Below are 72089 nucleotides of genomic sequence, written 5' to 3'. Positions count from 1 at the left end.
ACTCCGGCTCCGGATTTTCTGTCGGGGTTTACTCCCTTAGCCTTTCCCCTGAAGAGGTATGCCGCAAGGCAGCAGAGGTTTTTTGGAATCAGAGTTTTCCTTCTCTGATGTGCCCTGACTGGAAGATCGAACCAGCGACACTTAGCTCGCAGGCCGACGCTCAATTCACTGAGCCAAACCAGCCAGGGGTTTGTAACAATATAATCAATAAAATATAGTTATAAAAAAAAGTGAATGACATAATTTTATGTTGCATTTTCATGCCTTTTAATTGAGTATTGAAAGTTGCCAGGTAAAGACATAAGCTGAGAGATGATTCCCAGAGCTTAGCTTCATGGTCTGTGGACTAGATTATTTAAGAGAGAATACCCAGTCACTATATATCCACCCTCCAAGATTGCTCTCTTTCAATACTGTTTTTCACCATCACTTTAAATAATTGCTTCTTTGCTTTGCTTGAAAAGCTGGCAAACCACAGGATCCAGATCTGGGCAAAATGTCAGTCAGTTACTGAGTGAATGATTTAGCAGGCTTACTTTGAAAGCTTTCTATTCCTTCCATAATCCTGTACATAAATTGGGTTCATTTCATTCTGTGCAATTACCCTGAACAAGCATGCCAGATTTTTCTTACATCAAGTGCAAAATAAGTTCTAGTCTAAATAATGAATGTAGTTCTGTGCCTGTGCCTTATTAAATAAAAAGCTTCAAAAGCCTATTTTGAATTCAAAGCAAAGTGCGTCCAAGGAGAATTCCTTTGGGGTATTGATACATACACCACTAAAGGACAAACTTGAGTCCCAAATCTGAAAGCAGGGGCCCAGTTTTAAATCTCTCCTGAGAACAGACGTCTCTCTTTTCTCTGGGTCTCACACTGGGCTGCACATCAAGCTCCTGGTTCAATGGGTGGGTGAGTAGCCTGAGGCAGTGATGGGACTGAGCTGTGTTCCTTCCCCCAACTAAGGAACCATGGACCTCAGCTGCAGTGCTCACCGAGGATGAAAGAAGCCCCAGCCTTCGGCAGCCTAAAGAAAAGCGCTAAACAGAGGGTAGATAACTGAATCTAGAAATGAGAGAGTTTCTGTCTTTGTAGAAGTCAGCTGCCCCAGGTGCTCCTGTACCTGGAAAGTCACCTTTTACACAGACCAGCCATGCCCACTTAAGTTGAAATCAAAAGTAGGCAGAGTCCAATCACAGTCATCCCTGAAGTCCAAAACATAATATGTCTTAGGGAAGTAATTTAGCAAAAATGTGAAATAAACATATTTCTCTTCTTCCCTAAAAATATATATGTACACACATATGTACATATATATGTATGTATGCAGAACAGATGGGGTGGATCATAATGCATGACTTCAATCTGTATTTAATTTTATAAGAGCACTTTTTCTTCAGGGTCAAGCTAATCTTTGCAGTGTAAAAATTGCCCTTTGATCCTCCTCTCAAGCGTGCCCTACATTTTTATATTCAGATCCTGATCCAACTTGGTTTCTTAAATTCTTATGTTTGTAAAGGCACATCAGAAGAAATCATACTGAAGATTCATCCTAGAACTGCAGTTTTGCCTGGTTTTGTAGTTGATTAGAATTCAAAAAGCCAAAGGAGTAGATTCAGACAGAAGAAAGAAAAGGAAACCTGTGTTAACCATTTGTTTCATTTCTCTAGCTATCTCATTACTTATTCAGGTTTATGTTCATTTTCTGTATGTTCATCTATAATAGGTGCTGCATTCAATATCTGCTATTAAACAAAAATGAAGAAGACATCATTCTGTTCTTTTTATTTTATTTTATTTTTTGCTCAGGTCCTAAAAATAATCTGAGTTATTCCACCCTTTGAGCACTTTGACTTCAGCGATGATTAAATTATTACAGCCCAACAGTGAGAAATGTATTGATTGTATTTCTGGTATCTCTGACATCTAGGATCATCATAGGGCTGGGAAGAGAGGTTGATTATGCAAGGTCGGGATTATGTGTTGGGATTTCAACTACATTTACCTTTGTCTGGATCCAAGAGTGTTTTTTTCTGCATGACCTGTCAGCCAGAAAGAAACAGGATTAGGTCTACCAGTGGTCAATGCTGACTCACTTGACAGGCCTGTTTCTTCTGTTCGTCTCAAAGGAGTGCTACACTGCAAAAGAAGAATATGTACATTTCTTATATGCCTTCACTGAGTACGCCAGTGTAGGGTGATTTGGAGATGCTGTATGGCCCTGACCTGAGTTGCAGCACCAGGCTTTTGGAACTGCCATTTGGAGGCAAAAACCAGCGTAGGAGCCAAGGCCAGATGGATGAAACCTTGGCACAAAGCAAAGCCAAGCCTCTGCCTTTGAGTTCCTGCCATCTTTATCCTTTTTCTCTCTCGGGATTTTTTTTTTTTCTGACAGTCATTAAGTGTCTCTCTTCTAGGTTCTGCTTGTAAAGTCCTGCCTCTCTTTTCCATATCCTTTCTTCCTTTTCTCTTTCTCTATAATTTATATTACCCTTTCTCTATATTTATCTCACCAGAAAACAATCCATCCAAAAGACTTAAATAATAATAATTAATATGTACTTACCATGTGCTGGGCTCTGTGCTGAATGTCTTATATGCTTTATTCCATTTCATTTCCGTAACTACCCGATATGGTAGATGTTATTACAATAAGATCATTGAGACCCAGAGAAATTATATAACTCACCTAATGTTACACAACTAGTAAAACAGAGTCCAGATTCAAACCCAAGTCAGCGTGACCTGACTAACTAGCATTTTAAACTACTATACAGAGCCTCCTAATGAAAGAGAAATGGATCGTGTTATTTTTAGAGACATCTGAATACTTATATGTTTAGTTCTCTCTATGCCGTGGAGTGGATTTATAGCTGAGAGATTTGGCTGTTGGCTTTGGTTGTTTCCATGAAACTAAGAACAAGCTGGGACTAAAGAGACACAGAATGAAGCCATGCGAAGTTATTGGGCCTGTGGGCTGTCCTCACCGCAGGCCTCTCCACTGCTTCACGGACACCGACATCAAGCAGCTTCCTGATTACCGTCCACACAGCATCCCGTCTCACAGGTGCCTTCGCGAGTCAAAAATGGCTTCATTTCCTCCTCCCACTCTCCTGCTCAGTGCCAAGGAAGCCCATTTGTACATCACCACCCTTCCTGAAAATCCTTAACCCTCTACTACCTGCCTGGAGCATGTTTTGTTTTGTTTTTTTAATTGATTTTTAGAAAGAGAGAGGAGAGGAGAGAGAAAGAAACAGAGAGAGGGGGAAGGGAGCAGAGAAATCGATTTGTTGTGGAGCAAGGTGAAACAAATCTCTGTACTAACAGAGCCCAAGATGTACCATTGGTTGTAAGTAGGAAGCTACAGTATGGTACTCGCAGTATATTTATCTAAAATAATACAAGCGCAGACACAAATACACTACATGCATGCACAGACACCCCCAATTGAAGACGATCTAGAAAAATACACACAAAACTATTAACAATGCTTGTGAGCAGGGGTAGAAAGGCTTGCAATAGGGTGGGAGAGAATGTCAGAAGTTGACATAGTAATTAAAGGGTACTACAGTGTTATCTGCAATATTTAGATATTTTTATAATGAAAAATGTATTAATAAATGACTCGTAATGAAACTTATAAAAATCAAAGCAAGAAGTTAAAGAAAATTGCTTCTGATCAGGGGAATAAGAGGATAGGACCTTGCCAGAGACTTACAGTGAAAATACACAGATTACTTTTCTATAGAAGAGCCAGAAGTTTGAATGAGAGCATCAAAATGATTTGGATTTCTTTGTCATCAATGTGCCTGTAAAGCCTCTAAAACAATTTCAATGACTACAGGTCTCTCCTTGCTTTCCTCAGAAAAGCCTAAACCAAGTATTTCAAATGCATAGTTTGTAAAGACTGATGCAATGATGTAAACAGGAATATTTCTCACTTCTGTCGCATTGGAAGAAGACTCCAACTTCCTTGCCCACACAGTGTCTCTCATCTTCTCACTAAACCTGAGCAGCTCTGGGATACACAATGACTACAGAGGCAATTTCAGAAACTTCTGGAGGGAAACACCACACAAATGAATAAGAATGTGGTTCAGAGTTATTAGCTTGGTGCATATCATATTAGCAAGAGGCAGTTTACAATCTGCTCATCTTGACAAATGTAGCACAAGGGGATTTTAAAACCTGTATTTGCAATTTCTGTCTGCCGCTCCAAATTTATGGCAAAAATGTAGACACGAAAAATGTGTCAAGGTTGAATGAACTGAGGTCCCTGCTCTACTCCTACAGTTTCATTTCACTCAAAGGAGAGTAATAAATGGAAAGCAAAAAAAAAAAAGTCTCAGCAGATAATGAATCTGAGTCCTAATGACCTTTCTGAACTACTGTATGGGTTGGTGATTTACTTGGCATTGCCTAAATCATTTGGTGCCTGTAGTGAGGTGTGAAAACATTTTGGCCATTTAGGGCCACAACTGAGCATTTTAAGAATTTCTTCAGTGATTTGTGAAGGGTCAGAAATACCTTTCCCTGGAAAGGTAAAAGTCATCCATCAATGGTAATGGAAAATTTGTTTCCAATGTGCCCTGTATATGGCCTTGATGGTGGTGTGATTGATTATTAAAGAGGCTTGGTATAGTCTACAGCCGCTGGGAACAAAATATCACCATCTATGTAAGGTATGGGTGTTACATGCCAATACCTGGTATTCTACATCTCTTTCTTTTAAAATCTTTTGATCTCTGTCAAGGAATATGGAGTAAAGACAGATTTATTCAAGAGAAGTCATGTTTAGAATAACATGTTTGCTTACTGAATAGTACCCAGCCTGTCACTCAGCTGATCATCTCCATTGGGATTTGCTGCAAAGGCAGAAGTTGGTAAGTCACTGCTAGGGCATCATGGCCTAATGGGAATAATATGCAATATATCAAATGGTCTGAAATTAGTTGCTTTAAAAAAATGAAAGGCTCATTGATTTTTACAGGCATCCAAATGTTCTCTTTTGGCTTCTTGGAGGTAGTCATATGTTTTTTCTTTCCAGAGCTAAAACTGAAATGAATCATGAGATAAAGTAATAGAGAGTATCTATAGATTTTTATGAACTCTTCATTCATTCAATCATCTATCCATCCACCCATATATCCATCGAGTCAGTTCACAAACATGTATTATAACTGCTGTGCACTCTACCAAACAAACCAGTGCTTGATTTTAAGGTCACTTTGCATGTATCTCATTCAAAATTGTATAAATTGGTTTGAGCAAAGAAATCTACTAGATATATTCATTGTTTCTATAGCCACCCACTTATGTGCTGACAACACACACTTATATACTGACATCACTCCTGAATTTCAGCCATAGAGTCAACTTTCTACCAGACACCTATACATCAGTACTTGGGTGTCCCACTAAACTTAATCTGAACATGTCCAAACTGAATTCATCCTCTTTCTCTCTCATCCTACATTCTCTGTGTTAGTGGATTCCCAGTGCTACTTCTGACAGAAGCCTCATTATCACCCTAGGCTGTTGCTTTTCTTCACCATCAACACCCAATCAGTTTCCTAGTGCTATCAATTACCTCTTTGTTGTATATCTATCCCCACCCTATTGCCTCATTCTTGTTTTCTTTTCTTCACTTCCTTTCTATGAATTAGTGTAATAGGTACTGAAATGTAACAGAATATGCTACCCCAATACTACATGACTGTAGGAGTTTAGGACATGCCTCCCCTTAAATATTCAACTTTGATATGTTGATTATTTTGAGCTGTAGGCACTTGAAAAACAGCAAATACAGAGAGAGGCTTTCTCTGAACTTACCATCTGTCTAAAGACAGGTCCCCTAGATGGAAACTCAGTTATAATTGATCTCCTCCCTGGGATTTTTACCAACCAAGGAATATTGACTCTTATCACAGGAAAGGAAACTGAAAGTGGACCCCACACCCAGAGAGACTTTCTCACAGCCTATTATACTTCCCAGCTCTTCTTCTAAGGGTCCATTATTTTCCTAAAAATCCTCTGCTCTCCCGTAAGGCATCTATATCCCCACTCCTTTTTCTCCATGAAGATGGTATTTATGCCTGAATTCTAAGCCACCTCTTTGAGTTACTCATTTTTCCCTGGTTATCTCCCATGAGGTTACATGTTAATAAACTTCTATTCGTTTTTCTCTTGTTAACCTTTTATTACAGTTAAGAACTCAGAAGGGGAGATTATTTTTCCTCTCCTACAGTAAAATCCTAGTATCAGCACAGTATCAGACCCCTTTTAGTTACCCATAGTGGTAGTGTCAGCACAGACTCTTCAGAGTTAACTCTGGTTATTCTTCTAATGAAAGCTTTCATTGGCTAGCCCTAGCATTTAGGAAAATACACAAACAAGATCCTTTACAGTCTGGTATCAGCTACCTTTTCAGGCATTTTTATCAATTTCTCCCATCAATTTGGGTACCTTCATCAATTTCTCATCAACTCAGGGGTAAAACCCACAGAGATCCTTATGAATTGCCCCTTGCACTGTGTTCCCGCTCACCTCTACGTAGTGGGAATTTAACTTATGCAGCTGTCATTGTGCATTTATTGAAGCCCATGAAGGACCAGCATGAATCCAAGGATTCAACAGCATTGATGATGTCAGACCAATGCATTCCTAAAATCAGTACAGTAGGTCCTCAAATAACGTTGCTTCATTCAATGCCATTTTGTTATAATGTTGATGAAATGCCATAGAACTTAACTCTTCATATTATTAACTATACCTCGTTTTGCTTAAAGTCACAGAACCTATTGACAATGTTAAGTGAGGACTTACTATATAGTATCATTAGCACAAAAAGAAATTGTGCCTTAGTGAAATTCATCTGTTTTTTTTTAATTGGCTATAGTATAACCCCCCAAAAGGAATAAAATTTCATAAATTCTCCAGTTTCTCAATTTTCTCTTAATGCAATGATCCAAAAACTGGTATTTCAGGGATACTTGGGGAGGAAAAAATAAAGGATTTTCCTGGTAAGTGTGTTTAACAGCAAGTATTTAAAAAAAAAATCCTATAGGAATTTTCCAAACTTTTTAGTTTGTAACTGTTCATTGGAACTCTCCAAAAGGGGGATTTAAGGTGCTACCATTCTCCAGGTTGAACAGGGCAGCCTGATTCTGGATCACCAATTACAGCCACCTTCAGTGCTTGCTCCTCTGAATGCAGTCCGGCTTTCTCCTCCATTCCAATAGACTTCTGTGAAATAAGTCATTCTTTCAGTTGTGCAGTAGCCTTTAAGGCCGGTCTGCTTAATCTTTAATTGGTTAATCAGTTACAGGCTCAAATTATAAACTGTGAAAACTGTCACAATATATATAGATCACAGTATTGTTGCTTTTCCCCTGTAGAACTCTGGCATTTTCAAACTTAACAAAGTTCATCTCTTACCCATTAATTACTGCAATGTCCTTGAAATAGAGAATAGCATAGTTACTACTACTGGCAAAGAGAGACTACTTCTGCCTCCCGCATGTCAGGAGCTCAGTCCTGTGTGTGTGTATATGTGTATGTGTGTTTTGGAGGACACATAGATCTTGAATCAAGGTCCCCTTTCTGTACGTGTTGCTTCCATCCTGACCAGGAAGCCTTTCCAGCCCTTCTCCAGGAAGTCTTTCCTCGTTTCTGTCTTCCTCCTTGATTCAGGTGCCCATCGTCTGGGCTCCGACAGCAACATTCATTAAGTCCACAAACACTGAGTAATTTCTATATACAGCACCTGTCTGGGAATTCCAAGATGGATAAAACCAGCTTCTCAGGAGCGAAGATCCAGTGCAGACCTTTCCAGACTGCATGCTAAGTGTCTGTGTAACCCGTCTCTGCCATAGGAGTGTGCCTGCATAAGGTGGGTGCTACATTAACAAATGACTGGGTAAATAAAAGACCTCTTTTCCACAATATGTTAATAACCAAAATGGAGCCCATCCAAGGCTTTCATAGGTAATGAACCTCAATGAGATTTCACTGAGAAAAAAAACAAAACTGTTAATAAACCAAGTCTGGGTGCAGAGATTGTAGGGAGGTCCCGCACTGATCAGCTACCAGGGCGGTGGATTAAATAGGAGGGAAAGACGGAGTCTCCGCCACTGCTGTCTGCAGCACAGGTGACCAGCCTGGGTCCCTGGGGAGGGGAGGGCTCCATTCCCAGGGCCCGTACAACTGGTGATCAAGAGAGAACGGAATGACCTGCTCTCTCTTCCTCCTCTCACCTCCCTACTGCTCCCCCGCCACCATCCGTCCCACCAAACCAGCAGATTCCCTAGAATACAGCCCATGTTATCTCTGTCTCTGATGAAATTTCTGCCACTGAAACATGCCATTGAAAGAATTCCTTTTTGCTCACTTTGATCTAATTATTCTATTTTTAAAAAAGCAATGATTACTGAATAATGGAGAACTTTGTCTCTAGTATTAGTCTATTATTTAGGTAGCTGAAATAAGGTAGACAATTTTTAAATATCTTTTTATTTTCTACTAAATTTTCACTCTGAATCAAGAATGATATACTAAAAAAATCTTGCTACGATGTAATCATTAAGCACAGTGAGTTTGTTTTGACATAGTGGAACTTGGTTATGATAAATTGCTTAAAAATAAAGCCTATATTGTCCATTTGCCAAATAGGACGGGAATAGAAATGATTTCCTGTCTCTCTGTAGCCAATTTCAAGTATAAAAATGTATTTTGAACCTAGTAAGCAGAAGGGGACTTTTGAGGTACTCAGTTCACAGTCTTTTCTTATCAATATTTGGATGTAGTTAAATTGTAATTAATATCTTTCACTGCATGGAATCTTGACACAAGTTAAAAGAATTAAACTCTTTTAAATGATCTATGGAACAATTACTTATTGATCCTATTTTGTGAGCACCCAGGGCAAAAAGCTTTATTCTGTGCAGTTCTTACAACTCTCAAATAATTGAGTTCTTTATAGATACTTCGTTACATGGCTAGAGACAAGAGAAGCAGTTGTGTAGGAGACTTATAGTAGATTGTTGTTTGCAACTATTCCCTCCAAACATTGCTGGGGCACGAGAGAGTCATAATACAGAGCCCCTGTTAGAAGTGTTTATGAAAAGCCATTTGTCTGCTTGAGGACAATAGTTTTTTCCTAAAGTAATAATAATAACTAATAAACGTGTACCTCCATACAGAGTGATTCTGTGATTAAGAAGCAACAGAGCAGAGGGTTAAGAGTATGGACTTTCTTTTTTTAAATAATTTATTTGTTTGTTTTTTGTTTGTTTATTTATTTATTTATTTATTTTTAGAGAGAGGGGAACGGAGAAAGAGAGGGAGAGAAACATCACTGTGTGGTTGCCTCTCACTTGCACCCCCAACTGGGGGCCTGACGTGCAACCTAGTCATGTGCCCTGACTGGGAATCGAACCAGCGACACTTGGCTCACAGGCCAATGCTCAATCCATGGAGCCACAGCAGCCAGGGAAGAGTATGGGCTTTGAAACCAGACCACATGGGTTGAAATCTCAACTCTGTCACTTAAAGCTGCGTGTCTTTGGGCAAGTCACTTAACTTTTCTCTGCCTTAATTTTCTCACCTATAAATCAGGGTGACAATAATGGTACTTCCCAGTATTGTAAGATAAGAATAAACTATCCTGCTAAGTGCTTAAAATAGTGTCTGGCACATAGTTAGTACTACAGTGGTAGCTCAATACTCATCATTAATTAATTCCAGAACACATGAAAAGTACCAAAACCGAGCAAGCAACAAGTGATGAAGCATTTTCTCTTGTGGGGCAGCATTATGACTAATAAGTCCCAACAGTTGTGATGAGTCCCAAGCAAGGGTTGAGGGCTGAAACATGCACTGATTACAGAGTTTGACGAAGTTCTGAAGCCACCAAGTACCAAGGTATGACTATATCATCATTAACCCCCTCTACTCTGACATTGGGGTGTTTTGGCAGTGGTTGTATGAGCTCCGACTGCCTACAGCAATGGAAAAAATAGAGTATATATATATATATATATATATATATATATCTTTTAGTGTGAGTCATGGAAGATTCTCTGCACGTGCATACAGCTAGAAAGCTAGATGTAGAAATGGTAAATAATCACCATCAGAACCCTAGCCCACATGTTTCCCTAGAGCACACCACTTCCTTTCCAAACACTTAACGATAGCTGGAAAGAATCAAGGCTCCGTATAAGGACATGAACTGAGGCCTGTCTTTACCAGATGCCAAATCTCTGAAAGGACAATCTGTGAAACAAGTTTTTAAACTACACATAGCAAATTGTCAGTTTGGAACAAAAATGAAGATTTTTAAGTCACTATTTTTTATTGAGCATTGCAGAGAGAGAGAGAGAGAGATGTAGAGACTACGGTTTATACTAAAAAGGGATTGAAATGAAAAGCAGACTGCACTACCATGGGCAAAGGAGTTGTTGTCTTCTTCTCAGTTCTGTCGCTGACAAGATCTGTGATTTGATCTTGCCTGAAACTCAACTCCTGAGGCTTCAGTTTCCTCTGCTATAAAATGGGGTTGAGCCAGATGATTTATAAAGTTTCTTACAGCTGAAACAGCCTATGACTTTATGAATTATAATAAATTTTGAATCCAGCAGTCAACAGAAACCAACTCAGGAAACTGAAGCAGGGAAAAGGTCTTTTTACAAAGATATTAATGGTAGCTCAGAGAATCAAATGAAAGGCTGGCAAAGCAGGCTCAAAACCAAGGCAATTTGGTGGCCATAGGGGATATATTGGGATAGCTAAAAGCAGAAACCACTCAACTCTGCTGCTGGGATGGATGAACTCCAATCATTTTTTTCTACCCTCATGTCAGTGGACCTGTAAATCAAAAATAGAGGGTCAAATGGAGCTAGCTCAGGTCACATGCCACTCCCTGGCTGGTGGGCAAGAAACCTTGATATACAGTCCCACCAAGAAGGCATCATTCAATGGGTGAGAGGTAATTCCCTAAGAGGGGATTGGTGCTGGGTATGAGAGAAAGGTAATGACTACTACTGTGGAGCTTTTAATGACAAAAATTGTGTCTGCCTTTGTGAAATCTCACACTGATACCACTTTGCTATGTGAAAATAGATGGTGTGTTTACATCTGAAAAGAGATGTATCATTGAGGGAGATAATGGCCCCAGGACATCACAGACACCCATCACAACATGCTGGGCAACTACACGCTTGAGGAACAGCTTCAGCACACCTCAGGGGGTGGTGATGGGGAGAAGACAAGCCCCCATTTTGTCTTTAGCAAGCTTCTCTCTGCACATCTTCTTGGAACTGTGGAGGAACATTCACAGAGGCACCCAGCACTCACTTCCATGTTCACTGAGCTCTGCTTTTATTCTGATAAAATTCCCCTCCTTAAGAACCGGGCAAATCTTGACCCTTCACGTCCCGAGGGTCCCATCTCCTACCATTGGTTGCTTTAAGGGTGTCTGTGATCTGATTCGCATGCTCTGACATGGGGAAAAAATCTGCTGGGTAAGGGGTGGGGGGAGTTCCTGTAAAGGTTTCTTTACCCTTAACAAGTATATTGTAGTATAAGGATGTGGTGATTCTTGATGCCTTGATACTAACTTTTAATACAATCATTTCTTGAACTCACTAGGGGGAAGCCTGAAGACAAAAGCTGAAGATGGCAAAGAAGAGAGGAAAGAACCTGGATGATTGATGATGTGAGTTCTTGAATTAACTAACCCTGAAAACACTACTCAGAACTTCTGTTAGGTAAGATAATCAATCTTATTATTATTTAAGATATTTTGACTAGGGCCTGCTGTTATTTGAAGATGAAAGTATCCTGACTAATAACCCCTCAGATGATATTCTTCTAGTAAGCAGCACGTTTTCTTCTGGTAACAGCCTCATTCTCAGGAGGTGGAAAATAACTCTTCCAGAACATTTTATGAAGTATTATATTTTGCCAAAATGTTCTGTTTTCCAACTGTTCATGCATGTATGCTTCGTCTTGTCCTTCACATCACAGAAGATTCTTCATGACCCTGTCTTTACTAAAGTATAGGATTCCTGGTTCACAGATTTTTTTTTTTAAGCATATCTTTTGGTTGTCATGCCTCTCAGGTAATCTGATAACATACCTTATTTAGATTTTTAAAATGTAAGGACTTATTCCACTTCTCCTAAAATCACCACTCATCAGGATAGTACCAATAGTGGGAGATTACTAAGAAACATGTAGACAGAAAAGAGAATAGACTTTAACAGATACTGTTGGCCTGTGAACTCTCAGCAGGAAGCATGGAGCCTGCAAATGACACTTATCTTACTTTATTGTACCTGCTATTATCACTGGTAGTATGCATAGTCTCTCTCCTCTACCATACTATAATCTCTGTGGGCAGAGAGCAGGCCAACTATATCTTTGAATGTTTCATAATATCTGTTAGTCTATTATTTTAATAAATAAGTGAAATTAGCTTCCAGAAAGCTGACACAATTTAGCAGAACTTGAAACTTAATTTATGCCTTTTGTAAGCCAAGTTCCCATTGATTTCCAAGTCACTTGTCTGAACATAATAGGGGATGTGCAAGGAAACAATAGCTTGGCTTCTTGGAAATTGTATAATATCCATACCTCATGGAACGTGACACCCCTAACCTCCTGCTGAATATTCCACACCTGACTCACCTATTAATCAGGGATACACAGACAAGAAAAGTGAGACTAGCAGAATTCTCAGTCTAGAAATCTACTCAGCTAAGCAATTTTAACCAAATAATGAGGCCAGGAGATTAAATTCTACCTTAACCTTGGGAAGGGATTTTTATACTTTTCAATAAGAACTGCCCTCTTATATATACATGATTGTCTTGTAAGTAATAACTATAATTATTCCTGACATCGATGATAGCTATAAAAATACAAAAGCCAAAAGAATCAGAGGATACATTTTGCTATTAAATTTAAATATTGAAGTTTTACTTAATATTTTACTTAAATTTATTTTATTTTGATTTTTTTTTTTTACATTCTCAGTGCCAAGAGGAGGCCAGATTTATAAATCTAAACAAATGTATAAACAAACAACCCAGGCCCTCTGAAGTAGCTTGCCAAAAAGAAATAATCCATCTGCCCAGGAAAACCCATCAAGTCAGAATCTGCAAGGTGAGCCAACAAGAGAAAAGATTTTCATCCTTGACCCTATTTTTGATTCCTCAAAATCAAAATCTTGGGACCCTTGTAAGCTGCATAAATATGGCTAAGCAAGGAGAATATGCCTTCCTCTGCTATTTCCGTGGGTTTCATCAGCTTGTTTCCATGACTCATAATGGTTTCCTAAAGAAAACACTCTCCCGTCTTTGATCTCATGGGTCCAGTGAGTGCTCCTGAGCTAGTTTTCACTAATCAGTCAGCATTCCTGCTATTTCCTATTGTGCATCCCCAGCTGGACTCATATGTTTACCAGGTAACTCATTCCCAAAATAAAATTCTGAGTATTCTTCAAAAGGGCTTGGTCCAAATTGTCCAGAGGACTTCAGAAGGATGCTCTGAAGATTAAGAAAAAAAGACAAATATTAATCACACAAAAGTTTTGTTAAGTATTACATGAAGAGAATTAGTGGAAAACAATTTTAAAATCATTTATCAAAACTGTGTCTTATAAGGACACCAAAAGTCCTCCTAAAGTCACTGATTGAGGGCACTTTCCAAACCATTACATCCAGGGAAGGAGACAGTGTCGTTAGTGGTAATAAACTTCTCAGTCCAGAATTCAGGAAACCTAGAGTTTTCTCTAGCCTCTGCCACTACAGTATGTTTGGGTTATTCTCCACGTCTATGAAATGAAAGTATAAGTGTTCATGCAAGTTTCTTTTGGTTATAACATTCCATGATTCTAGCAGAGAGACATAGAAGCTGGGCCTTAATCACTCACACATACACACACACACCCAGTAAGACAACATATTGGGCATCTATTGAATGCTAGGCAACATATCCTCTGAATGAGGGCTCTTTCCATTATGCTCCCTGAGTTCCCTCTGAACACCTCTATCACATTGCTTGATACTCTGTTGGAATTAGGGGTTCCCTAATATGATTCCTCCACTGACTGCATGTTCTTTTTACCAATGAGTAGCAGAATTCTTGGCACAAGCATTTGGTGAATGAATAAAAGGGAGCTGTTCTTCTTCAAGATTGAGCATTCCAGAATGAGAAGTATCAAGCTTAATAATATCCAGTAATATTCCATTAAAACAGTTGTATGATGGCATTATAGTCTACTTAGCAATTTCTGACCCAGCAGCAGCCCCTGACTGCACCCTGACTGCACTAAGCCCAGCTACTAAGACCAGCCTCTCTCTAGTCCTGAACAAAAACACATCCTTGGCACTTAGTTTCCAGTTCAATGCATTAAGCCACCTAATGCTGGGTGCCTTCCACTGCCTTTCGAGATATGCTCTCTATATTCAATAGATGTCCAATATGTTTTCTTTTTTTTTTTAATGAATGATTAAGGTCCAACTTCTATGTCTCTCTACTAGAATCATGGGATACAACCAAAAGAAACTTGCACGAACATTTATACTTTCATTTTATAGAAGTGGAGAATAACCCAAACATACTGTAGTGGCAGAAGCTAGAGAAAACTCTAGGTTTCCTGAGTTCTAGGCTGAGAAGTTTATTACCACTAACCACAATGTCCACTTTTTCCCACCCTGCTTGGTACTCTGGGTGGCCAATCTGTATGAACTGCCTCAATCTGGTTTCAGTGTCCTCTGGTGGCTCTGGATGGGTTGGGCCACTGGGAAGTACTAACCCACATGGAAAGGAAGAGCAGCCAAGTTGGGATATTCAGTCTCTCCCTTCATGTCAGCCACAGGCTGTTGTGCCCTTGACCGAAAGTCACAGCTCCTGCTCAGCAACCCTCCACACATGCTCCATCTGCATGTGTGTGCACGTGTGTTTGCCTCTGTGTGTCTCTCTCTGGGTTCCTTTAGTCTTCAGGACAGTAACAGTAGCCCCATTTACTAGTCCTATGGTGTCATACTGTCCTTTTTGGTTTTCCCACATGCTAGCTTAATAGACTCTTTATTAGACTCTCCACAAATTATTCAGTTTGAGTATACCATCAGTCTCATACTAGGACCTTGACTGATAACCACCCAAGTATTATGAAGAGTAGTGATCAAGCCTGTCACCACCAAGCACAAAAGGATACAAATAAATGCTGGTGTCTCTTCCCTTCCCTGTTACAGTTTGTATGCCCCTTGCAACAGCTACCATCCGTGCCTTTAACATAACAACTACTTAATAAATATTTGTTGGATGAGTGAAAAAAATTTTCTAAGACACTTCTGACAACAGTTTGACTTCAAATACTTGGAAATCAATGTGCATTAACCTAGAGTATCAGACGTTAAATTCAGAGGCATTTTTCATTTCAGTAATTGAGGGTCAGTGGGTAGTTCTACTTTATAAAGTTACATTCTCTTTTTTCTCATGCTCTAATCGAAATAATAATTGGCCTGCTGGAATTATGACTCCACCCCAGGAGACAGTGCCATCGATGAGCTGACAGTTCAGGAGCACATGTTGTTTAACAGACTAACAGATTAATTTATTGCTCCTTCCTACACCTCAGAGGAAAAAGTAATTTTACTTCATATCGTCTCATTCATATGGGCTGATTTTGCACGTTCATCATTTTCTAATTCCTACTCTCAGATATAAACATAGTTTGAAGTATACTTGACCTCCCTAGATCTCTTCATGCTTATAATGAATAAAGTCAAATCATCAATAAAGCCAAATCATCACTCACCGCATATACTGCTCATGCTGATGCATCGTGGGAGGAACCTCAAGTTCTGGTATCGGAGAAAGCACTTCCTTGACCTGAGTGGAGGGCAGCCTCTGCGCGGTCCCTGCTATTTAAGAAGGAGAGCTGTTTCCGTCTTTATGTAGTCCATAGCAACGCAAAAACAGATACAATGTTTTCTAATATAGTAAGAGAACAAAACCTTCCATCTAAAATGGATTTTGGTAGTTCCCACAATTCACTAAATTTTCTGCCTATAACTCTGACACCTTTAACCCATTTCTGTCAACTCTATTTCTTTCCTTTCATTACTCCTCTGCTCCTGCCTTCTGGGGAGAAGACCTGAAGCATAGTCAAAAAGGAGGAAAGGAGAGGAAAAAAATTTAAGTACAATGTCAAGTAGCAAGAAAAGAATTTTAGTTTGGAAACTGGCTGCAAGTATGTCCTTCTAATGTATATTGTTGACATATTTCAACAATATACAATATTAATGATGTCCTTTATTTCAGAGAAAATTTTACCAAGAAACAAAGTTACAGATTAAATGAATTCTAATCCGTCTTTTTTTACTATGACTATGTGACTCTATCAAATATTTCTAATAATTCTCTTCAACTGACTTCAAGGTAGAAGATGAAACTTCAGGCTTATGGCATAATGATATCTCTTTTATTCCCCTGGGGTCTGAGGCCTTGCTTTTCTAGTTTTTATATTGAAAAACTTGAGTTCTACAATACGTAATATATGTGGGGTTTTTTTGTTTGTTTGTTTTGTTTTGTTTGCTTCCCTGATGTCTCTGCTTTTTTATACAAAGCCCTGAACATGGTTGGAAATGAGGTGACCTATCACATATAGAGAAGTGGGTAGTTGCTTCTTAAGAAGAGATATCAAAAATGAGGATTTAAGTGTAATCAAGAATATAATGCCTCTTAAATAGAGACAGACTCATAGATAGCAGGATGACAGCTATGGGCAGTTGGGGGAAGTTAGGGGTGGAGGGATTGAGCAAAAAGGAGAAAATACTCATGGGCACGGACAACAGTGTGGTGATTGCTGGAAGGAGAAGGTATAAGGGGGTTAAATGGTAATGGAAAAAATACAATAAAATTTTTTTTGAAGAATACAATGCTTCTTATCCATGAAGGTGATTAAACACTGGTTTAGTTTACCAAAATAAAAATACTGTCAAACTTTCTCTTTGAATTTTATTCTTTTAATTAGGAAAAATATTAATAAGAAAAACTTAATACATTAGAAATACTTAACTAAAGAATACATTAAAATTTTAAGCTATGAAGGAATATTCAGTGAAATGTCTTCCTCTTAACCCAGATTCCGGACAACCACTTCCCACCGCATTACATACTTTCTTTCCTTCTTACCTCCCCCTGCCACCGGCAACCAAGATTATTTGCTTTTTATGTATATTGATAGATATATATGTTTATACATGTGTATATGTCAGTTTTGTCATTCTTTACACAATTTGGTAGCATACTATACACACATATACTTAAGTATATATCTTAGAGCTCTTTCCACATAAGCACTTTATCATTTCTTTTTATAACTTCCTGGTATTCTATAGAATGGATCTATCATCATGTCTTTAAACAACCTCCTATTTGTTTTTTTCATGTCTAATTTTTATTCTGGAATGTAAAGCTCTTTTGAATTAAAGTAGAGTTGACATACAATATTATATTAATTTCAGGTGTATTACATAACGAGATTTCACATTTATATACCTTATGAAGTGATCACCACAGAAAGTCCACTATCCATCTGTCATTGCACAAAGTTATTGTCATATTATTGATATTCCCTATGCTAAATAGCTTTCTATTTAAATTGTGTCTAAACTTTTGACATTGTGAACACACTAGCAATAAACATTGTACATATGCCATTTCTCTCGCATGTAAGTAAATCTATAGGACAAATTCCTAGAAATAGAACTGCTGGCTCAAAGGCTTGTACATTTTAACTTGGGTAGCCTGTTTACAGACGTCCAAATTGCTTCTGATGTACATTAAAGCTTCAGAATGAATTTACCATGCAAATAATTATTTACACAATTAGGTTAAAATATCAAAAGAACCTATTCATGAAGCTAAATAATTATAGAAAAAATTAACAGAGCTCTTTTAGTTGGAAAGCCAAATTGCTCACCATTTGCTTATTCATTTGGTTGGCTGATATTTTATAATATGGTACAACCATATTTTACTGTAGAAAGCTATTTTTTGTCAAGTGATGACTAGTCCAAAGTAAGTCTCTAATGGGGCATTATTCTTTATTTCTTCTAGTATCCAAGGCCACTCATGTAACTTCTATGCTAATAGCAAAACTGCTGAAAATTTTCTAAAAAGGCAAAAAGTAAGGTATGTCATTCAATAACTTCTTCAGAGTAGTTAAAACAGGTGGAATTTTTCTTCTTGTTCTACACTGGGAAATAAAGTTTTTTCAAATAATATTAATTCACCAATATTTATTAAGGCAGTAGTAATAGTCAGAAACATTTTAAAACTTCACAGAAGTCTTATCATGAATTTGTCAAATCTCTGAACCAAGCATTTCTTTGACTTATTTTAGGAGCTTCGAAAGAGCCTAAAAAATTAAAAAAGACCCTAGTTGGAGTTTTGACCTGGCTGAATCCAGTGAACAAAATGGATTTCCAGCAGTAGGAACTTTGATTAAAAATAAAACTCCATGCCTTATGTTCTAGGATAAAGCCTGATCACACTGCCCATGACAATGTCCAGGTTGCCCTCTGATAATCTTTTTCTTTTCTTTTTTTTAAGTGTATTTTGTTGTTGTTGTTGTTGCTGTTGTTTTTTAATTGGGATATCTGGTATCTAACCTCAGTTCATCCTTCCAAGGGAATTTTTGATTCCCACAGAGTAACAGAAACTTGCAAGGTGTTCTCTTTGCTTTGTTCCTGGTGGTTTTCGCATCAAAGACAAAGTCCATCTCTCACAGTGAAGCCACATCTAAAGCTTCCTCACCCTACAAGGCTCTCTTGACTGCTAAAGGATTTGCCTCATCAATTTTTAATACTCTTATCTCCAAAACTACAACTATGTTTTACTTGGTTATTACAATGGAAAACAAAAATAGCTAAAAACAAAACAAGGAGTAGTCAGCAGGGTTCGGTGTCCCTTCAATGGGTTACCCTCTGTGACCTCTACTTCCCCAATAGTGATTTTATCAAATTTTGCTGTAATTGCTTATTTTTCTACCTCATAGTGTACAAAGATTGTATTTTATGCACGGCTATATTCCCCGGATGCCACCTGGGAGCCTGACACATGATGGGTCATCAGTTAAGACCTGTTGAATGTCATTTAACTTATTTGTGCCTCATTTCACTTAATAAGAGGATATGGGTAGAAGCACTGCAGGCAGTCAACTGGGGTGCCACCTAAGAATTGGGGGATAAGAAAAATAAGATTATTCTCTGAGAGTTTATCTATGAAATCAATCCATAGAGCGGAAACACAACCGAGTCATCTTCAGAAATGAATCCGCAGGCCAAAGCCTGTTAAACGCTCAAAATGCTGCATTATAGGAGCCCATCAGGCCACCACTAAACCAGGGAAAGACCACTCCAGCTCTGTTAGAAAGGGAATCCACTTTAAGACCTCCCAAGCAAGGCTTGGGTGTGATCTGACTGCCCACATGGTTTTTTCTAAGGAGAGAGAACACACATGTTTGCTGGCAGACAGCTTTTGGTTCATACTTCTCTCAATTGTATTATTCTGTGAATAAATACATTAGCTTTCTGGTTTCATAGACCTATGGATATGAGCAGGATTGCACAATGGATGCTTCTTGGTGTGCTGCTCTGATGGGAGGCCAAGCCCACTGGCCTGAAGGAAGGTAAATGCACCTACAGGAGGCACCTGTGTGGCTTCTTGGGCCGCAGCAGCCAGATAGCCTCTGCCAGCCAGGTCCTGGCCTTCCCCACACGTGTCCTGTCATATAAAAGTTCCACAGTGGTTACTGACACCTGAAACACTGAGATCATTTCCCTGTACTGTCAGCAAAGCTAGTGTGGCTGCCTTGCAGCTTGAAGGAGGAAAATAAAGGTAAGGGTAAAATGCGGTGATAAAGGTGTATTTTGATGAACTTTGAAAAATAAAAAGCTTTACAAAGTGCAAAACAATATTTTTACCAGCATCTTTTTAAGCCCACCCAAGGGGTCTGCTCAGAACTTAGTAGGACCAGCATAGGTACTCAGCCGGAGAGGGGTAAGGGGAGCCAGCCTTGGAAACGATGACCTCCGTGTGTCCTTCCTCTCCTTCATACTCTGGGACATTCAGCCATGACCATCTGTGGAGATAGTGGCAGGAAGTGTCTAAACCATTACCCACAAAGGACTTGGTTTCCTCATAAAAGCTTCTCCAAAAATGAAGGAATTTAAGTTAATCTCCACTCCTGACTATGGTCAAGACAGATGTGAACATTTTCCGAAGGTCTGGTGATTCAGTTCTCGAATTTGACTTCAAAAAGCCTTCCAGTCTTAATGATTTCTTCTCATTGCTAGAGCAATGCAGAACTTTGATACTGCTGTACATCTAACCTTTTTATCCCATGAAAACACTGGCACTTTCGTGCAAGCCCAAGATACCCAGGAGCCTTTCAGGGCTGATAGAACCAATTATGGTAACTTAAAAGAGGTGTCCACTCTTTAGGGTGCCAACTCCCTACTATGTACAAAGTTCTATCTGTTATTATTAACAGTGACCCTGAAACTACTCATCTGCTCCAAATCTGGCCAATGTGAAAATCAAATGAGAATGGGAAAATAAATTACTGCAAAATTATCTAGAATTAACAGCTAAAGAGGAAAAAAAAAAGTCCTTCAACAGACAGCTGCCAATATTCTGAGCCATTGACTCAGTTTCCAGTTCATTCACACTGTGGCTATCCTTAATACTCCAAAGAGTGAAACTGATGAAGTGTTTAACTGTTTTCCTTTCAGTATTTTGAACAGCATCATCACAAGTTACAGTTTAAGGGAGGATATCTAATGGGTCTCTTTGTGGTAGCTGTTATTTCAACTTAGTCATTTTGGAGTTGTATTTAGTTTATAAATTTTTTTTGGCCACCTACTATGTGTCCTTACATTCGCTGTGCTATGAGCTGGGGATGCAGTGATGAGTACTGTAAGATATAAGATAGTGTCCCTGACCTCAATGAGCTAGCTGGCTCATGGGAGAGACATCAATTAACTAATAACATAAGTATCAAATAGCAAGAGTCGTAATTGCCACAAAGAGATATTTGTGGTATTATGAGGGTGTGTAATAAGAATTGACCTAGTCTGGGAGGTCCAACCTGACTGCCCCGAGGAAGTGTCGGTTAAGCCAGGGTTGGAGTTTACCAGACAAAGGGAGTGGGGTTGGCGAGGAAGGCAGGATGGTTTGGGCAGGGAGAATCTGTGCAAAGCTGGAGAAAACGTTTGCCTGCATGTGTTTTATGATCGGTTCTTTCATACCTGACAGAAATGGCTGTCACATAAAAGCACTCAATGAACGAATAAATTGACTCACCCTATTCTGTCTATAGATTCTTCACACTCACAAATTTCTTTCTACTTGTAGAGACACCCTCTGCATTTTGATCTATTCTGTAACCAAGCAGATGGCTATAACCTTTACTGTTTTATGAACTCAAATCTGTATTTTAAGAGTCATAAAGATCATAGTTCAGCAAGTAAAAATTGAATTTCCATGCTCTCTTGCTTGGTTGCTAGACATCTGGCACCAGTACTTTATCTTCTCTTCTGCAGGCAATTGAAACCTGCTTAGTCTTTATTATACTGGCCATAAACATGTTGCCAACTATGATTTTACATTACCATTAGTTCTGTTTGGGGGGTAATACAAATTACTGAGTCACCCACTTTTGGCTTGTAGTGATTCTCTTTCACAATAAAATTCCATTTCCTTCCCTTCATTGTCCCTACAAATTCACCCACATCAACAGCAAAAAACATTTCAGCCAGTGCTGAAACATTCCTTTGTGGGTGACTCACGTTGTCTCACACAGACTTCTACGACCTGGTAGAGGAAATGTCTCATCTCAGTTTCCAGGGTTAAATGTTAAAGAGCATGAAGACTTTTGATCTGTGACTTGAACCAGCTCCCCAGTTCACCATTTGCCACAAAGGTGCCAGAAACGGCATCCATTGGACAGAACTGAGTTTGAGTCCAGATACTGCTAGGACTGGGCTGTGGGTCAGTTACTCAAACCCTCCTAGCTTTGGGTTTCTCATCAGGGAAAAAATGTGAGGTTCTTATGTAATGAAATAAAATGATGTGTGTGGAAGCACTATGCATATGGAAGGTACTTAATGAAGTTTTATAGTTTAATTGGCATCCCCTCTCCGAAGGCAATCAGAATCTTTCTAACTGTGGCGGCAGAAACTGTGTTGTGATACGCGCCGCTCTGCGGTCAGTGGTTAACATAATGCCTGGTGTGGAGTCGGTGTTCCATAGATTCTGGCTGAATATTTTAAGGTGAAGAATTTCAAGTTTTAAAATTTTCAGCATTTTTGATGGACATAGAGGAGAGAGACGAAATGACCCTATTTAATGACCCAGGAAGCTGGAATAAGTGGAAGCTCTAATCTCAGAAACCTGGTGTTGGAGATATTTATTTATTGACTGTCCAGCATGTGAATATCTCACAGGGACTCTCAAGTGTGCAGGTAGCCAGAAGGGCAGATATTCCCACCCTCGGTCAATCAGATACTCCCCCTTGGAACTTGCAATCCTGGCAGAGATGCTAACTGCCAGGGGGCCTAAGGGTAGCTTTGGCAGCTCAGAGGGAGTGTGTACAGTGGTGGTGACACCAGCAGAGGCTTTGTCACCAAACCATTCCTGTGGTGTGACCTTGCATGTATTTTTGGCTGCCTGGCCTCTCTTAGCTCCTCTTTATTTTTCAAGCTCAGAGTCCCTTCCAGCTGCTTCTATGGGTTCCATATTGGTTTTCCAATAAATTTCCTTTCTGTCAGGTCAGCCAAGTTGGTTTCATTGTTTGAATCCAATGATTTGGATCCTAGTCTACTGCCTCTGCCCCTGGTCTTGGTCTCCCACGTGGTCAACTCATTAAGTATCATTTGTAAGGATACATGTCAAAGCTGCTTTTGCACAATTCTCAAAATCTCTTCTTCAGGATGGTCAGTGTTTTTCATCATTCTTTGATGAATTCTATAAAGTGTGTAATATGTTCTTTAATGAAGTAGAATTATGTTCCCCCTTATCATTCTTTGTCTGTTTGTTCCACTTTTGCCAACCCTCAAGATGCATTTCTTGTTCATCTGCTCTTTTTACTCTACACACATTTCCCCTTAGGTTTGGTGTGACTTAATAAGCTTTAATTGTCTATGAAGTACTACATGCTAGATATTATGCTAGGGACAAGCATCCAAAGGTGAATAAAACAGATTCATCATCTATGTAAAGATAACAGTCGAATGAATAAAATGTAAAAAAGATCAATGCCGAAACAGACAACATATGCCACCACGCTCCTCAGCGCATGGGAGGAAATATTAGGGACATATGAAAGCTTGGGACTTGATTCTGTATGACATCTTTTTCTACAGCAATGAGACTCATTTATTCCATCAGTGTTTGCTATGCCCCCAGTATGTGCCAGGCACTGCGCAGTGCCAGGGTCTTGGTAACCTCTCCTTACTTCTCTCATCTTTTTGAGGAGGTAAGCCTACCTCTGTCTCTATGTGTGCGTGTGTAACAATACTGATTTTGTAAAACATGAACCGCTGGAGAGACAGTCTGGACTGTGCAGCCGGCGTCAACAGCAAACTGCTCTGCTGAAAGTGACTAGTCTGTTCTCTTTGAACTACAGTTTGCTTTTTTGTTGTGGTTTTTTTTTTTTTTTTTTTTTTTAACTCATGTTACTGCTTCTCCAGAGAACCATGCGGGCACATTTTTTCCTTACATTCTCACTACTGCCTATAATCCATCATTACAAAGAAAGGCTTTAAAAATGGCACTCCAGGGAGACATTATTTCCTCTCCATTTCTCTCTCAGAAAGAGCAACTTAGAATGTGAGGAGAAAAAATTGCATTCAGGTTAAAGGAGTACAAATCATGAGAAAGAATCTGCTTTTTTTCCCCCTTTAAGATGCTGAGCCTCAAACAGACTCTGTTTTAAAAAAGGCCGCCATCCCTTGGCATGTTCTAAATATTAATATTATATACCTGGCAATAAAGGCAGAGGATTTTTAGTGAGAGCTATTAAAGGGAAAGGATGACCGAGGCAGGTTTCTCTGATGTATGAAAATCACAGGCTCATAAATACATTGTGTGAGGTTAGTCTTGTGGTTAGCTAGAACTTTAAATTTGTGATTCCCCCGATTATCTATGTTGACAGGGGAATTATTGATTTTTTCTCAGACAAGGCTGCAGTGCTCAAAATTATGACTTGAAAAGAGAAAGGATTGGGATTTCTTAAGGCAAACAAAAAAAGCTCTACAGAGCCAAGTTAAAACATTCCTCATGTATGGATGTCAGGCACATGGACTAGGTAAGAGGGGACTCTAGGGGAACCATTGTTTTCTCCTTTTGAAAATTAATTTTGTGCCCTGGCTGGTGTGGTTCAGTTGGTTGGAGCAGCATCCCGTACACCAAAAGGTTGTAGGTTCAATCCCCAGTCAGAGTGCATATGGGAGGCAACTGATCAATATTTCTCTCTCTTTCCCCCTTTCTCTTTCTCTAAAAGTAATGAAAAAAATACCCTCAGGTGAGAATTAAAAAAATTAATTTGCCATTGTAAACAACCCCGTGATTCTTATTTCATCAACCAAACAAAAGTTTGTCACTGAGCACCCAAAATTACCATCAACTTTCCCCACTATTTAGCTGATTAGCCATAGGTTAATAATTTTACTGCTAATGCTAAAAATAGAAATATAATTTTTTTTCTCTTAAAGTGAGCTCTTTAGGTGCACCCAATCCAATTTTTCCTCAAGCTAAGGGGCTGAGTACCTGCCAATTTAAATAGCTAAGAAAAGTCTCAGGAACATAGTGCCCAATGAAATGCCATACAAATCTCCATGTGGCTACAGCTACAGCTGCAGGGGCCAGGGGGCCAGGGGCAGTGCTCAGGATTTGTTCAATTTCCTTTAATTTTTGGAAACAGTTTACACACCAGATATGACGTTTCCTTCTGTAACTTTTCACAAAGTACGAAGAAGCCTGCTCACTGGTCGTGCGTGAGGAGCTGTGTAGTATTATCACTCGATTCTGTGGTTTTCAAAGACCCAACGATATTATTTCTCTTTGATAAAGAAAAGCCCTTTGCCCATGTGAGATTCTCCCTCTCTGTCTTTTTAATATGATTCAGAAAGAGGCTTCACAATTTGGAGGAGATGGAACCACAGCATTTGTGTGAGCAGTCCCCTTGCTGTTCTAATTAGGGTTCCCTTAGTCCATTTCTGTTCCTTGGGAGAGGACAGGGGACTTTTTAATTGGGGCTGTTAGAAGCTCTCTTTCCACAATGACACCTTCTGCTTCGTGAAGCCTTCGGCAAAAGCCGAGGCCGCTCTGCAATTACGTCTTGCAACTCTGAGGGATAATGGTATCTTGTCTCATTTAAAAATAAATCTGAGAGTTATTCCTAATTGCTTTTTCTCCTCTGCCTACCCACATGAATTTCTCCTTGCCAACTGAGCAAACTTTCCATTATTTAAGGAGGCAGTTTTGACTGTAACTCTCCCCTGATAATAAGGCATATTAAACCAGATATCATTTGCCCGTAGTTCTGTTCTTGCAGATACAAGGTTAATTTAAATGAGCTCAGACCTTATGACCTTGAGTTTATATTGAAAATGGTGAAGCTTTGAAATTTCCTAAGCAGTGTTCTGTTTGCAAGTCACAGAGCTCACCTGAAATAACCTGTATATTCAATGTTCGAAGTTTCTCAGAATCACTTCTTCTTAAAAGAACAGATGAAGGTTTATATTTATGACCTATTCCAAGGAAAGAAATTAAATATTTAGTTTATAAACAAGCACATTCTTAAAATATATTCCCCATGCTGATTCAAAGAATTAGCAAGGAAAATGGGCCATTCACAACAGGGCCTGGCACAGCAAGACATTAAGAGCTTTTCCTTAAGTTATCTTTCATTAACAAATACAGGTTCTTTCTAAAACAAGTGGTTTCTCCGCTGCCATAAATGTCATTATGCCATCCCCTCTTATGAAACACTGGTTCTTATATATAGAATGTTATATTATTTATATTATTTATAGACACATAGATATAATACACAGAATATTTAATGTATGGTAATATTTAATAATACTTAATGTCCTAAATGATGTAACATTTTTCTTTACTGTATATGTTTGAATTTGTAAGGCAAGCCTTTGAAAGCTATTAAGCATGTCATGTGGCTAGTTGTTCATAAGAACTTAATGTCACTCCCCGCTATTCATCTCTTTCTAGACACATTTTCAGTCTGGTTTCTTTATCTCCTTCTTAGTATGTAATTATATGGGAAAAATGAATTAAAAACTCAAAACTAAGCACTATTTGCAAATAACATACATTTTTTAGAATAGTATAATTTTCAAAACTAGAAAGATCCTGGGTCTTAATGCTGACATTTTATTAGCTGTATAACGAGGGACAAAACAAGTTAACCTCTCTGAGGAGTTTTTTCACCTATAAAATAAAAATAATAGCACATAACCTGTTCTCATACTTTGATAAAATCTTGTGAAAATGGTTATTCTACAAATACACAATATTATGATTAGTAACCAATGCATAAGGGGGTCTTATATACTAAGGTATCAATGATAAGACTTGATATGAAACTGCTCTCAGAAATATCTGCAACAAATACCTAGTTGAACGAATTAATGGCACTTTCATTCAGACCTAGAGGCAACCATTTGTTTGGCCTCCTGACATGACTAACAGCCTTGCCTGATAAAAAACATAAGAACCTTGAACAATAATACAAGCAACAAAATGCCACTCTTCTTTATTGAGAATTGCCATGCACTAGACACTGTGTTAAATTTCTTATGTAATCTCTTTAGTTCAATCCTTCCTTCAGCCCTGGGTGCTAAGGGTGATGAGCCTTGTTTAACAGAGGAAAAAAGAGACACTCAGCTACAGTCAGAAACTGGCTCCAAGTCACATAACGAGTAAGTGGTGATACTAGGACTCTAACATAGTCACCTATCTTCAAAGCCTAATTTCATTGTGATACATTTTTCTCTTGTCTGTAAGAGACCAATTCCTTTCAATCAGGCTTGATATTCAGCCAGTATATGCATGGGTACACACTGGAAGGATAGGTATGCACCAGCAGGGCAGATTAATGCATGGGTACACACCGGTAGGGCCACAGAATAGTTAACAGTCAGTGTCCATCCTGACAAGTAAGTGTCATATTAGTTATTAAATACTTTTACTATCATTCCTACTATCGTGACTTCCAGTTCCACATTTTAACTCAGCTCAGCCACAGATCTACTGATATAGCCACACTTATTAAAGATTAGCTCCCACTCACATTCATCACCTGGAGCTGGTCTGCTCAAGATTTCCAACTCTGATTCTTTATCACCATTCTATTCCTCTACCTCTCTTCTCCAGTCACTTCCACTAAGCTTCAGCTCAATCTTCAGCCCATCAACTCCTTCTGATTCACCCAGTATTCCTTTTCCTCTTATGCACTTGTGGGGGTAGGAGAAAGACATATGAATTTCCTCGAATGCTGGCATTTGTTTTATTTATGCTTATACTCAACACTTATACATATTAGGTGCTCAGTAAATGCTAAGTTGAACTTAAAAAAGAAATAGAATCTATAGATGAGATTAGGAGTTCCTTGAAACTAAATGGAATATCCCAAATGATGAATTTATTTCTTAATACTTACTCTGCCACTTCTGCATTTGCCTATGGACTTCAAGTATTTTGTAGATAATGAAAATGAGCAAAAATATAAAAACTAATATTACTAAAATATACCAAGTGATCTTCATGGAACAAGAGAAATCTGCAAAGAAAAAAAAACTACTATAAAAAATACAATAAAATGATGCAACAGGTAAGAGGCTATGTGGTAGTGTAGCTGGGTTCTAGCACATATTCTGCCCTTAACCAAAAAGATAAATAGTATATAACATCACTTTATAGGGTAATTTGCTCTCCTGAATTCTTCCCTGATGTATTAAATGAGGAAACTTGATCAGGTGGTTTCCAGGAATCCACTTAGGTCCAATATTCTAGGGTTAATTTCACTTACAGGTTATGCTGTTGTTAGTTTCACTATCATTTCTATCATTTCTTAACCAAGCAGCCAAAAATTATATCCTCAAATCAACAAAGATGCATTGAGTATGAGGAGGATGGGAAAGAAAGGGAAAGAGAAAGGGCTAGGCTGAGGCATAGGAGGTGAATGAGGCCAGGGCAGGTGAATGAGCAAAACCCCTTCGCACAAGGGCACTCAGGGTGATAATCATCTCAAGCACATGCATTAATCAAACGTGCAGTTATCCCAGCCTATATTTAACAAATATACAGGTAAAAACTTGTTCATTCAAATGACAGTGAGGCAACATGGGGAGGACAGTCACCATTCAGCAATAGCATAGCACGGTCTCCTTTAGTCCCATAAATATAACCTCATCACTTTCAAGACACAACTGTCCGCTGACTTTCTAAGCCATCCTCGGAACCCTCTTCCTTGGACACAAAACAGAGCTAGTCCTTATTCGACTTAGGAAAATACATAACTTGTTTACTGCCTTGGATGCCTGCCCTGTGGTGCTCATGACCTGGGTACCCCTTTTACTGAACCCCCCTCCAGAGCAGATGTTCATTACATAAACAGTCAATGTTTATTTAGAGAAGAGGCTGCAGAGAAAAGGTGAATGTTGACTGGGATGGCAGCACTCAGCTGCCCTAATATCATTCCGTGATAGCCAGCTGCCAGACTTGCATTTCTCACTCAGCAAGATAAAAGCGTGCAGGTCATTGGAATAGAAGATTTTCAGTGCCAGCAAGAGCCAGAGTGGGTCCTGTGGTCAACGTGTCACTGGGCACTGATCAAGCTATGAAAAAAACCATGCATTCACCAACTCGATATTGCAAGAGCGAAATGTGCACACTTGGGGCCCAGCCAGTCTGTGTGTCTCCCCCACATCCCTGCAGCCATCTTGGAGAGAACCAAGGGGAAACAGACAGGAATCTGAAAAAAATCTAAAGAGGCAGTTTAAAGTACTGTTTCAGAGTAAATTTACCAGATTGGACTAAATTTATTTTCATTCCTTGGTGGAGAGGGCTTTTAAAGAAGATCACGTTCGTCTTTGCACAGCAGAGGAAACTACAAATAATTCTTTAGTCTTCTACACACGGCAAAAGGAATATAGTTTTTCCAGAATACTAGACTACCTACTTTTGCACCCCTGTTATCTTTCTGAATTATGGACCCAAAAAATTAACTATCATTTCACTCTGACTAGAATTTATGAATTTTTCCATTAACAAAAATAACTCCTCTTAAAACCACAGTAATAGAAATGCTTATTTTTCCTTTATGTTTTAGAAAATAGAAAATATAATTAAATGGATACGTAAATGTACATTAAAATGGATGTTTCAGTATCTATAATCCAAACTTCTTTATCTTTCATATTTTATCATCATCACCTTCCCTAGGTAGCCTTTCCAAAACCTACCTTCCAACCTCATAGCCTCTCCCATGCCCCACACAAATGCACACATCTTGAAATACCTCATAATTACAGAGACTGTAGGGCCCTGGGCAAACTAACTCACAGGAGAAATTTCTCGAAGTCATATATTTTACCTTAAAAAATGCATACATATTATATATTTATGTTTGCTTTAAAATAAATACAATTTTTTTAAATAGTTGCCTCAATAATAAAGTTTTAGAAAACCATCCTAAAGTTATCCGAAAGGCTCCCATATGTCTAAAATATCCAGAAGCACAGCAAATTACTCTTCCGTAGCACCTGTCATGCTGAATGCACCTGCTTGATTGTTTTACATTCATCTACCTTCGTCTCCAATGCCTGGCACACTGCTTGGCATAGAGCAGGCACTTATTTAATGGTTTATCTTATAAAATGCTCTTCAAGAGTAGGTTTTGTGAGGGAAGTGAGGACACACTGCTTGGTACAAAAGGGTCAGTTGTGGAAATTCAGGAGAGGGTGACTAGGAAGTTAATTACCCTTAAACAGAACTAAGATATATTTAGGTTTTGTCTTTGGGGCTCCTATATTCCCCGCAAGTCATCCGGTGACCCGGAGTGCCTAATTTGTACCCCGCCCCCCATCTTCTCAGCTTTACATTAAAAATCCCATTTAATCCAGGCCTGGTTCTCAGCTCTAAGAGAAGACATGTTAAATCAATTCAAAATAAGATTTTAATAGCATACCACAGTGTACATGGATATTTACATTAAGAAATAAATCTCACCCTTTCGTACTCAAGTGTGGTAGTATGACTTCAAGCACAGCTAAAGGCATGTCCAAAAGTTGTTCTGGGGCAGAGGGTCTTTCTAGTGACCCTCAAATCACTACCCACAGATGCCTCTCCTGCCTCCAGGTATAGTTGGGCCCCATGAAAGCACAAATTGAAAAAAAAAAAACAAAAAAAAAACAGGTAAAGAACTAACATTTTTCCAGCCATATTATTTCATCTATAAAATTCTTCAGCAATTTGACTTTCAGTGAAGTTAATGTGATAGCCCTAATATAATTTCTCTTTTCCTTCTAATTTCCCTTAAAACTTACTTTTTACATCCATTTCCAGGTGCAGGGAAATGTGTATACAATTATCTAGGTAATTCATGATTGTGCAAGTATGGTTCATAGACTTTTCCTTGGTTGGATCTTCCTCCATGATCACTGAATGTGTAGTGTTTGCTTTTAGATTACAGGTAATGTTATATTCCTCCAAGTGGCCGACTGTAGGAGCTACAGTGAAGTTAAAATGTTGACACGGTGAATGAAAATCATTTGCCTTCACTTCCATGGATCCTTTCATGATAAGAACTAGAGAGAGATTAAGAAAGTGTTATTTGCAAAATAGTAATATATAGTAAAAAAGCAATACACTAAACACTAAATCTCTTCCTTCCTACATAAAAAGAAGATACAAGAAGTTATCTGCATTAAAAGTAATAATTTACATTTTGTAAGATTGTGAAAACCAGGTGACAGTAAGATTGAAACAGATCAAAGCATCTCAAAGAAAACACAGATTTTCTATGACAACTTGCAGAACAGATATGATTTTTCAAAATTGTCATAACAATATTTCTCATCCCACATTATACTGGTTTGCTAGGGCGGCCATCATGAAGTTCCATATACTAGGTGGCTTAAGCAACAGAAATTTATTGTCTCACAGTTCTATGGGCTAGACTTTCAAGATTAAGGTGTTGGTCAAGTCGCTTCTTTCTGAGGGCTATAAGGGTAAGATGTGTTCCATGCCTCCCGGCTGGCTTATGGTAATTCTGCCAACAATCCTTGCATTCCTTGGCTTGTGGAGACATTACTCAGATCTCTGCCCTCATCTCCACCTGGTGCTCTCCCTGAGTGCTTGCCTGTGTCCACATTTCTCCTTTCTATAAGGACACCAGTCATACTGGACAAGGGGCCACCCTATTGACCTCATCTTAAGTAATTACATCTGCAACAATCCTATTTTCAAATAACATCACATTCCGAGATATAGAAATATACTAGTGAACAAAGACAAAGACCTTGCCATCAAGAAACTCCCTGGATAGTTAGACAAGTAAAACAACAGCTCATATACAGTGGATAAATGTTAAGCAAGAGTAGTTACAAATGTATCAAGAATTCAATGACTGTTTAGAGAATCAGTGTGATTTTTTTACTATGACAACCCACAAGTTTATTTAAAATTTTTTAAATTCACTTATTTTTGTTCATTTCTTTAAATTCAATGCTTTTGAAAAAGTCATGTAAAATAGTTCTTTAAGCCCTGGCTGCTGTGGCTCAGTGGATTTAGCATCGGCCTGCGAGCCAAGTGTCGCTGGTTCGATTCCCAGTCAGGGCACATTGCTAGGTTGCACGTCAGGTCCCCAGTTGGGGGCGCGAGTGAGAGGCAACCACACAGTGATACTTCTCTCCCTCTCTTTCTCCTTTCCCCTCTCTCTAAAAATAAAATAAATAAATAAACAAACAAATAAATAAATTATTTTTAAAAAAATAGTTCTTTAACCAACAAGTGAATGTGAATTATAGTGGCATTTTGATATATTTTAATAATAGATATTTTATTTTTTGAAAAATTAAAATACAACAAGAATGAGTAATATCCCAAAGCCCTGCAAGTCACTCATCAAGAGCCACCCCAGGGAGTGTTCCAATGCCAATGGACTTAAAATCGGAATACATTATTAATATCTTTTTTTAACAGAATAACGTCATTTATCCTTGATAACTTTTATTCTCACTTTCTCTTTGCATTTACCTTTTGGTGTTTGTTCCTGAGAAATAAAATCCATGTTTCCTTCAGACTCACAAACCAAACACAAGGAGCACATTTTAAATTCACTTGTGATGTCTTGACACATTCTGGTAAAGTCTTGAAAGTTGGAGTGATTTAGAAAGATCCCCATTATAGTCTCAGTTTCCCTTACTGGTTCCAGAAAACTCACAAAAGAAGAATTTAAGGAGTAAAGTGAATAGGTGAGATTAGGTTGCAAACACACTTCCAGACATGATAACTCCAACAGGTTTCCTATAAAGGAAAAAGACAAAAAATTTCTTTACGGTGAAATTTTGAATTTTGGACATTCAGATAAACATAATAAAAGCTCCTAGTTTTTCTTAGGTGGATTCAGTACATTTTAGCTTAACAATGAAAAGAATTTGTTTTTAAATGAATCAACAATAGCTACTTAATTTAAATATTCCTTTTTAAAATTTATCAACATCCCTTATTAATTTTCAACAAACAGTCCTTGCAGAGAAGTACTTGGAAACCTTAGCATTTTAATTATTCTCTCTTCTGGGAAAGTGTTAATAGACAAACTTTGGGTTCCACTGAATTCACCTGAGTTACACTAGAGGTTAAAGTCAATTGCATGGAGTCCAAAAGGGAATGAAAAACAGGAATAGTATTACTATTAGTTACTGGGGACTGTGCAACAAGTTACTGTAGCCTTGGTGGCTTAAAACAAGATATTCATTCTCTCACAGTTGTGAAGGCCAGAAGTTTAACACCTGTTTTACTGGTCTGAAATCTGGGTGTCTACAAGACTGCACTCCCTCTGAAGGCCCAAGGGAAGAATCTCTTCCTTGTCCCTCTTCAGGGTTTTGGTGGCTGATGGCATTTCTTGGCTTGTGGCTGTATCACTCCAAACTTAGCCTGTGTGGTCACGTTGCCTTTTCCTCTGTGTCTTCATGTTCTACTCTTCTGTTTGTGTCAAATCTCCCTGTGCCTCTCTCTCTCTTTTTTAAAAATTATATTTTATTGATTATGCTATTACAGTTGTCCTGACTTATCCCACTTGGCCCACCTCCACCCAGCACCCCCCACTCCCTCAGGCAATCCCTCAACCATCGTTCATGTCCATAGGTCATGTATATAAGCTCTTTAGCTACTCCATTTCCTATACTGTACTTTACATCTCCATGGCTATTCTGCAACCACCTATATATACTTCTTAATCCCTTCACCTCTTCACACCCCCCTCCCTTCTGGAAACCATCAAAACCTTCTCTGTATTCATTAATTTGTCTGTTCTTCTTGTTTGCTTAGTTTGTTTTTTAGATTCAATTGTTGAGAGATATATGTTTTTTGCCATTTTGTTGTTCACAGTTTTGCTCTTTTTCTAAATAAGTCTCTTTAATATTTCATATAATAATGGTTTAGTAATGACTAACTCCTTTAGTTTTTTTCTTATCTGGGAAGTTCTTTATCTGCCTTTCAATTCTAAATGACAGCTTTGCTGGGTAGAGAAATCTTGGATGCTTTCATGTTTTTGAATATTTCTTGCCAATGCCCTCTAACCTGCAAAGTTTCTTTTGACAAATGGGCTGACAGTCTTATGGGAACTCCCCTGTAGGTAACTAACTTCTTTTCTCTTGCTGCTTTTAAGATTCTCTCTTTATCTGTAATTTTTGGCATTCTAATTATGATGTGTCTTAAAGCGAGCCTCCTTGCATCCATCTTGTTTGGGACTCTGTGCTTCCTGGTCTTGAATGTCTATTTCCTTCACCAAATTAAGAAAGATTTCTTTCACTACTTTTTCAAATAGATTTCCAATTTATTGATCTTTCTATCCTTTGGGGACCCTTAACATATGAATGTTGAACCTCTTGAAGTTGTCCCAGAGGGTGCTTATACTAGCCTCATTAAAAAAAATTTTTTTTCTTCTTGTTGTTTTGACTAGTTGTTTATTGGTCCCTTATGTTCCAAATCATTGATTTGATTCTCGACTTCATCCACTCTACTGCTGTTTTCCTGTAAATTGTTCTTTATTTCAATTAGTGCATCCTTTGTTTCAGACTGGATCACTTTATGTTGCTGAGGTCCTCACTGAGTTCCTTGAGCATCCTTATAACCAGTGTTTTGAACTCTGCATCATTTCATTTAGTTCTTTTTCTGGAGTTTTGATCTGTCCTTTCACTTGGGCCACGTTTCTTTGTCTCCTCATTTAGACAGCATCCCTGTGTTTGTTTCTTTGTATTAAGTAGAGCTGCTTTGACTCCCTGTCTTGGTAGTGTAGCTTAATGTAGTAGGTGTCCTGTGGATTCCAGTGGCACAGCCTCCCCTATCACCAAAGCAGGGCACTTGAGGTGCACCTTTCATGCGGGCTGAGTACACTCTCCTCTTGTAGTTGAGCCTTGATTGCTGTTGGCAGATCAATGGGACTGGCTGTGACCGCTGACCACCAACTTCCGCCCTCCATGGAGGATCAGCTGTGCAGGGTGGTGGTGCTCCCACATGGTCTGTAGCTGTCCACTGAGTGGGATGGCCCTGGAGTTTTACAGGTGTTGTAGGCCAAGGTCAGCCTGCCTGAGCTATAAAGCAATCTGAAATGGCTGCTGCTTGTGCTGGGCTTGGAGGTTCCCAAGAGAAGCCAAACTGTGAATCTAAGCTGGCTGTTGCTAGTGCCAGACCTGGGGCTCACTGAAGCCAGCTCTTGCTTGTTCGATAAGATTTAGGAAATTATGAAGCATGAGCCAAGAGCAGCCACTTATATGGAGAAGCTGCTGGGGTAGGTCCATAAGTTTGGTGAGGCAGAGTCTCTGGGGATGTCCAAGGCAGGTCAAACAGTGTTAGCCAGTTTAATGGAGTCTCAGATATGACACCAGCTTGCCAGCTCTGTAGGGGGAGGGTTTAGAAAAGGGACAGTGGCCTCTGCTCACCATGATGCCAGACACTTCAGTTTCTCCTATATACCACTAGTGCCTTTCAAATTGCTACCTCAGTGCTGGAGCTCAGAGCTAGTGAGTCTGAGCAGGTGAGTCCATGCATGGGCTCTTTAAGAGGAACTGCCTGGGGCTCCAGAAGTTTCTTCCACTGACTTAATCCACACTGCTTTTTACAGTCAGAAGTTGTGGGACTTATCTTCCTGGCACTAGAATTTTGGGCTTGGGGGCCTGGTGTGAGGCTGGGACTCCTTGCTTCTGAGATATCCCTCCAGAATTTTTATTCACCACATATGGGTGAGGGACCAGATTGTTCTGTGCCTGCACCCCTTCTGCCATTCTGGATGGATTTGGTTTCTTTAATTCCATAGATGTCAGACTTCCATTCTACTTGACTTCTGATGGTTCTGAGTGATGGTTGTTCCATATTTTAATGGTAATTCTGACGTGATTGTGTGAGGAGATGAGCCATGTCTGCCTATGCCACCATCCTGACCAGTGTCATCCCTGTGACTCTCTCTTTTAAAGACACATTATTGGATTTAGGGTTCACTCAGATGATACAGGATAATCTCCCCAAGATCCTTAGCTTAATCACATCTGTAGAGACCTTTTTTTCCTTATAAGGTAGTATTTACAGGTTCTAGGTATCAGCTGGTATGTTTGTGTGACCATTATTCAACCTACCTGAACCTCCAAAGATGAAACTTAACAGGGTGACATAATTGGTATTTTTGTCTAAAGACAAACATCAGATATGGGAATGATGATATCAATAGAAAATACACCAAGTTCAAAACAAAAGACAAAGACTTTAGTGCCAAGATACTTGAACAATTTAATCCCCATGAGTCTCATTTTCTCAGCAGCAAAATAAAGATAATAACTCTAGATCCTGCTAACTCCCGTGGGGTTATAGTAGCATCAAGTGGTATAGTAAACATAAAAACACTTTTGAAATTTGTATAAATGTATATTATTTAAAATGAAAGCCCATATTCCAAAGTAAAAATTAAAAATTCTATGATTCAAGTCACACAAGTAATTAAAGCTCACTATAAAAAAATTGGGACTCCCTATTTAGCCACAGTGAACATGTAAGGAATAGGTACCCTCTCTTTCTGATATTCCCATCTGTCACTCATTTGCTAGCATAAGAAAATAAGTAGCATGCTCAATTTTACCTTTATATGCTTTTCTTTACCATTTCTCATATAACCATATAGAGCAAAATATATTCTTAAAATTTTCTAAATAATGTGGAGCACAATAGAAGACTTACTCCATTTTTTAGAATTACCTCTTCTTGTCTTGATTTAAACTTAAAAGAAAAGCAAGCTATTGATTGACATTAAATATTTTTTGCTTGCGGAATTTGTACTTTATTACTAATTTCATTAAGTGTTGCATTGCTGATAATATTTTTATTATTTAATAAATTAAAGTCTTATTACCCTCTATATTTGAATTGCTTCTGTAATAATTCGTATGTGATTTCCAGCTACAAATACATTTCATACTTGAGCTGCTATAAATTTGGAGAAGTAATTTACCCAAATATACAATTTTTAATTTATATATAAATAAATGTGTAATCAAATAGTTACTAATTTTTAAAAACATTATCTCAGAAGGGAGATAGAAATGCACCATCTGATGGAACTCTATAGCTTTTTTTATATTACCAAAATACATGAAAAACTTATTTCTTGCCATGTTTCCATTTTCCTCACTAGAAATTTTATCTTATGAAATCTTCAACTTTTTGAATATATATTCTTATGCTGTGACCTACACTGGAGATAGAGAAATTTTTACTGTCACTATTTCAGTCTTATCCAATATGTGACCAACTGGGATTTCTGGAATTGATTATATATCCTTTACATTTGGCTATGAGCTCATTTTATGTTTTTTAAAACTTAGTCTTAAATAATTCAATTGGAAAATAAATAAAGGACATATCATTTCCTGGTATAATTTTAAGAAATAAATTAATTCTACTCAATCATTTTTGTTATCAGATGGGTTATATTCTCATCTCCATAAACAAGGATTTATGAATTTAATGACTGCCATTAATATCGCTAGGAATCAGACGTCTAAATTCTCTCTCCCTGAGCTAGAAATGCTTTCCAGAATTACTCCACTAGTAAGAGGGCAATCTCTCAAAGTAAGTATGTAGAATACTAAATAGAATTAGGAAAATACATTATAGCATAGGACCAATGACCAAGTCAGTTATTTTTTTCTTTTTAAAGAAAAGCAAAGAAACATGAACTATCTTTATATATGCTCTTTTTTAACTTTTATTATAGACAAATCATATACAAGCATATATAAAATGTATTGTGCCAGTTAAAGGATAATAAAAATAAACACCATGTATCTATCACAGATTGAGAAACAGGATATTACCAACATCTTTGAAGCACCATACCCTTCCCATCCTTCTTTCCCAGAGGTTAACCACTATCATGAATGTTGTGTTTATCTTCCCTTTGCTTTATCTTAGAGTCCTTCTAAAATTTATGTATTCCTATATAACATTATATAATATATTTTAGATATGTATGCATATATATATGGAATATACTGTATATGTTCATTTATGACTCTTGCTTAATGTATTTTAGTCATGTTGTTACATGTTGCTGTAGTTAATTATTTCTGGTATTCATTTGAATTAATATATCACAATTTATTCATTCTTTGACAGGGAACATTTAGGTTGTTTTCATTTTTTTGCTGTCTTAAATAACACTGCTATGAACTATAACTCTTATACATGGTGGGAATGTAAAACAGTACAAGTTCTTTGGAAAACAGAATTTCATTTTCTTTAAGTTAAATATATGAGGTCTGTCCAGAAAGTATCCAGCCATGTAATATGAAAAGCAGAGACATTTATTGAAGAAGATAAAGATAAAAGAAACATTGTTCATAGGAAAATAATACCTCAGTCCCTTCAAAGTAGGCACCTTGGGACTTCATACAGTTATCCCAATCTCCATCAGCTACCGCATCATATTTTCCTGAATCTCATCAATGGTCTGAAATCTCTTCCCTTTCAAAGGTGATTTTAGTTTTGTTTTGTTTTTCTTTTTTAAGTATGTTTTATTGATTACGTTGTTACAGTAGTCCCAATTTTTTCCCTTTGCTCCCCTCTTCCCAGTACCCCACTTCCTTCCAGCCATCCAGTCCCCCTTAGTCCATGTCCATGCATCATACATAAAAGTTCTTCTGCTTCACCCTTTCCTGTTATTCTTAACTTACCACTGTCTATCTTGTACCAACCAATTATGCTTCTTAATCCCTGCACCTTTCCCCTATTTTCCCCCCTTCCCCCTCCCAGCTGATAACCCTCCAAATGATCCCCATACCTATAATTCTGTTCCTATTCTGGTTTGCTTAGTTGGATTTTGTTTTTATTTTTTTAGATTCAGTTTTGATAGTTGTAAGTTTATTGTCATTTTAATGTTCATAATTTTGATGTTCTTTTTCTTAAGTAAGTCCATTTGACATTTCATATAATAATGACTTGGTGATGATGAGCTCCTTTAGCTTTACCTTGTCTGGGAAGCACTTCATCTACTCTTCCATTCTAAATGATAGCTTTGCTGGATAGAGTAATCTTGGTTGTAAGTCCTTGCTTTTCATCACCTTGAATACTTCTTGCCAACCCCTTCTTGCCTGCAAAGTTTCTTTTGAGAAATCAGCTGATAGTCTTATAAGTACCCCTTTGTAGGTAACTCTCTGCTTTTCCCTTGCTGCCTTTAAGACTCTCTCTTTATCTTTAACCTTTGACATTTTAATTATGATGTGCCTTGGTGTGGTCCTTTTTGGGTCTAGCTTGTGTGGGACTCTCTGTGCTTTGTGGACTTGTATCTGTATTTTCTTCACCAAATTTGGGGAGTTTTTATTCATTACTTTCTCACATAAGCTTTCAATTTCTTGCTCTTCTTCTTCTTTTTCTGCCACCTCTGTCGTTTGGATGTTGGCATATTTAAAGTTGTCCCAGAGGTTCCTAAGCCTCTCATCATTTTTTTCAATTCTTGTTTCCTCATTCTGTACTGGTTGACTGTTTTTTTCTTCCTTACGTTCAAAATTATTGATATGAACCTTGGTTTCCTTCCTTTCACCATTGATTTTGTGTGGATTTTCCTTCATTTCATTTAGCATAGCCTTCACTTCTTCTCTTAAGAGTTTGCCATACTTCAGCATATCTGTCAAGCCTCTGGTAATCTTTATCACCAGTGTTTTGAACTCTGCATCTTTAGGTTAGCTTTCTCCTCGTCCATTAGGTTAGCTATATCCTCATCACTTAGTTCTCCCATTGAAGCCTTGATCCGTTCCTCCTTTTGGGCTTTATTTCTTTATCTCCTCATCTTGACAGGCTCCTGTGTTTGTTTGCCTCTGTGTCTTAAGTAGAGCTATCGCACCTGTTACGTTGTAAGGGGCAGAACCTTAGGTACTCATCAGTACAGGATGCCTAGTTTCATCACATTGTGGCACTGTTTGTGGGTGAGGCATCTGAGAGGGAACAATGCCACTTGCTCAGCACTCGCCCCTTTTCCAGGCACTTCTCCCACTTCCATATGGGACCGGTGCCTCTCTAGCTGTTGACCTGGCTGTCCTTCCCAGAGTGGGTGGGTCTGTGGATATTCTAGGACCATGGGAGCCCTTTAAACAAGTGGACCCTGCTGAGAGATCAGCAGTTTCTTCCTCTCTCCCAGGCCCCCACTGGTTTGCACAGTCAGAAGCAATGAGGCTTTATTTTTCCCAGCGCTGGAACTGTGAGCTCTGCAGTCTGGTCTGGTGCTGGGAGTGCTCCCCAGGTGTCCCTCCCAACCTTTTTAAATGTGTGACCGCGCTTTCCACCAGCCTGCCACTGCCGCCACTGCTGCTGCCACCACACCGCATCCTCTCTGCCCTGGTTCCGCCCCTCCTATCTGTCTGGATGAGTATTTCTTCTATATATCTTTGTTTGTTGGACTTCCATGCAGCTCGATTTTCTGGAACTTCTGGTTGTCTCTAGTTTTGAGGTAGTCGTATTTCTTCTTAGTTGTGGAGGGAGACACAGTGTGTCTGTCCAGGCCTCCATCTTGGCCAGAAGTCAGTTTTCTATTTTAGTTTCAAGAAAAGCCAGAAAGAAGCTGCAGGGCACCAAATCTGGGCTTAGGAGGTGCTGAGTCACCTGAGTGATCTGATGTTTCGCCAAAAACTCTGCATGAGGCATGTTGCATGAATGGGCATATTGTCATGATGAAGTTGCCTGTCACCAGTTGCCCACAGCTGCAGCCTTCTGAATCATCCCAATACTTTCCTCGGAGGAATATTCAGGCTGAACACAAATTTGGTGCAGATTCATAGCTCTACTCATACCATCATTTTGAATGTGATGGCCACAGAGTACACATGGTCACTCAATGGTGTCTACTGCCCCCACTGACTAGTACAGTGAAGTCATCATTGTTCACAACATGTGCATTCCAGTCCACTCTCCTTGGGTGCCAGGTTACGTCAATGTGGTGCAAACCATTCTCACTATACTAAAAATGGCTGGACTTTTGGGGGACAGATCCTATTCCTAGGAATTTACACACAAGAAATGAAAACATATGTTCACACAAATACCTATAAATGAATTTTCATGGCAGCTTTTTAATTTATAAAAGCCAAGAATTGGAAGCAACCATTGTAGTTACCTTTTAGTGTCTCTGTCTTACACTTGGCTTCTGTCACCAACTATGGCCCAGTGAAACCAAGACTCTAGAGCACCAGGATTTGGTAGATGCTCCTGAAGTGACCAAATTGTTCACTGTTGCTTACCCACCTGGATTTTTAATTTCTAGTTATTTTCCCCCTTTGAGAAGTTTTCTCATCAGTTCAACTATATATTTTTTAATTTTTTAAATATATCTTATCTCACATTTTAGATTTCTGTGTTAGGAATGTTTTTCGAAGTATGGCTATAAGAACAGAAATCTCAACTCTCTGTTGACCTTCAAAAACAAAGGATAATTTATAATAAAACCTTGACCGTTTGACAGACAGTAAGAGCTCCAAAAACTACCCTATGTCAAGTCATATTTTTCTAGTACTTCGGCTGTTAACTAGTTGCCAAGGAACTTTGGAAGAAACATGGATTATTTCAGACAATACATATTCTGAGTTATTGCTTTAGAATATTAAATGTAAACTAAGGGAAATATTTTTTTTCCACTAGAAACATAGCTAGCCCTTGCTGACATGGCTCAGTGGATTGAGCACTGACCTGTGATCCAAGGGGTCACTGGTTTGGTTCCCAGTCGGGTTGCATGCCTGGGTTGCAGGTTGGGCCCCCACTTGGGGGTGTGTGAGCAGCGACCACACATTAACATTTCTCTCCCCCTCTTTCTCCCTTCCTTCCCCTCTCTGAAAATAAATAAATAAAATCTTTAAAAAAAATAGAAACATAGCTAGTGCAACCATTTTGAAGAAGCATTTGCCAGTTTCTTAAAAAATTAAATATACTCAGGTAGTCTACTACTAGTTACCTGATAGAAAAGAAAACATATGTTCATACAAAGACTTGTGCAAGAATATTCATAGCAGCATATTTATAATAGCAAAAAACTGAAAACATCCCTATGCACAAATTTAGTGTATTTATACAATGGACTACTTAGCAATAAAAAGAAACTATTGATATACTCAGTAACATAGAAGAATCTCAAAATAGTATGCTAAGCTAAAGAAACCAGACCAAAAATAGATATTGTGTGATGCTTCCACTTATATGAAGCATAAGAAAGCATAAACCTGTACTATGATGACACAGATCAGAGAGATTTGACAGGAAATGGAAGAAAGACTCTTTCTGGGACTGATGAAAACAGTATCTTATGTGGAGCAGTAGTTACATAGGTGTATACCGTTGTCAAAATTCATGAAACTGAACACTTAAGATCTTTTCCATTTTAGTATATATAAGTTATGCCCTCAAAAACAGGGCTAAACAAAGCATAGCCAATTGTTTCTAAAGATCTTGCATCATTATTGGATATTCTGCAGCATAACTCAGCAATTTAAAAACATTAGCTACCAGGACAAAAGACAGCGTATGGTTTTGCTGCCTAATTTTGAGAGACATTGATTAACCTGTTGCTTCCTTTGGCCACAGGTCTGCCTCTGTAACTATTGGCACAGACTCAAAAGAGTATCAATTTCAGTAGCAAAAAGTCAATTATATTTCCATTTTGGATCTCATATTGATGCTTCCTTAGTAATACTGAGTGGGAACGGGTTAAAAAGATCATGTTGTGTATGCATGATACATCCATACACAAGAACATCTATAACCAGGTCAGAAACAGGGGAATCTAGGTAGGATATGGATTTGTTCATAGAACATGAGAAGAAGACAATTTGAAATATGTTTTGGGTTACTTTTAACTTACGTTAGCAACTTGTGAAAGGCAGGTTTAGGACAGAAGGAAGAAATTACTGGTTTTACTTATCAAAACAAGGGACATAAACACATTGTGAAATTCTCCATGGGAAAAGAAAAGGTAGAGAAATGATTCAGAGTAAAGAGACACATATCTTTTTTTATTAAATGTATTGGAGTGACATTGGTTAATAAAATTGTATAAGCTTCCAGTGTACAATTCTATGATACATCATCTATATATTGCACTGTGTGCCTACCACCCAAAGTCAAGTCTCCTTCCATAACCATATATTTGACCCCCTTTACGCTTTACTGTCCGCCCCCATTTCCTTCTGGTAACCACCATACTGCTGTGTGTCTATCAGTTTTGGTTTGTTTGTCTTGTTTGTTCATTTGTTGCTTTAACACACATCTTTTAAGTAAAAACTTTTTTTTAAGTCTGTGGAATAAATTTCACAGGCTGCACAACCTAAAAGTTCTAGATTTGTGATGACATTTTATGTTTTGAAAATGTAAGAGGAGGATAGTAATGCCTGGCTTGCCTAAATCAAACCACGGTTGTGAAGATCAGATGAGAACTGTTTCCTTCAAGATTGTTTCCTTTTTACTTGCTTTACAATACAACTCAGAAATTTTACTCAATCAACAAATACTGTCCTACGTGCTTTAAATATGAACAAAGTAGACTGAAATATCATTTTCATGGAGCTTACATTCTATTTAGAGAAATCAGACAACAAAAAATATATACAATAAATAAATAAAATATATAGGTGATAAGTCTATAGAGAAAAGAAACATAGCAGTGCAAGAGGAAGATATATTACCATATTAATGTTTTAGAAAAAGCCATATTTTTCTGCTAAAAAAAAGATACACAGAGAGCATATATCTGCCAATGCAATGAAACAAGCAGTTAGAAATAACCCTAAGCAAGGGTTGTTGGTATTGTAAACTAATGATAAGAGAATAGGCCAATTATGCCGAAGCAGTGATAAAACATTATATTCAGCAGTATTTTTTTGCCAGCACACATTGTCTAAAATATAGACGTAAAGAAGTGTGTCCATTAGCAGCCATTTGAAAGCTATAAAAAATTCATAAAATTCAGGAGGAAGTAAAATCTCACAATAAAATAACATTATCCATCTACTGTCCTTCTTTCTGAAGATTTTTAGAATAGTCTCTTGAGAAGATGCTTCATTGTGAATGAGCTTAAATATTTAATGAGTTCTCTTATGTAAGAGTATTTGGTGTACTACCTGGTACATGTATAAGTATTTGTTAAATTTTAAAAAATTTTAAAGTCATAAAACTATATCTCAACCTTTATTAAGGATTACTAATTAGCTTTTTTAATGAGCCAGTCAATATAGAAGAAAATAAAGTGCCCAATTTTGAAAAGTACAATAGCACTTTCAGGCAAATTCATTGTGGTTACCCTTACTTAAGAACACTTTTTTATATCACAGACATGAGTAATGAGTAGTATATATGCTCATATACTTCAGGGTTCAGCCTATAATTCATGAGTATTTAAAGTCTTTATCCTTTTTTTTCTTCCATTCCACTACTCATTATACCACCATTTCCATCAGAAAGTGTGAGATGGCAATAGTTTATGTCAGTTTGACTCTTGAAAAGAAGTGAGGAAGTCAAAACAGCTAGATAAAAACAGGTTTGAGATGTTTTCATCTGCGTTATTTCTGCCTCACATTGCGGCAAACCACCAGGAATGCACTTGCATAACTCATTACAATCGCTGGTTTCAAGAATTTCTGAGGTATCTGTGAGTACATTTTATTTGAAAATAAATAATAATTGCTTTTCTTAGAAAGTGTTTCTGCGAGCAGGTCAGGAGAAATATAGGATGATCATTGGAACTCTAGCAGTTATTTCCCATTGCAACAAAAATGGAAGGGACATCTTCCCCCGGTCAGGCCTGGAGGCAACTTTTACTGTGTTCCCACTGCACCCTTTTTACATTGATATTTAGTAATTACAGTATTGTATTTAATTATTTACCAGTCAGTCCTCCCCAACTGAAAACTCCTTGCAGGGAGACCTGCCTTTCTTTTTTGTTGCCCTGGGTTCCTTGTACAGTTAGAGAGTATTCATAAGTTAAAGAATAAAAATAATAAAAGATCACTGAGATTTATCTGAGTTAACCAGGTCTCTCTCTCTCTCTTAAACATTAAGTTCAACAAGAGTAGGTTGGAGAAATCCAGCTCCCTTAATTGCAAGTAGCTCTGAATCAAAATATATTTATATCTTTTTATATCTCCATTACTGAATTTTAGTATAAGCTGCCTTTCAAATAAACTGCAAGTTTTAGAATAAGCTCTCTTGCCAGTGCATAACCAATGTCAACTCATTAAAACTCTCAGACACTGTTAAAAAAAGTTTTCCTTCTTCAGTAAAGTTAAAATAAATAGCTTATACCGCATAATTATGATAATTGAATGTTCCAAGTAATGATTATTCAGAGACTCAGATACATTCTTGATGAAAAGTGATCAAACACAATTCTCTATTTTTAACATAGGCCTTCAGAAGGTTTGTTATATTTTGAAATCAGATCTATTAAACCTCTGAATACATTATTTCTCATTAAGATTCCTTTTTAATTTATTTGATGTGTTGAACTGACAGGGTATCAGTGAATAATTAATTTATAAGTAAAAATCACTTAAAATATTTATCTTAGAAATTACAGTGAATAGAACATAAGAAAAATGGGTGGGGAGACACAAGTAACTGATAGGGAGGATGAAACTCTACAGGAAAATCTCAAGGTTAATTTTAACATTAATTGAACACTCTTAGCTTATCATCTAAATAATTTTACCAGATAGTTTATGAACTATATTAGCTAAGTCAGTTCATTTCATAAGGCTTTGGATATTATTGTGATTTAAAGGTTACTTAGAAAAAGAAAAAGAAAAACAGGTACAAGGGGGACCAAATAAACAGATTTATTTATAAAAAACTGTGTACTTATTCTTACATGTTTAAACTTTAGTCACCTTCAAAATACTTTCCATTTGATGCAATACTCCCATTGCAATATTTTTTCCACTGCTCCTAACAGTTTTTGAACTCATTGATTTTGATGGCTTTAAAGTGTTTCTGCCATTTTTTATTTTACCTCTTCTACATTGACAAAACATTTCACTTTAAGGACCTTTTTTTTTATCTAGGGAAACAAAAATAGTCACTTGGGGCAAGATCAGGTGAATAGGGAAGGTGGGTTATGGGGTTTATGCCACTTTCGGTCAAAAACGGTTGAACACTCAGCATGCTGTGAGCAGGTTCTCTTGTAAATCACCCATCATGAAATGGTCAAACTCATTGCAAGTCTTCAAAAAAAATCACTGAAGCCAGATGCAGCCTCTCACAACAAGGCCAGCTGGTACACTGATGCAGATGAATTCTTAGAACACTCACATAGTGGGGGAAGCCTGTCCTACAAGGGGCCTGCCCTCCAGAACATAATTCTAGTTTTGGGGGGGTCCTCCCTCATATATGCTATTATGTATAAAATGAGGCAATATGAATTATTTCTGGTGACTCATAGACCATTATAAGATAGAAAGCATTATTATTACACTACTGCACTTGTAACAGATTATTATTATATTTACTGTATGTACAAAACATTTTGGCTAGTAATCAACTTTTAGGTTTATGGTGGCTCTGGGCAAAATTTCTTCTACCACAAAACGATATAAGGATAAGATAATGGTTTTCAAACATTTTTTTGTTTGTTCCAACAAAGGTTTTCTTTGAAACAAAATTCCCAAATAAGTTCACCACCCCAAAGAGCCTGAGGGAATATCTATTTTGTTCTTGAAGCAAGAAAGAGAAAAGTTTGTGGAAGCAGTAAAGGTAGTATTGGGATCTGATGTAATAGGTTAAGAAACCAGGAGAACAATAATTATTATCAATGTTGGCAGTCACCATTTCTCATAAGCACTAACCAATAGTTAGCAAATAATTCATTAATTCTTTTTTATGCTGATTACCTGGTTTTCATTAAATTCAACCTGATTTTTTGGAAATCCTAGATATATCTATATCACCTACTTTTAATTATTAAATAACTTACTCTCAGTCCAAAATAGCTTAAAAATTGAAATAAATTATTTCTAATCCAATTCTAACTATTATTTTTATATTTTCACTCTGTGAAATCAAGAATTTAAAAAAGATGCTATCTAATAACTACATATGGTGCCAGGTGGGTACTGGAAATATCAGGACAACACTTTGTGAAGTACATGCTTGTCTAAGTACTCGTCGTCGGCAGCCGTCCGTCTCGAGAGACGATGGTGTAGCTTCTTAAGAATCTATCTGCACCGCCGAGAATGGCTGTGCAGTCCGACTCGGGAGTGACAAGGTATCTGTCTCCTCCCGTGTTGAATCGGCATCTTACGATGACGCTGGAGTGTCCTCTCCAGTGAAGCTGAAGCTACAGAGCCTGGGCAGGGTGATATGGAGGGTCTGCTGTTGCCCATGCAGCAGACCAAGTACTATGTTGTTGTATACCTGAAACTAACACAAAATTATATTGAATGTAAACTGCTATAGCTGCTTAATCTAAGCAATCTAATGCCAGAAAACTAAGAGAAATTTGAAAAATTCAATTGTTCACAAAACTGCACAATTATGTTTATTTACCCCAAATATTTTTATATGTCTACTTAGCATTATGTATATGTAACAGTAATTATTGTAGCAAGTCATCAAACATAATATTTTTCTTGATATTAATCTATTTTAATCATATTTATATAACTTTTAATGATATAATGCATAATTTTCTTTTTATTTTTTCTTCTTATTAAATGCTAGGGACCACAGTTATCATCCAAACTGTCACACTAACATATTTTCAAATCTTTTACCGACATATAAGAATAGTTTAAATTACATCTATTTTTTTTCTGCCCTACGTTTTAGCAATCATCACAATTCTCCAAAATATCAACGGAATTCATTTTTCTCTCATTAAAATATTCACACACATACCTCTGCTTAAAGTTGCGCCCATCTTATTCTAATTATATATTGAAAATATCTAAATATTTTACGTCTTTTTTTCAAAAAGCAATTGTAAGTTATTGTGTGAAATAGTCGTGTTGGAGAGAATTCAAGCATTTTTAACATTATAAATGTTATTTTCTTTGTAAAGTAATTTCAGACTGTAAAAGCATACTTAAAACTGTTTTTGAAGGAAAATGTTTTAAAGAGCAAAATCACTTGATTAGATTATTATGAACTCAATGTTTGAAATCTAGAACACACATTTTAAATTATCTTTTCATTTCATTATTGCATGCTATAATAATTAAGTGTATGACTAAGGTTACTGTGCTATGTAACAGTCAACCGAAATTGCAATCTCACTTTGCTAACTTTTCAGACATAGAGCTTCAGCCCATGCAACGTGCATGCAAAATGAAGACATTTCCTGTAACCATTAGCTGTCATACTTTTTTAAATTAGAAAAATAAAAGATAAATTATAATTATATACTCACCTTGTGGTGTCTTGAAATATTCCGGCAAAATTAAAATGAATGTGATCACTATTGCTAAAAGTAATTTAAGAAGGGCTGTTTTTGTCATGTCTGTTCACATGACACACGTTTTCTGATCTAGTACAGTGATGGCAAGTTTCTTCCTGCTTTAAGTTTCGTCTCTGTGGTACTTTAAGTTTATGCAATTTACCTCATACTTCCTTTGGGGGAAGACTTAAAAAAAACAAAACAGAGGCCTTGAACTGAGACTTCTTCATTTTGAGTCACTTAACATTAAGAAAACTACCTTCGAATAAGCAGTTTCAAATTATCTTCTAAACAAGGTAAAGAAATGATCTCAATAAGCACAGGGATCTTGTCCTCATCTAAATTTGAAACTATTTTCTCTTGTTTAGCAATCTGTGTGAGTAAATATGAACCCACCATATACTTAGCAAAACATAAAATAATGAATGTCACTCATATCCTGGTTATATATTCATTCACTTCCTTATTAAATGATTGTTGACCTCTTTTAAATGCAGGGCAACCACTGGACTGGATTCTGGTGTTCAGAGAACAATATGTCTAGAGGACAGTAAACAGTAAAAAAAAAAGTTACATGGAAAATTTTATCTACTTTACTACACGGTATAAAAGCAGTAGAATGGGACTCAATATCATTATGCCTGTAAAGACTGTGTTTATTGTTACAGAATCCACCTTTTCAGTTCCCAATTCAAAAAAACTTTCATTTTGATAATCCCAGTGAAATAAATCAGTTTGTTTAAAATATACGAAGGGTAGGAAAAATTCATAGTGAATAAAGAATATGTGCAAACAATTATTTTTATTCCCTTGTTCTTGTTCACTCTCTCTTGTACCCCCATCACCCATCCGATTCCATTTACCCTATTTCTTGTTTTTATCCACCCAACCCTGGGCTTTATGCAACAATGGTAAGTGGGGATTAGGAGATGGGAACAAAGGTCATGCTGTGAATATATTATGAGTATGAATGAACTGTCTTTTCTTCTGATTGGGAGCAGGGATTTGGTAGACAGACAGAAATGAAAAGTTAAGAGATCTTAGGACCTTAGCTTTAGAACAGTCAGATGGGAGTACAGCTTCAAGCATTAGACTTATTATATAAACAACATCAAGAACCATTCAAAGGAAGAGAAGAATTAATGAAAGTTATTGCCCACACAGCTTACTGGACTGAGACATATTGGAAACAGGTCTAGTAGCATCTTCAATAGATGCTGGTGGGTAGAGGTGGAAGATCCTGTCCCTTAATTCTTCCCTATCTGACAGGTATCACTAATTGCTCAGTGATTTTAACCCTGTTTTGATTCCCTCAAACATTCTCTTATTTATGAATACAAACATTCCAATCATAATTTTATTGATGAAGATAAGATTGATCAAGAAAATATTTACTTTATATAACACCATTAAGTCAATTGCATTCCTTGATCAATTTTCTTAAAAAGGCAGTTAAGCGACTTCAATACAGGGTGGGCAAAAGTAGGTTTCCAGCTGTTTGTATGGAAAATAATACAATAATTAATAAATAATAATACAAGAGTAAACTGCGTTTTGTGTACTTTCAACTGGAAACCTACTATTGTCCCACCCTGTGATTTCTGCTTTAATTTTTTTTAACTGAAATAAATTTTGTTATATCTATTCTTTCTTACAAACAACAATGCTTTGGTTTATTTACTAATTCTTTTGTCTCCATCAAACTTTATTGATTTGAGGTTTTTTTGTGGTAGTATTTCTTGTAGACTTGCTTCTTCCTTCCCCATCCCCTATTGCCCAATATGAGCTCTGGCTGCTTATCCTACACAGAGGAACAATTTTTAACATAATTCCTGTTGAGTTCAATTTTTCAACTGTATTAGACTTAAATAGGCATGCTGATTTCAAAACTGCAGGTAGTTTTCTTTTATCACATCAAGTTTTTTTCTCTACAGCTTATCTTAATGAGACCACTCTAGGCTGGATTGAGGGAAGCACTAGTGCTCTCCTGTTGGCTGAGAGCTAACCTCCCTGGAGTGGGGAGGAGTGGGGGATGATCTTGGAGACCAGCGACAGGTTCATACTTGTCTAGGCTATTCAGTTACACATGAGACAGTGTGGTGAGAGGTTGTATGCCGCTCTATATAATGATTCATATTCCGAAGTGTAGTCCGAGTTCTTGTCTGTATACAAGGAGTTAACAGAATTTATTTTTTTATTTACATATATACTTATTTCCTTTCCTTCAGATTATGTCTGCCTCTGCTATTTCTCATCATAAGTGCCTAAACAACCCCGATTCGTTTTGTTATACCTGTGGCAGTTTCGCCATTTCCAGTCAAAGGACAAACATCAGCATATTTGTCAGTCAAGCTTATTTTACATATGTTAAAGTAAAACTTGGTGATCAAGATAAGTCTTGGGCCCCTCACAAGGTGTGCAAGCAGTGTGTTGAGAGTTTACAGATGTGGACGAAGGGAACACATGATAAATCGCCATTTGATATACCTATGGTTCAGCGAGAGCCCAGAGATCATTCAACTGACTGTTACTTTTGTATAGTGAAAACATCAGGAAAGAACAAGAAAAATAAATGTAAAATAGAGTATCCTAGTCTACCATCAGCTATACACCCAGTGCCTCATTCAGCTGAAATCTCAGTGCCAGTTTTCATTGAACTACCCTCTTTCGAAAAACAGGAGTATGGTGAAGAACTAAGTGACAGCAACGATGAAGATTTTGAAGTTGAAGATGACTCAGTTCGTAAGGGATTTGATCAGCATGAGTTGAATGATTTGGCACGAGATTTGGGACTATCCAAAAAGGCTTCAGAACTCTTAGCATCAGGACTGCACAAGAAAAACTTGCTTGAAAAAGGATCTAAGGCATCCTAGTTTCGACCAAAAGAAAGTGCATTTTAAAGTACTTTTGAAGTGACAGTGGCTTTGTGTCTTGCCATAACATACACAGTTTAATGGAGGAATTGGGAGTTCCAATATATAATTCAATTGAATGGTGACTGTTTATCGATAGTTCAAAGCAGAGCTTGAAGTGTGTCCTCCTCCGCAATGGCAGTTTATTTGGTGGAGTCCCAATTTGCCATTCAGTTTGTTTTCATGACAAATATGAAGACATAGAGTCATTGATCTGTTGCAATATCACAAGTACAATTGGATCATCTGTGTTGAACTTAAAAAGGTTTGCTTCCTTCTTGGTCAACAACGCAGATACACCAAGTATCCCTGTTTTCTGTGTATGTGGGAAAGCAGAGCTCATGAGAAGCATTGGGTGGAGTCAAACTGGCCTCCAAGATCTGACCTCAAACCTGGTAATGCAGACATTCTACATGAGCCACTTGTTGACAGAAAGAACATCATATTCCCACCTCTGCACATAAAACTTGGTCTCATGAAGCAATTTGTTAAAGCTTTGCCAACTGAAGGAGACTGTTTCAAGTATCTCATTTTGGCATTTCCTAGCTTGTCGTTTGAAAGATAAAATTCCTTAATATGTATGTTCGGTAGCAGAACTTTACTTCTTGTACACAATTTGACTTACAGTAACAATATATAGCCTTCATATGAATAAAATAACTCTAAATAAGCAGTATGTTTAGGTAATTTTTTTCTTTATTTTCCTTTGTTTGTACATTTAGTATGATTTTTTTGGAGAAAGGGAGGTTATCCTGTACCTTAAAAAGTTGATGTAATAGAGAAAAAGTGGGATCATTTTTAGATTCAGATGCCAAAGATTAGTCAAAAACAAGTGTCAGATCTAACTCACCGAAAATTGTGTTCCCCAGTGCTATTCTTGAGTACCTGGAAGACAAACTACCCTAGCAGCTCCATGGGTCCCTTTTTTAGTTATGAGCTGACCCAGGTGCTCTACATCTGGCCTCTTTGGTGCTGTACAGGTAGATGATGAATGTCAGGAGACCAGTCCAAGGTCCCTAAGTCCTAGGCCATTGCCTGGCTTCTTTGAGGATATAGAGAATCAGTATCTCACAGATGGCCTGAAATCTACTTGCTGGACACCCATGTATTATCTCTGATTTAGCAAATAATATGAATATTATGATATGCTCCCAGGTGTTTCAGGAATGTCTTATTTTCCACATTGCTCTGTTATATTTAAATATAATTTTATAAATATTTTTGATCATTCTGCCTATAGTTACTAACTGCTTAAAGCATTAGTAGAACAATAATCAATGACAAATTCCAAATAGATCCTGCATCAAATTCTCCAAGATTCTATGGCAAAGATTAAAATTAAAGGGTCAAAATAGCTCACTTTTTCTGTCATAATCCATCCACTAAAATGTTTTAAAGCTGAAATTACTATATAAAGTACCCATTAATTATTTGCATTGTAAATACCAGCAATCACTAAAATTTAATTATTAACCTGCAGTTTTTTGTGGGTAATGATAGTGCCTGAGAAGTAAATAAGCATAGGTAATGCTAACTCTCGATTTTATTTTACTTTTACTTTTATTTTGAAGATAGAACTGAAGCAACAGAGGATTTAGATACAAACAAACCAGCAGGGGACAAGCAGCTAGTGGTATGTAAGAAGTTTTCTTTAACAATGTTATTTGTGGCTGTGATTTATAGATTAAGAAGGAGACTTTTCACAACGGGTTTGCTGCCAGAACACAGGTGTCGTGAAAACCACCACTACTAAATCAAAGCCAAAATGGGAAAGGAAAAGACTCACATCAACATTGTGGTCATTGGGTATGTAGATTCCAGCAAGTCTACCAGTACTGGCCATCTGATCTACAAATGTGGTGGGATCAACAAAAGAACCATTGAAAAATTTGAGAAGGAGGCCGCTGAGATGGGCAAGGGCTCCTTCAAGTATGCGTGGGTCTTGGATAAACTTAAAGCTCAACGTGAGCGTAGTATCACCACTGATATCTCCCTGTGGAAATTTGAGACCAGCAAGTATTATGTGACCATTATCGATGCCCCAGGACACAGAGACTTTATCAAAAACGTGATTACAGGCACATCTCAGGCTGACTGTGCTGTTCTGATTGTTGCTGCTGGTGTTGGTGAATTTGAAGCAGGTATCTCCAAGAATGGGCAGACCCGTGAGCATGCCCTTCTGGCTTACACTCTGAGTGTGAAACAGCTAATTGTTGGTGTTAACAAAATGGATTCCACTGAGCCACCCTACAGCCAGAAGAGATACGAGGAAATTGTTAAAGAAGTCAGCACCTACATTAAGAAAATTGGGGACTTCCGGCCAAGATGGAGGCTTAGACGGACACGCTAGGTCTCCCTCTACAACCAGAGAGGAATACAACTACTTCAAAACAAAGGATAACTAGAAATTCCAGAAAATAAAGCTACACGGAAGCCCAACATATGAAGTTATAAACCAGCGGTGCCATTTGGGCAGGTAAGAGTTAAAGAAGGCAAAGCTGTTTGTGGAGCGGCGGGGCGGGGCGGCGAAAAAGCCAGGAGGCAATCAAGCCCCTGGCGTGCGCGACTCCGGCGCTGGGGAGCAGCCGCAGCATCGCCTTGAACAGTGAGGCCTAGGGGGGCGGGAGGACGGATCCCGGTCTCCTAGCTGAATAACTGTGTGAATCCATCTTGGACCCCCGCCCCCAAAGAAAGCACCACAGGGCTGCGAAATAGGTCGCGGACAGGCAGGCGCCGGCAGGTCGCTGATTTGTGACGCTTACACAGGCACCGCCCCCGACAGCCAGCCCAGGAAAACAAAACGCATCTGTCAAAATGTGGCAGACAAATATAGAGATCCCGGTGGCACAACTCACCAGACAGCAGATAGAGAACCTGACAGATGAACAGATAAGAAACCTGTCAGAGGCTCAGTTCTGGGCCATTGTTATCAGGTGGCTTACAGAATTCACAAAAGAGCAGGAAAAAGATATGAAAGAAGCGAAAAACTTTCATAACGAAAGGAACAAAACCACGTACGAGACAGATGGTGAGGAATCCAGAGTTCATTTCAACAAACTGGAATATGGAGAAGGAACAAGCAGTCAACCAATGCAGCGAGAGGAAATAGGAAGCAACAATGACAGGATCAGAAACCTCTGGGACAGCTATAAAAGGCCCAACATAAGAATCATTGGTTTGCCAGAGAATGAGGAAGATGAACTAGAACTTGAAAAATTGAGTGAAAATATAATAAAGGAGAACTTCCCAGACTTGGGGAAGGGAATAGACTTGCAGGTCCAGGAAGCAAGGAGAGTTCCCAAGAGACTGGACCCAGGGAGAACCACTCCAAGACACATTATAATCAAAATGTCAAAAATTAAAGATAAAGAGAGAATCTTAAAAGCAGCAAGAGAGAAGAAAAGAATTATGTACAAAGGGGTCCCAATTAGACTATCAGCTGACTTCTCAAGGGAAACCCTACAAGCAAGAAGGGACTGGCAAGAAATATTCAAAGTAATGAAAATCCAAAACCTACAACCACGAATACTCTATCCAGCGAAATTGTCATTCAGAATAGAAGGACAGAGAAAGTGTTTCCAGGACAAAATAAAACTGAAAGAGTTCATTAGATCCAAACCACTGTTATATGAGAAGTTAAAGGGACTGGTTTAAAAAACAGAAGCTAGGGAGATGAAACAAAGGCAAACGAAACAGGCAACGAGAGTGGAAAAGGAACTGTGGGTACGGGAAGCATAGTGGGGGGAGGTCAACAGGGAGGGGGAGTGGGGAGAGGGAGGGAGATGATATAGGAATTGGGGATCATGGTAGGAGGGAATGGAATAGACGGAGAGAGGTTGGGAGGAACTGTATGCACAACTAATGGACATAATCTAAAAGGGGGGGACAACTGGAGGGAGGGGGCCACCGGGTGGAGGGGAGCAGAGGGAAGGGAAAGTGGCACAAATGTAATATTTTAATCAATAAAACACATTAAATCTGAAAAAAAAAAAAAGAAAATTGGCTACAACCCTGACACAGTAGCATTCGTGCCAATTTCTGGTTGGAATGGCGACAACGTGCTGGAGCCAAGCGCTAACATGCCTTGGTTCAAGGGATGGAAAGTCACCCGTAAAGACGGCAACACCAGTGGAACCACACTGCTTGAAGCTCTGGATTGCATCCTGCCACCAACTCGTCCAACTGACAAGCCTCTGCGTCTGCCCCTCCAGGATGTCTATAAAATTGGTGGTATTGGTACTGTCCCTGTGGGTCGAGTGGAGACTGGTGTTCTCAAACCTGGCATGGTGGTCACCTTTGCTCCAGTCAACGTTACAACTGAAATGCACCATGAAGCTTTGAGGGAAGCTCTTCCTGGGGACAACGTGGGCTTCAATGTCAAGAACGTGTCTGTCAAAGATGTTTGTCATGGCAATGTGGCTGGTGACAGCAAAAATGACCCACCAATGGAAGCAGCTGGCTTCACAGCTCAGGTGATTATCCTGAACCATCCAGGCCAAATCAGTGCTGGATATGTTCCTGTTCTGGATTGTCACACAGCCCTTATTGCTTGCAAATTTGCTGAGCCAAAGGAGAAGATCGATCGTCGTTCTGGGAAAAAGCTGGAAGATGGCCCAAAGTTTTTGAAATCTGGTGATGCTGCCATCGTTGATATGGTTCCTGGCAAGCCCATGTGTGTTGAGAGCTTCTCTGACTATCCTCCTCTGGGCCACTTTGCTGTTCGTGACATGAAACAGACAGTTGCTGTGGGTGTCATCAAAGCAGTGGACAAGAAGGCAGCTGGAGCTGGCAAAGTCACTAAGTCTGCCCAGAAAGATCAGAAGGCTAAATGAATATTATGCCCAACACCATCCACCCCCGTCTTAATCAGTGGTGGAAGAACGCTCTCAGAACTGTTTGTCTCAATTGGCCATTTAAGTTTAATAGTAAAGGACTGGTTAATGATTACAATGCATCATAAAACCTTCAGAAGGAAAGGAGAATTTTGTGAACCATTTGGTTTTTTTTGTGTGTGTGGCAGTTAAGTTATTAGTTTTTAAAATCAGTACTTTTTAATGGAAACAACTTGACCAAAATCTGTCACAGAATTTTTGAGACCCACTACAACAAAGTTTAATGAGAAAAAAAAAAAAAAAGGAGAGAGGTGTAGCAAGCTCTAAACATTTAAGTATGTGACTCTGTTAGAATTTAATGTGGATGTTTACCCTGAGGAACTGCAGGAAACCAAGGCAGCTCCCAGAGCGTGAGAAGTAGGTTAGGGTTCTGGCTGCTTGACACTCTTCCTTCGAGGTCCCTCCTTGCATCTGTGCTTTCTCCTTTCATATTTCTGCACTGCGACCTTTCCATCAACCAAACATGAGAACTGGGTATATTTATTTCTAAACACTCCATTTGATTTTTTTTTTCTTTTTTTAAGTGATTTTATTGATTATATTGTTACAATAGTTCCAATTTTTTCCCCTTTGCTCCCCTCTTCCCAGCACCCCCTGCCAGCAACCCTACTTCCCCCAGTCCATGCCCATGGGTCGTACATACAAGTTCTCTGACTTCACCCTTTCCTATATTATTCTTTTTAAAATTAATTAATTAATTAATTTTTTATAATAATCCTCCCTCTCAGACTTAAGATCCTTTATAATCTTTTAAAGGACAATGGGAGAAGGTCTCATGCTCCCCTAGCTGCTTCAAGCTGGGCAAAGTCGTCGTCCTACCTACCCTTGGGTCCAGAAATCCCTAATAAGAGTCGGGGTGTGGAGTGGAGGGTGGCCTTCCCATATGGGAAAGGATCTTGCAGACTCCAGGTCAGTTGGCTATCCCCAGACAATGGCATTCTTGGTTTAATAGGCTGGCATCCTTGTTGTATTCTGGAGGCAACAGATTTGGCAACAGGGTTAAAAGACACCATTCAATCCATAACCACTAGCTGACAAAAGGCAGATATTAATTTTTCAATGTCCCACATTAGGGGACAAAGAGCTTCTTTGGAGGAAGGTGTGCAAGGCATGTCACCGTTGTCCAAAACCCTTTTGCCCAGTATGATTAGGTTGGGCTGAGGGGACTATTTAGGTTTTCCCCCTCTCAGGCCTCTGCGCCCTTTCTGTACCAGCCATTAATATAGAAAAGAGAAACCAGTTTTAAAGTGAAGCCCACAAACCACCCCATTCTTCACCAACCCAGCCACTTAATTCAGCCAAACCGTTGAGTCTTGGGAGACAGCGATGCAGACAGAATTAAGTGAGGCCTATATGTATAGACAATCACTCAGGTAATGAGATCATAGGCTTATGCCCTTTGAAAACAGAACACACATGTTAATTTATGCAACATAACCCACAAACAAGTCTCTAAATCTGTAAGACTATCTTATTGGAAAGAAATCCAGTTGCAAGGCATTTGACATTGTTCTTGCCTGTAAATTAAGCATCTTTAGTGATGCCACAGACCTAGTTTAACTTTAAAATGAAAACAAACTTTAAATGAAAAGAAACTTTAAAGACAGTTAGCTGCACTACTTTATAGTCTACCACTGAGCATTGTGGTTTTCCTTGAATCACGATTTTTCTCCCTAAGATTACCCTCCTTGTCATTAAAGGGACTGCATTAAGTCCAGTTTTAATTTATCCTGTTCGTTTGCATAAACACAACAAGAGCAGAAAATGATCACTTTTGATCTTTAAGACTGCTTTGCTGGAACTTACGCAAGGAACCTTTAGGGTGACCTTCAGTCTGCCCCTCAGGGCACAGAAGCTGAGCCACATACCTGCCATTCAGCCTTGCCTGTAAACACCTGTCTATCCCAAGTCCTTCTGGTTTTCCATTGTGCCCTAAGGACCCTTCTAGCCGTCTTTCAGGAAAACAACCTTCGTTCCTTCCCTGGAGAGATTGCCATGAACCACACAACAAACCAACGTACCAGGCCTTTTTTCTCGTGGGTTTGTATTACTTTTGAAAGTCAATCCCAGTTCCTCAGGGCTTTTTGGTAACAACCAGAGCCCAAGCATGTCTCCTTTAGGCATGACATTCCAGTCAAAGTTATGGTCAAAAAAACCTCTATTAACAACTGGTCTTATTAGCTTTATGCAGAGAACCTTATGTCATTACTTACTTCTTCAGAATGCCAAATTCTGGAAGGATCAGGAGGGGAGAAAAATAGAGTGTGAAGGAAAATCCTTGTCCTCCTAATATTCACTAAAATTGCATTTTCATTCTTTATATTTTCTTTTTTCCTTCGTTAAAAATTTTTGTTTGTTTTTCTATTACAGTTGTCCCACTTTTTTCCCTATTGCTTCCCTGCACCCTCCCCACCCCTTCTTCCACAGTCAGTCCCTACCCATGGGTCATTTATACATGTTCTTTGACTAGATTCTACCCTTCTTACCCCCTTCTCTCCCTTCCCCCTCCCCCCTTTTCACTGTTAGTCTACTCCTTGTTTACACACCTCTGGTTCAATTTTGCTTGTTTGTTTGTGTTGTTCATTAGTCTCCTGTAATAGGTGATTTTTCTTTCACTGCCTGGCTTATTTCACTAAGGATAATTCTCTCTAGTTCCATCCATGTTGTTGCAAATGGTAGAAGTTTCTTCTTTCTTTCTGCTGCATAGCACTCCATTGTGTAAATGTACCACAGTTTTTTGATCCACTCATCTACTTATGGGCACTTAGGTTGTTTCCAGCACTTAGTTATTGTAAACAGAGCAGCTATGAACATAGGGGTGCGGAGGTTCTTTTGAATTGGGGTTTCAGGTTTCCTCAGGTATAGTCCTAGCAATGGAATTGCTGGTTCAAAAGGCAGTTCCAGTTTTAGTTTTTTGAGGAAATTCCATACTGTTCTCCATAGTGGCTGCACCAGTCTGCATTCCCACCATCAGTGCACCAGGGTTCTCTTTTCTCCACATCCTCGCCAGCACTTGTTGTGTTGATTTGTTGATGATGACAATTCTGACCAGTGTGAGGTGGTATCTCATTGTGGTTTTTATTTGCATCTCTCTGATTGCTAATGATATTGAGCTATTCTTTCATATGTCCATGGACCCTCTGTATGTCTTCTTTGGAGAAGTGTTTGTTCAGGCCCTTTGCCCATTTTTTAATTGGTTTGTCTGTCTTCTTGGTGTTGAGTTGTGTAAGTTCTTTATATATTTGCAGATCAATCCCTTGTCTGAGGTATCATTGGCAAATATGTTTTCCCATATGGTTGGTTCCCTTTTCATCTTGCTGATGTTTTCTTTTGTTGAGCAGAAACTCTTTAGTTTGATGTAGTCCCATTTGTTTATTCTTTCTTTTATTTCCCTTGCCTTAGGAGATATATCAGTGAAAATGTTGCTACACGGGATATCTGAAATGTTCCTGCCTATGTTTTCCTCTAGGACTTTTAAGGTGTCACAGCTTACATTTAAGTCTTTGATCCATCTTGAGTTTATTCTGGTGGATGGTGTAAGTTGGTGGTCTAGTTTCATTTTTTTTTTGCATGTCCTTGTTCACTTCTCTCAATTCCATTTGTTGAAGAAACTCTTTTTACTCCATTTTATGTTCCTTCCCTCTTTGTCAAATATTAGTTGACCGTATAGACCTGGGTTTATTTCTGGGCTTTCTGTTCTGTTCCATTGATCTATATGTCTGTTCTTATGCCAGTACCAGACTCTTTTGACTACCGTGGCTTTGTAGTATAGTTTGATATCAGGTAGAGTGTTTCCTCCCACTATGCTCTTCTTCCTTGAGATTGCTGTGGCTATTCAGGCTATTTTTTGATTCCATATAAATTTTTGAAGTATTTGTTCTAGGTCTGTGAAATATGTCATTGGTATTTTAATAGAAATTGCACTGAATCTATAAATTGCTTTGGGTAGTATGGACATTTTAATGATGTTGATTCTTCCCATCCATGAACATGATATATGCTTCCATTTATTTGTATCTTCCTTAATTTCTTTCTTCAGCGTTATGTAGTTTTCTGAGTACAGGTCTTTTACCTCCTTGGTTAAGTTTATTCCTAGGTACTTTATTTTTCTTGTTGGTATGGTAAGCGGTATTTTTCCTCTAGATTCTATCTCTGATATTTTATTGTTTAGTGTACAGAAATGTCTTCGATTTCTGAATATTGACTTTGTACCCTGCTATTTTGCCAAATTCACTTATTAGGTCGAGTAGTTTTTCTGTGGACTATATAGGGTTTTCTATGTACACTATCATGTCATCTGCAAATAATGACAGTTTTACTTTCTCTTTTCCAATTTGGATGCCTTTTATTTCTCTTTCTTGTCTGATTGCTGTGGCTAGAACTTCCAAGACTATGTTGAATAGGAGTGGAGAGAGTGGACATCCTTGTCTTGTTCCTGACCTCAGGGGGAATGCTCTCAGTTTTTCCCCATTTAGTATGATGTTGGCTTCAGGTTTCTCATACATGGCCTTTATTATGTTGAGGTATGCTCCCTCTATTCCCATTTTGCTGAGTGTTTTCATCATAAATGGGTGTTATACTTTATCAAATGCTTTTTCTATATCTATTGCTATGATCATGTGGTTTTTGTCTTTCATTTTGTTCATGTGGTGTATTATGTTTATTGATTTGCGAATATTAAACCATCCTTGCATCCCTGGGATGAATCCACTTGATTGTGGTGTATGATCTTTCTAATGTGTTGCTGGATCCAGTTTGCCAATATTTTGTTGAGGATTTTAGCATCTATGTTCATCAGCGATATTGGTCTGTAGTTTTCTTTCTTTGTTGTGTCTTGACCTGGTTTTGGATTTAGGGTAATACTGGCTTCATAGAACGAGTTTGGGAATCTTCCCTTTTCTTGGATTTTTTGGAACAGTCTGAGAAAAATAGGAGTTAGTTCTTTCCTAAAAGTTTTGTAAAATTCACCATCCGGTCCAGGGCTTTTGTGTGCTGGGAGTTTTTTATTACTGCTTCAATTTCACTAGTTGTTATTCGTCTGTTCAGGCTTTCTGCTTCTTCTTGATTCAGTTTTGGAAGATTATATGTTTCCAGAAATTTGTCCATTTCGTCTAGGTTGTCAAATTTCTTGTGATACAGTTGTTCATAATAATTTCTTACAATCCTTTGTATTTCTGTGGTATCCGTTGTGATTTCTCCTCTTTCATTTCTGATTTTATTTATTTGGGTCCTCTCTCTTTTTTTCTTGATGAGCCTGGTTAAAGGCTTGTCAATTTTGTTTATCTTTTCAAAGAACCAGCTCCTACTTTTGTTGATCTTTTGAATTGTTTGTTTAGTCTCTATGTCATTTAATTCTGCTCTGATCTTGATGGTTTCCTTCCTTCTACTCGCTCTGGGCTTTGTTTGTTGTTCTTCCTCTAGTTCTTGTAGCTGTAGGGTTAGATTTTTTATTAGAGATTCTTCTATCCTTTTTAGGTAGGCCTGTATTGCTATGAACTTTCCTTTCAGGACTGCTTTCGCTGTATCCCATAGGTTTGGGGCTGTTGTGTGTTCATTATCATTTGATTCCAGGAACTTTTTGATTTCTTCCTTGGCCATTGTTAACCCATTCATTATTTAGTAGCATGTTATTCATTTTCCATGAGTTTGAGTGCTTTTGAGTTTTTTCCTTGAGGTTGATATCCAGTTTTAAGCATTGTGATCTGAGAAGATGCTTGATATAGTTTCAATTTTCTTGAATTTGTTGAGGCTTGTTTTGTGTCCTACCATGTGGTCTGTCCTTGAAAATGTTCCATATGCACTTGAAAAGCATGTATATTTTGCTTCTTGGGGGTGAAAAGTCCTATATATATTGACTAAGTCCATTTGACCTAGAGTGTTGTTCAATGCCTCAATATCTTTGGTGTTTCTTTGCTTCCAAAATCTGTCCATTGTTGACAATGGGGTGTTAAAGTCCCCTACTATAAGTATGTTGCTGTCTATATCCTTCTTGAAGTCTTTCAAAAACTTTCTTACATATTTTGGTGCTCCTATGTTGGGTGCATGTATGTTTACAAGGGTTATATCTCCTTGATGGATTTTTACCTTAAGTATTATGAAATATCCTTCTTTGTCTCTTTTAATGGTCTTTGCTATGAAATCTGTTTTTTCTGATATAAGTATTGCTACCCCAGCTTTTTTTTCATGTCCATTTGCTTGAAATACTTTTTTCATCCCTTCACTTTCAGTCTGCGTAGATTGTTTGTTTTAAGGTGGGTCTCTTGTAGACAGTATATATGTGGGTCATGCTTTCTAATCCATTCTGCTACCCTATGTCTTTTGATTGGAGCTTTTAATCCATTTACGTTTAAGGTTATTATCAATAGGTACTTATTCATTGTCAGTTTCCCTCTTTGTACTTGTGTTCCTCTCTATCTCTCTCTCTGTTTCTCCATCTTCTTAAAGCAGACCCTTTAGCATCTCTTGCAATGCTGTTTTGGTGGAGGTGTATTCTTTTAGCCTTCTTTTGTCTTGGAAACTCCTTATTTCACCTTCCATTTTGAATGAGAGACTTGCTGGGTAGAGTAGTCTTGGTTGTAGGCCTTTGTTTTTCATTGCTTGGAATATTTTTTTGCCATTCCCTTCTGGCTTGTAGTGTTTCTGCTGAGAAATCTGATGATAGCCTTATTGGAGCTCCCTTGTATCATATTAGCTGTATCTCTCTTGCTGCTTTTAGGATTCTCTCTTTGTCTTTGAATGTTGCCATTTTAATTATGATGTGTCATGAAGTGGGCTTGTTGGGGTTCATCTTCATTGGAACCCTCTGTGCTTCCTAGACTTACATGGCTCTTTCTCTCATCAAGTTAAGGAAGTTTTCTGTCATTAGTTTTTCAAAGAGGTTTTCTATCTCTTGCTCTTCTTCTTCTCCTTCTGGAATTCCTATGATATGGATATTATTACATTTCATGTTGTCCTGCAGCTCTCTTAAGATTCTTTTTCAGTCTTTTTTCATTTTGTTGCACTGTCAGTGATTTTTTTTCTACATTGTCCTCTAACTCACTGATCCGATCTTCTGCTTCCTCCAGCTTGCTTCTACTGTGTTCTTCAATTCAGAAATTGTATTCTTCATCTCCTCCTGGCTCTTATTGATAGCTTCTATGTCCTTTTTCATGCTGATATAATTCTCAGTAAGTTTCTTGTAGTTTCCCAGGAGTTCTTTGAAGTTTCCCTGGAGTTCTTTGTACTATTCTTTGAGCTCGCTGATCTCATTGAGCTTCCCTATAATCCATGTTTTGAATTCCATGTCTGATAGTGTTCTTCCCTCTATTTCATTTAGCACTCTTTCTGGGGATTCTTCCTTTCCTTTTGATGGGGGGTTGTTTCTCTGTCTCCCCATTTTGTGACTCTACTTGTTTGTTCCTACTTCTTAAATTGATGTGCACTTCCTGGATCTGCTCCTGGTGACATCAGATCATGTACCAGTCTGGGCCTAGGCAGCCTGTTGGAAACTACCAGTAATCTTCCACCTTTGCATCTCCTTTAGTTATTAATCTATTCAATCTGTGACCAGCCATCAGGCTTAAGGACTGAGGGTGTGGCTGCTTAATTCCTGTAGGTGGGGCTTTTGCTTCCTCTCAAGCTGACACCACTTGTAGGGCAATGGTCTGCCTGCAGTATGGGGAATGAGTCAGCACTGGGACCCCGTTGGCTGCTCCCCAAGTTCTCCCCTCAAAGCCACTACCCCAAATTCTCTCCAAGCATCTCTAGTCCTCTCTGCCTTTCCTCTGCTTGAGCCCAGGGTAAGTTGATGCCAAAATATTTTCGTACATGATCCACTTAAGAGTTCTTTTTCTCCAGCTGTTTCTCTCAGGCTAGCAAGAAACCCTGTGGCTTTTTGCTTTTCACAGCTGGATACTATTTTACTTTCCGCTCTGTTGCTGTAGGCTGGAAAGCCCATCTGGGGGCTTAGACCTTGCCTTTCTCAGGGGAATCTCCCAGCTGTTGAGCTGTTTCTCAGTCCCTTCAACTGCCACCCATGGGAGCCCAGCCAGCCCTTTCGCATCTCCGCACTTCCTTCCAGTCATGTTGTGATGAAGCAGCCTTTTCTGTCTCTCTGTGATTATGAGACTTCTCTCCACCTAGTGTTCCATTGGTTATTCCAGATGATTTCTCCACAATTAAGTTGTAAGTCCAAACTGGTCCTGGGAGGAGGTTATTGTAGCTTCCACTTACTCCTCTGCCATCTTGGATCTCCTCATTTGATTTTTAATTGCTCTTGTCAGGTCAAAGGTAGAAATTTACCCAGGCCAGTCAGCTGCAAATACTGGCTGTGACCACTTACCACTAACCTTCACTCTCCATGGAGGATTAACCAACCGTGCAGGGACTGGGTGGTGGTGCTCCAATATGGTCTGTAACTTTCCACTGGGTGTGCATGCTCTGGGGGTTACTGGGAGGTGTAGGCCAAGGTCAGCCCCCACCTGTGTTTTTCCAGGGGGCCACCCTCTCTGAGCTATAAAACAAATAAGATGGCTGCTTCTTGTGCTGGGCTTGGAAATTCCCAGGTGAAGCCAAGATGTGAATCTAGGCTGGTTGCTGCTAGTGCCAGGCCTGGGGCTACTCAGCAAGAGGTATGGGGGCTGGGGGCTCACTGATGCCAGCTGTTGCATGTATAAGAAGATTTAGGAAATTGTGAAACATGAGCCTAGACCACCCATTCATATGGAAAAGCTACTGTTAACAGCTTGGGTAAACCCATAAGTTGGGTGGAGTGGAGCCTCAAAGGGTCTCCAGGGCAGGGCCAACAGTGTTAGCCAGGTTGATGGAGTCTCATATATGGCACCCACGTCTCAGCTCTGTGGCTCTGTGAGGGGAGGGATCACAAAAGGGACAATGGTTTCTGTGGCCTTTCTATCTAGGAGAAAGCTGTCCCTCAGCTCCCGCCTTCATGCCAGATACTTCAGTTCCTCCCTGTATGCCAGTGGTGCCTTTCAAGCTGCTACCCCAGTACTAGAGCTCAGAGGAAATGAGTATGAGTAAGTCCTCATGTGGGTTCTTTAAGGGGAACTGCTTGAGACTCCAGCATATCTTTCACAGTCTCAGTCCCTGCTGGTTTTTGTAGCCAGCAGTTATGGGAACTTACCTTCCTGGCACTGGAACCCTGGGCTGGGGTGCCTGATGTGGGGCTGGGACTCTTCGGTTCTGAGATATCCCTCCTGAATCTTTATCCACCCTAGTGGATGTGGGACCAGCCCATTCCACCTCTCTGCCCCTTCTACCATTTTGGATGGGTGTGGTTTCTTTAATTCCATAGTTATCAAACTTCCATTCAACTTGGTTTCTGACAGTTCTGAGGATGATTGTTCTATAGTTTAGTTATAATTTTGATGTGGTTGGGCAAGCAGGTAAGCTGTGTTTACCTATGTCTCCATATTGACCAGAAGTCTCTGAACATTTTTCATATTTAATGGAAATTTCAACTTCTTCTCTTGTGAATTTCCCATTCATGTCTTTTATTAGAGCACTCATATCTTTGTTGCTGCTTTATAGGCTTTTTTCTCTAATGGAGGTATGTATTCTTTGTCATATATGTTGCAAACATTTTTCTTAGGCTGTTTGTTCCTCTGTTTTGTATATAGTGGGGTTTTTCCCCCTGTTTTGTGACAGAATACAAAATATGGTAGATTATGTATTTAAATGTTTTATACTGAGAAACATAGTTCTTCTTCACTGTATCTATAATATTACACCATGTAATTCATAGTTTATCAAGTAGTTTTTTTTTATTATTATTAAATGCAAAATTTACTAGCAGCCTGGTTTTGGCTGCCTGGAACACATGCTAACAAATTAAGAAACCAGGCCCTCTTGTTCACAATGGAAATACTAGACCCTCTAATAACTTGTTCAAGAAAGTTGATGATAAGGTAAAGGTGTACATTTGCATCATTCTGTTTTACACTTTTCAAAGAACTTTCACAGATGTTAGTTCATAAGAGGAGAATGTCTACAGATCTGCAATTACTCACACACTTCAATAAAGGAATAAGAGATTAATAAATCTAAAGCACAAGAGATTGTTGCTACTGTGTTAGTGTTTAACTTTCCTAAGTCTTATATTTCACATTGGAGAGTTGGGTTCTTAAAATACTTTAATGTATCTATATTTCTAATCAAGACTAAAAGTCTTAATTATATTATTTTACATTGTGTGCTGCACACATTGTTGTTGTTTTTAATGAGAGAATCCTTTATTTCAAGGAAAGCAAGAGCAATGTACTTTTTAAAATCAATAAATAATAGTCTTAAAAAAGATGGTTCTGATTTAAATTCAATGTAGTTATCTTTTATTGTATGAAATATACACTTGTTGTATATGCTTTATGTGAGCAATATTTTTTTTTCCTGTTAAATTATCCCCAATCCCTTCACTATACTGTGAGGAAAGATCTTTTGAGGGTCAACAACAGCAATGGTTAGTGACATTTATTGAACATTTACTATGTGCTACTGCACAGGTTGAATGTTTTATATGGATTATTTTATTCAATTCCCCAGCAACCCTCTGCGGGAGTTACTATTGTTATTCCAATATTACAGGCAAAGAAGATAAGGTATAGAGAAGTCAAATAATGTGCTCAAAATCACAGTTAATAAAAGGTAAAGCTAGGCTTCAAAACCCAGAAAGTCTGATTAAGGCTCCACCCTCAGACTGTGTAAGAACATTTGTCAAGAAGGATCACTTATAAAATAATAAAATAATAAGAGTAGCAAACACAAATATAGCCCTTACTATGTGTCAGGCACTGCTCTAACTCAAGGTTTCTCATAGGCAGCACTACTGACATTTTTGGCTAGACAGATCTTTGTAGGAGACTGTCCTGTGCATTGTAGGACATTTAACAGAAGGTGCCAGTAACAACCCTCTCCCAGTTTTGATAGCAACAAGAAAAAAATGTCTCCAGATACCAACTGATTCCCCTGATACGGCAAAATAGCTCCCAGTTGAGAACCACTGTGCTAAACACTTCACTTACATTAAGTCATTTAATTCTCAAAACAGCCCTGGGAAACAGTCACTATCATTATGCCACATTTTACTCGCCTCAGACCAGTTCTGTTCTAGGTAATCAAATCGAAAGTGACTTTAAAAGACAATTTATAGTTTCAATCATCCTAATTACTTCTAATAGTGTTACTTGCAGATAGACCGTCTACTTTGACAACACAGCAATGCTTGGATTAACATATTTCGTGAGGGGAAATCGTCTCTAATTAATGAGGTCTGCCTGAATATGGAGAGAGTTTGAGAAAGTTCCAATGTCTTCATTCATTTTGTGACTCATTCAACAAATATTTGCTGAACACCTACACAATGACAGACAGCATTCTGAAACCCAGAGATGAGGTAGCAAAGTCTCTGCACTGGCATTCTAGTGGGAAGGTAGCAAAGTCTCTGCACTGGCATTCTAGTGGGAAGGTACATTCCCATGGCAGACAATAATCAAATAATGACAATAGCTTATTTTCAGCCAATGTTAAGTATTCTGAAAAAAATAAGGCAGAGAATGATGTGCTAACAGGGTCAGACAGGACACAAGTTGGTTTAAACAAGGGTGTTAAAGAAGGCCTTGTATAAGACAGGAGAGAAAAGTCAAAACTACAGTGTCAGAAAACATATCAGTGGCTAGCCAGAGGCTGAAGGTAGAGGGAAGAGTTGACTACAAAGGGGCTCAAGGGAATTTTGATGGTAGTGGTCATACAACTGTAAGCATTAGTCAAAACTCAAGAACTGCTCATTAAAACAAATGGATTTTACTATCGGTAAATTATAGCTCAAACAAAGTTCATGTTCTCTCTCTTTCTCTCCCCACCCCACCCCCAACAGGCGTTTTTGCTGTTTTAGAAATGGACATGATTGAGAAAGGAGCTGGGATGTTGTTTCTGAGGCTGGGAGTGTGCACCATAGCTTGAACTTAATTGAAGAGCATTCCAGACAGAGCGCCAGATCAGGCCAGCAGGAGACTACAGTGTTGTTCCTGCTTGCCTGCAGTGGCTGTGATGAGGTTGCTGCAAAGAAACACAGGGCCTGAGGGCACAGAAGAGGTCACCCTTTAGCAGCCAGGTCAGCCAGGCCAACCTGGGAAGTACAGCCAGCCCCTCAGTGAACCAGGAAAGGTGGTCAGCATGGCTCAGACCACTGGCTGTAGTTTACTGAGCTGCCTTCTCTTTGTTCATCGCCCCTCTGGGGAGCATCTGCTTTGATCTGCCACCGCGGTGTTCAGCATGTTCAATGGGCAGAGCTCACCAGAGGCCTTTGCACATGGGTCTTCTTTGCAGCCCATACTTGTCTGCTCTGCCTACACTGTCCCCACCCCATCACCTGCGGCAAAGTCTTGTTTTCATTAGCAAAACCCGCTGCACTAAGATAGCAGCCTATGCAGGAAAGAACCCACTGGGGCTACTTTCCTTAAAAGGAATATGAGGCAGGCTTGTCTGCCCAGCCAGTACATTCAGAGACTGGGGGGAGGAGGAAGGGAGGGGGAAGGAACAAAAAGGTAAACCACTCTGGAATGGACTCCTAGGAACACTGTAGTATTTCAGCCTCTAGGAACAAAGTTTCTGACAATTAATTGAAATGCCTTATCATGTTACTTTCATGTATAAAGAGACAGAAAAGCACAATCAAAACACTCTTCATGACACTGGATTATAACCACCTGACTCTAGGAAATCCAGTAAAATCAATTGCTCAGAGTCTGAAAGTATTCAGTGCAATAGGTCCAGTCTCAGAGAAAAAGAACCAGACGTAACAAGAGGGTGTTTCAATCTCAAAATATGAATGCATTCCATACTCCTTCCCTCTGTCCCCAAGAAAAGCATGAAATAGTATTGCTTAGATTCAGAAGAGCCCTCTTGTTGCAGCCCATTCTTTTTATCTGAGAAGGGACCTATTGAACCTAATAGCTTCAGATGCTAGGCAATTGATTTTACTCTACTTTCCTAAAGAGTCAAAGGTTGTTATATGCTAGCATCATGAAAAATGTCTCAATTGGTGTTTGTTTTGTTCATTTTTTTTTTGTTTTGTTTTGTTCTTATCTATTTATACATGTAATCTGTAAGTAATATTGTTTCTTGATTTTCTTGGGGACAGAAAGGAGAAGAATGAAATACTTGTTTTCTTTCCTCTGTGTTACTTAGACCATTGACTCTGTGTCTGTCTTTGAATATGTATAGTGTGTGCCACCCCCAATTCACCCACTGTTTTTCTAGCTCAGGTCAGCTGCTTGCTACTCAGCCAGAATCTTCCCTCAACAATTTTTTGCTAAGTATAGTCACTGAATGTAGAATCCAAGTGTGAACATGGAGGGATGTGTGCATTTAAAAAGATGAACAAATTGGAGGAGGAAAAGGAAGCATAATGATTGATAAGAATTTTTCAGTTTACACGTATCTGTCTGACTCATCTTTGTTCCTTTTCTCCCCCATAACAAGTAGCACCATGTCTTCTATGCCCTAGGCCTCTTCATAATACTTGGTAAATGTCGCTGAATAAATATTCTATAAGCAAACCACCAGCACAGTGAAAAATCTGAATTCTTAACCTTGTAGAATGGAATTAAACATTGAGAACATTAAAACAAAAGCCAGATTCAATGCTTCCTGTCTGTTAGTGAATCAGGAAGTAGTCTGTCAAATGTGAAGATATATCCTGGAACATGTTTTAACTTATAAGAAATCAACATCAATAAGTAGTCTTGTGGTTTTTATTTTTAAAAAGCAAAGCAAGTATATCGAAAGGCTGGAAGAATTTTTTTAATGCATGGAAATAAATACAAGTACTTTGTGTTCACCTCTTGCCTTTAAGTTTCTGGAATTCTAAATTAAGGACCTTTAAAGTTTCATAAAACTGTTAGTATAACATTATAAATTTCAAAAATTTAGGCTATGAATTTAGATAACTATCTTTTGTACTTAAAGATAATGCTACTGCCCTGACTGGTGTGGCTGAGTTCATGGGGCGTATTCCTGCAAGCCTGAAGTTTATTGGTTCGATTCCTGGTCAGGGTACATGCTTTGGTTTCTTGTTTCTCCTGTCTGGGCATGTAGGAGAGGCAACCGGTGTTCCTCTCTCACATCGATGTTTCTTTTCCTTTCTTTCTCCCTCTCTTCCCCTCTCTCTAAGAATGAATAAATAAAATATTTTTTAAAAATAAAGACAATGCTGCTGAAATAATGTTTACCTGTGCGTGCAGGTGATTGCAAAGGGTGGAAGGGAGTCTCTTCCACGTGGTTCTGATTTAAAAAAAAAAAAAAAAAAAGATCCTGTGCTCCTATGGAGCCCTCAGTGGTAGCTTTTGTGATTTATCAGAATTTTTCCTGATTGTGACAATTTTAAATCTGCCCTTCCACTTTCCTTTGAAATAGCAGTGTATTTCAATGCTTCATTGTTTTACATTGTTGCTTTTTCCAACCACTTCCCCAAGGAGGGGGGCGTGGTTACAAAATAGATCCCTAAATAGATCTCCCAGCCACCTTAGATTGCTACCGCAATTTGGCTGTTATTCTGATAATGATGTGATCCATCAATCTTCTGGACCACTTGCTTGTATTGATTTTCATTATGAAGACATACCGAAAATGTCCTGAGCAAATGTCATTGGGGGGCGGTGAGGAATGACCACATTCAACACTTGCAAACAGCATACAGATAGCTCAGAGTAGCAAACACTGACTCTGTAAATGATGAACATATACATTACTTGGAGAACTAAAAGTAGGTGGACATTCCATTTACACATCACTCTGAGACAAACTAAGAAAATCTCTCTGCTCCCTTATCCACCACGAGCTCCATGGGGGAAGAGACCTTAGCTGTTTTGCTCAAGTCTAATTATGAGTTAACATATGTACAGTACGTTAGATCTGTGCTTAGCATATAGGCGCTGAGTAAATTAGTTGTTATTCTCAGCACCTAGTATACTGCATTGTAGGAGTTTAATACACATCGGCTAGAGGAATGAATAAGAAATCTACTTTTGCAGAATTCCTAGTATACTGCCACTGGAAAACTATCGTTATGGACAGTGTTGAGGATGATAATTGCTGTGGCACAAACCCATTCCTGGAGCACAATAACAATCAGATTGTTGCAAGGGGAAAGGTTGCAGGGGCTGGAAGAGAGAGGAGACTTAGTGAGTTTCTCCAAAACTAGGAAAATACAGTCCTGTTCACTAAGGAATCAAAACCCACAGGCCCCCTCTCTGATCCTCTTCCTAAACTTCCAACCCCAGGAATTCCCCATTCCCAGTTTGAAGCGGAGGGGAACAACCGGAATCTTTGTCAGGTTCGCTGCGCCCCGCCCGCTCCCGCAGAGCTCCGCCCAGACTGACGTCCCCCCCGCCCCCCCAGGAGCTCGCCAAATCTCAGCCCGCATACCCTCCCCCACCTCTTCTCCCCTTCCATTCCCCAGCCCCTGCCGTCTGTGGGCGCCACGCTGAGAAGAGAAACCAACCACCAACCCGAAGGTGGCAGCAGCCCCCGGGGCGCTCCGCCCCGCCAGTAGGGGGCGGGGCCTGGTGGGAGGGGGCGGGGCGGACAGCCGCCTGCCGCACCGGGACTGACTACTAGCTGGTCCCTGATCCCTACCCACCAGCCCTTAGCCCCCTTAGGGTTGCCCGCAGAGTTTGTTCACCTGGCTTTGTGCAGCTTGACGGAGGGAGAGTGGCCTGCCCCAGGCCGGCCGGCGCCAGGGTGAGCCTGCTAGGAAGGGGTTGGGGGCGCCCAACGGCCGAGCATCCCTCTCCGCCACCCAGCAGCCCCCACCGCCCTGGCCACCCCGCCCCTCCGTGACCCCTTGCCACCTCCGGAGCCCGAAGAGGTAAGTGTGACTTCCTCCTTGATGTGGGAGGGAACCACTGGGGAGCAGCGGCAGTGCTATGGGCCCGCTCCCCGCCCCCACGCTACCCTCTCCCGGGTTCTTGGCCGCTCAAGTCCCGCTGGGCCCTCGGGAAGGCGGCTCTGGGACATCTCTGCCCC

General features: G+C 38.8%; 2 protein-coding genes across 3 annotated transcripts; one reads left to right on the top strand and one right to left on the bottom strand.

The window, feature by feature from the left end:
* Window positions 1-12987: 12987 nt before the first annotated feature.
* TMEM156 (transmembrane protein 156) lies at window positions 12988-48371 on the bottom strand. 2 transcript variants are annotated; one of them, XM_090268191.1, is made up of 7 exons: window positions 48242-48371; window positions 32356-32625; window positions 30645-30905; window positions 27758-27877; window positions 25743-25826; window positions 15824-15929; window positions 12988-13547 (listed from the first exon to the last, which is right to left on the bottom strand). In XM_090268191.1, the coding sequence occupies exons 1-7, from the start codon at window positions 48327-48329 to the stop codon at window positions 13535-13537; spliced, it is 942 nt and encodes a 313-aa protein (XP_090124317.1). In that variant the 5' UTR covers window positions 48330-48371; the 3' UTR covers window positions 12988-13534. The 2 variants fall into 2 exon arrangements, with proteins under 2 accessions (XP_090124317.1, XP_090124318.1); XM_090268192.1 differs by having other exon boundaries at window positions 15824-15926.
* A 4559-nt stretch (window positions 48372-52930) lies between these two features.
* On the top strand, window positions 52931-56022 carry LOC150020235 (elongation factor 1-alpha 1-like). The gene is made up of 2 exons (XM_090268190.1): window positions 52931-53476; window positions 55170-56022. The coding sequence occupies exons 1-2, from the start codon at window positions 52946-52948 to the stop codon at window positions 56010-56012; spliced, it is 1374 nt and encodes a 457-aa protein (XP_090124316.1). The 5' UTR covers window positions 52931-52945; the 3' UTR covers window positions 56013-56022.
* Window positions 56023-72089: the final 16067 nt, after the last annotated feature.

Source organism: Furipterus horrens, unplaced genomic scaffold (assembly GCF_987537825.1).
Source record: "Furipterus horrens unplaced genomic scaffold, mFurHor1.1.pri manual_scaffold_2, whole genome shotgun sequence".
NCBI classification, from domain to species: domain Eukaryota; kingdom Metazoa; phylum Chordata; class Mammalia; order Chiroptera; family Furipteridae; genus Furipterus; species Furipterus horrens.
Note: the sequence above shows the minus strand (reverse complement) of the source record. Positions and strands in the feature narration are given on the sequence as shown.

Coding starts and splice junctions, on each gene's coding strand:
- LOC150020235 (XM_090268190.1), top strand. CDS start 52,946: ATGGGAAAGGAAAAGACTCACATCAACATTGTGGTCATTGGGTATGTA. Junction 53,477..55,169: donor TTAAAGAAGTCAGCACCTAC/ATTAAGAAAATT, acceptor TCTGAAAAAAAA/AAAAAGAAAATTGGCTACAA.
- TMEM156 (XM_090268191.1), bottom strand. CDS start 48,329: ATGACAAAAACAGCCCTTCTTAAATTACTTTTAGCAATAGTGATCACA. Junction 27,878..30,644: donor CCTGGAAATGGATGTAAAAA/GTAAGTTTTAAG, acceptor TTTTCTTTGCAG/ATTTCTCTTGTTCCATGAAG. Junction 15,930..25,742: donor GAATATACAGGTTATTTCAG/GTGAGCTCTGTG, acceptor CTTCTTAAATAG/CAGGGACCGCGCAGAGGCTG.